This window comes from Oreochromis aureus, linkage group 3 (assembly GCF_013358895.1).
Source record: "Oreochromis aureus strain Israel breed Guangdong linkage group 3, ZZ_aureus, whole genome shotgun sequence".
NCBI lineage: Eukaryota > Metazoa > Chordata > Actinopteri > Cichliformes > Cichlidae > Oreochromis > Oreochromis aureus.
Window position 1 is genome coordinate 123,230,748 of NC_052944.1, and position 72,089 is coordinate 123,302,836.

Consider the following 72,089-nt stretch of genomic DNA (forward strand, 5'->3'; position numbering starts at 1 on the left):
CAGAGAGTTTTACTCTTACAGCACCGGAGATAGAGACTGAGCGGAGTTACACTAACACAGGCTCAGACCTGCTTTGCCTTCAGAGCCGCCTTAAATCTTCATGGCTCAGATTCAGTGAGGTGCTGGAAACATCCCTCAGAGTCATGTGATCAGTGACGTCTGCTTCAGCACTGACAGATAAGAAGAAAAGTGCATCCACATAAACAGGATATATAATAATAATAATCAAATGCTGATTTTCATCTTTTCAGCCCTTTGTCTGGATGCTAATCCAGCTGTGTGTGTTTGTGATGACAGTAAATAAATGTCAGACTTACAGCTCCTGTTTTACTGCATTAAAGTGATCAGATGACTTCAGCGTGAACATCATTCATAGAACAGCTTCCAGATTCTTTTGCTCTGACACAGTTTGGATGGATTTGCATTTAAAGATGCAAAGAGACTAAAATGGTTAGGGTCAGGAGGTCAAAGGTCAGAGCTGAGGGCAGCCTCACGTTGGAGAAGGATGAAGGAGTCTGACCTGAGCCAGTGTTTGACATGAACACATCAGCACTGCTGTCAGTGAGCCTAACGACAGCCGTTAGCATCATTTCAGTGTTTCAGTCATTAAAACACTTCCTGTCTCTGTGGTGGTTACAGTGACATCATGCAGTTTGTGTTTTGACCTCCAGAGGGCCTCTCTGTTGCTGTGTGCAGCAGCCTGTGTCACTCACTCATCCACTCATGCTCTGAGGTCTCATAAGGAAACTCAATTTTTTGATATAAAGTTTTTCTTGTTCCCGAATACAAATATTTTTTAAAGTATTTGTTCAAAATAAGTATTCGTAAAAAACATGTTATTTGTCCCTTTCTGAATACCGTATTGGGGTTCAGCTCTACTCCTTGTTGGGATTCTTGTCCTTTGCTGATGCATGTATTGTGCAGCCATGAGGAGCCTTAATAATGCAGCTGCATTATTTATCCACCATAACAGAGGTTAGAGTTCAGCTCTGTCACCACTCTGGCCACATGTTGCCACACTTGTACTTCCAGCTCTGAGCTGCTGCTGCTGAACACGTTACTTTTGTAATTATGTCTCCAAGCAGCATCACAGCTTTCAAAGAAGAAAAAAAGCATCATTTCCTGATAATGTATGATGTGCTTGTACAAGATGTAAAGACTGGTCGTTTGAGGAAATCCTTTCAAAAACATATTTGCTTGCACAGAGCAGTGAGCCTTCTTGGTTTCCTTGTAGATTAAAAACAGGATTGGAGTGATGAGGTACACGGTGCTGCACCGCTGTCTATGTGATGACCTGTACATCAGAACCACATCAGCCCAGACCCAGACATCTACCAGCACAAGTACAGAGCCTTTATCTCACATGTTTGAGCATTCGTTCACCTTCATCTGTTTGTTCTTATTGACAACTCTTCATCCAGTCCACCTTAAACACAGTGGGTGTGTTGCTGGGAATGGGAGTTACCTTATGGAGCTGTTATTGCAGTAAAACTGTTTTGTGTGTATTTCAGTCCATATGAATTCATGTAGCTCTGTGTGGAGATCCTTGTGTACATATTGAAACCTGTCTGTGTTCTCACTCAGCCAGGCTTTACAATCAGCTGTTTTTGTTTTTAATACGTGACCTTTGCTAAAGTTCATCCAAAGGTGCAAATGATGTGTGACAACCAATGAAAAAGCTGGGTGAGTTGTAACTAATAACTCAGCTGACACAGTCAGATACATGCCTGTTTTTATGGCAGGTTTATTTGGCTGTTTTGAAAAGGATTTTATCCTAATAACTCAGTTTAACTATCACAAGAATGAACTGGTGCAAATGTAAAATCCTTGAGGCTCTATTTTGAGTAACTTTATGATTGGCTGCATGTGATGTGGGGACATGTGGCAATTCTAACAAAACAAACATAACTTAGGCTGCATGTAAATGGGCTCTGTGCAGCTTTGAATCAGCTCCTGTTGGCCTCCAGCTTCTGGAAACACTTCCAAGCAGAGCTGCCGCTTTGCAAGCCCGACTGGGAACAGTTCCCACAGCAGGTGGTCCCATCATGTCAGTGGTTGCCGTGTGGGTGAGGAAAGGACTCACAGGTAGGTGAAGGCTGGTGTTTATTATCAGGAACACAGGATGACTGGCTGAGCTGAAACGACTGAAGCGAACACACGTACAGAGTCGAGCACATTAACATCAACAATGACGCTGAGCAGAGAGACACTGAGGGTTTAAATACACTGATGATGATGACTAGGGACACACAGCTGAACTGAACTAATAACACACAGGAAGCAAACATGACAACAGGAAATGTGAACAGGTGAATAAACATGAAACAAGTGCAAACACTGGGCGAAAACTAGGAACCCGACACACCAGTGACACCAGGATGTAACTGCATGTCATCAATGTGGATCCATGAAGACTGAATGATTTCCTGATATATATTGTGATCAAATCACTTCTGTATGAACTGTGTGTTTCCAGCTTTATGTTCATTAGATATGAAACCTTGATGCTTGTTTGAAAGGACACAGATGGACCTTGTTTCCTTCTTTCCTTCCTTTTTGTTTCCTCTGTGCTTCATCTGCTGCTCTTCACTCTGTTACTTTGTGACTCTGGTTCTCCTGCAGACACGTGGGTGGTGCTGTCTACCTGTAGATGGAGCAGCAGCTGGTCTGGCTGAGTTCCTCTGACTGTCTTTGATTTGTGCTTCCAAAGTTTAACAGGAAAGTGAAGCGAGAGAAAGAGCAGGAAGAAAAGCTGAGTTTGCTCTCTGTGTCACATCCACAGTGTCTTTAGATGATGGAGTGACTGCAGAGAGTTCACAGCTTCACTGTTTGTGCCCTTTAGATGTGCACTTATTCCAAATATGCATCATCACTGCTCAGTGAGCAGGATGGAGGAAAGAAAGCATCCAGTATCTGTGCTCATTCACACCGAACAAATAAGACTGGATCACATATTTGTACATGTAGAGGCTGCACTCTCATTAATATGAATTAATAAGAAGCACAGCTCATATTAATATTATACTGTGTACACAGTATAATATTAATATGAGCTCCAGCTGTTCTTCAAGCAGCTCGTCTTTACTTTCATACTCAGAGTTTTCCTGCAGCAGTGAATCAGAGTTTCAGCTTTTAAACAGACTCGAGTGATGAAAACACAGAAATCTGAAGCTCACAGGTTCACCTGTTCACACCTGCTGGCAGATCACCTGTCAGCACTTTCATGTCATTAATCTCTGACTCTGATGTTGTGTTCCAAAGTTTAACAGGAAAGTGAAGCAAAAAATTTTTTGCAGGTGCAAGTGTTGCACTTTGCATTTTGAGGAGAAATTTATTTTGAGCGTAGAAAAGCTAAATTTGAGTGAGCAAAATTCATTGCTGCGTGCAAAAAATGTATTTGAGTATTTGCTATTATCAGTTTTTTGCATTTGCATTTGCTCGCAATGTGTTGCTTGCGCTCTCAGTTGTTGTTACAATTTATTTAATGAGTTTGAAAGTGGTGAAAGTCATTTGCATATTTGAGGAGCAGATTATATTAGGTTGTGGGCTTTATTTTGGTATCGAGTGGCTTTTTGCATTAATAATAAAAAAATCTTTCATTCTTTCATGTTTGTGATTTCAGGATGGTGATGACAGTGTCCCTGTGGAGAGAGGCAGCTATGTGAAGCTGAACCAGTCTGCTTATGGACCACAGCTGCACACCACATCATTCAAAGACTGAGGTAGGAAGAAGCCATATGTTTGTATCAACCAGTAGCAATGTGATATTAACAAAATATTTAGAAGTGTAGGCTTTGAAATATTAATAGATGCTCTCTACTGTAGGTGACAAAACATAGCGTATATCTTTTTTAATCATGACTCTGGTTTTACATGGCCTATCATCACAAATTAAAAATTGGTATATAATTTGAAGTCAACACTTTTGACACAAAAATGGAGATTCAGGGTTGTCTTGGGTTGTTGTTATATCATCTTAAATTGGTCATGTGAGGAAGAATAGCCGTGCTAAACCAATCAGCAGCACTTGTGCAATTGCCATCACAGGTGAATCTGGTTCTGGTAAATCCACCTTGGTTAATGCCATCAGAGGGATGTCTGTTAATGACAGGGGAGCTGCTCCTACTGGTCTTACAGAAACAGCCTTAGAGGGTACACCGTACCCCCTTCCAAACTATGCCAAAGTTAAACTGTGTGATCTTCCTGGGATCAGCACCACCAAGTTTCCAGCTAAGAAGTATTTGAAGCTTGATGGATTTGTTCATGCGTTTGGTGTCAATGTCCCGTCTCTGTAGGGACTTTCAGAAAGGGTGGCTGTAGCTCAGGTGGCAGAGCAGGTCAGCCACTAACCAGAAGGTCGGTGGTTCGATCCCAGGCTGCTCCAGGCTGCATGCCAAATATCCTTGGGCAAGATACTAACCCCATGTTTGCCTACTGGTGGTGGTCAGAATCTGGCAGCTTCGCCTCTGTCAGTGCGCCCCAGGGCAGCTGTGGCTACAATGTAGCTTGCCGTCACCTGTGTGTGAATAACTGAATGTAGTGTGAAGCGCTTTGGGGTCCTTAGGGACTGAGTAAAGTACTATACAAATGCAGGCCATTTACCATACACTGACCTATGTGCTGTCATCATTTCACCACTGGCTGCAATAACTAAAAGCTTCTCTTGAAGGTGATGACCCAACTGGCCGCACAGCTAGATTTTTGGTAGCAAAGGAAGCATCCAAATTTATTGCAATTATTGGAATCTGTGAAGGGGAGAAATATTTTACTGCTATTATTTGCTGCTATTTTTATAATCATCATTAACATTTCAGTATTAATAGTGATGTTGCATTTAGATGCATTCAGATGTTCAAATATATGGTTATAGTCTTTATTACAGGTCCAAGAAGAACCACTTTAAATTATTGAGTTGAATCTATAATTTAAAGGTTTTTGAATGTTTTGTATTTTTTATACTGAGGTCTTCAGTGGGTGAGAAGCTGACTGCAGGGACAGGAAGTTACATGTGTTTGAAGTTGCATGCTTTTGCAGAAGTGAAACCGAAAGCAGAGTGAGCGCAAGCCAAAGAGTAGGGTGTTTATTCAGTAGATTACATATATAGTTCCAGTTAGGTTATTATATGTAAGGATGAGCCTCTGTTCTGGTGAAAGGTCAGAAGTGTAACGGGTGAGATGTGAGAGCATTTAAGGGCGAGACATATACATACAGACACAAATAGTGAGAGGTCATGACACGTACGCAGTACACAGCATGCACGCGCCGCCCGCACGCGTGCACGCACACACACATACACACCATAGTAGATCTATTTTGGTAGGGCAGAAGTGAAGATGTATTTTTGCTGCAAGTGCAGAATTGTGCCGACGTACTTAGAGGAAGTGCACCTGATGTCCAGGAAGATAAGCCTGGGCAGGATGGAGACAGGAAGCATCAGCCGTCGACACGAAGATGATGTTCTATGTTAAAAGTCATTGTGGTTTTGGAGTGACGTATGCTTTGTTTAAATCTGCCTAGCAACAGAAAAGGGGGCTGTACTATCTTAACCCTATAAAACAGTTGTCTGAATATGGTAAAGACAGTTCAACACTGATTGGGTTGTTGAACTCACACATGTGTTCATTAAAATGCCGTCTAAATTGCACACGCCTGGATCTGTGGTTATTTATGGATTCCTCTCTCAACATTGAACCCTTAACATTTGGGGGCTCGTTCCGGTGAGAGAGAGGGAGTGTTGGGGTAGATGGAGAGATCCGGGGTCCGTGGTAATTGGACGGGCAGACGGTAATCAGTGGTGAAAGTGAGCAGGCATTCCCCGGGGCATTTAAAGGTAAGACACTGCCTGTTGAAATATATTTCCAAAAGGTGTCACATTGGGCATGTCAAATTAAAAGCCTGGTCACTGTAATTACTGGTGAATGTCTGTTTTTTAATTTTGGTGAAGTTTTCATGAAGTTTACCGGTTGAAGCAATGATAATGAAGTATAAGTGACAGTACTGAGTAATGAGAATAAAGGAATGAAAAGAGAAAGCAGTTGGACTGCTAAGTGAACTTAGAATGATAGGGAATTTGGTCATTGTGTGGGTTCAAGTCCCGTTGGTCATCTGGTCTATGTGTGATGGTCATTTTTGTGGGTTAGAGTCCCCTATGTCCACAACGGGAGATCTGCCTCAATCTTAATCCTGTTTTGGGTGTAGATTGTTGTTTCAAATTACTCTAAATTACTTTAGGACGAGGAGTCTGGGACCCTTAAGAAGCGCACTTTTCTCCTTGGTAACGCTTGCGCTTGGGCAGGACGCTGACCCTCGACCTACCCTGAAGAGTAGGGATAGTACCGTCGACAGCGGGGGAGAACTTGGGAACCTCCGAAATTGCTAGGAGTTAGAGTCTCCTATTTTGCGCTTTTTTGGCTACGATAAATTTGGTTAGGGCATTAGCAATCGGGCCACCGTCAGGGACGGAATACTGGCTAAAATTGGTCGCAAAAAAGTCTGGGACTTGATCGGTTGGACCGTTAATTATTAAATTTGTCGAAATTATATAGGTTTAAGAGGCCTAGAAAAATCTGTGCAGTTGTAATTAATAAGACGTCTCTGTGTAATATAGAATATGAGATCTATGAGTAAGATCAGTCTCTGTGTCAGCAATGCACAGCCGGATGTGCACTGATGGTGTGTGTAAATGCAAATGAGCAGCGGTGATGCGCAGAGAGGGTGGTTTCAGTTTCGAGAGTATTGAGCTTTATGACTATTGTTTGCCAATTTTCCTGTATATAAGAGGTTGGTGTTGCTTATCACGAGAGTATAAATACAGTTTGAATATATTAGTGTGGATGTATAGTAAATGACTGAATTTTGATAGATGTATATTTCGTGAGCCATAAATGTTGGTGTGGTTTATTTTTCAGTTATGTGTGTGTGGGGAGAAGCCGTGAGGATGATGAGAGGTTTCAGTTTTCTTTTTCTTTTTTCTTTTGACTTGCTCTTTCTGATCATGGAAGGCATGTCCAAAATACTCGTATGAAAGCGTATTTCGAGTGATTTTAACCGAGTGAATGCTGTCAGTATCTGATTTGAGTGACTCTGCATGATTTGTCTGAGTGAGTGAAAAAGGGAGAAGTCTGAGAGAAAAGGCAGTGTGTGTGAGATTCATGGTGTCTGGAAGAGGTTAGAACGTTTAAAAAGTGTGTATGAAATAAAGGTGTATGAAATATATTTCTTTTGTGATGTAAAGTAGGATGTTTTAAAGTTTGAAAGTGCTTTTAATTCAAGAAATGCAGGAGTGATGGTATGAGAGGTTGAGTTTATTTTTATGTTTGAAAGAGCTCTGTTTAAAAGTGTGCATGAAATGAAGGTGTATTGTTTTTTAGATCAAGATTTAGTAGAACTACTGATCGTTTGTAGACTGTGAAAATTCAAAGGGAGACAGAGTCTGACTGTTGTCTGCAGGAAGTCTCTGCGGAGGCTGCTGCAACAGGAAGTATGTGTGTGTGTCTGGAACAGGAACTTTGCATGCCCATAAAAGGAACTGAGTGTGTACAGAAAGAACACAGAGAGACAGAGGAGTTACCTCTAGGCACATGAAGCAAATGAAGCCTTTAAGAAAAAATGAATATAATACTAATTGTATGCTTTAGTGTGCCAATACAGGTGGACGTCTCTCAACTTTGGAACCTTGAGTGCAGCACCAGAACAATAGATTAACAGAATTGGGAGAATAAGCCAGGCTTTGGCTCGAAATTGTGCAGCTTGATCTCTCACTTTGTCTTTGACCCTGAGAAGAAGCTTAAAGGACAGTTAATCGCCTGATGAAGACCGACAGAACATCGTGGACTTGTATACAGCAGGCAAACGGCAGTGCCACTGATCCAGTAACACTGATGACGACTGATGACCAGCAGCAGCATGTAAGACTAATGCAACATGTACTGTGAAAATACAGGCTGGGCAGTTGAACAGTGGGATAAAGAATTGTGGAAGAGCACTGGACATTGAGTGATATTTTGCCATGCTGGGACTTAACTTAAAAGAAAAGACTGTAAAGAAACAGAGAAGAAGACAACAGCTGAGTTGAGACTGTGTTTGCTGGAGCTTTGAAGCACGAACAGGACACTGTGAATGAACAAGGACCGGTGAGAGATGAAGCTGGACGAGTTTGACTGCGAGAATATAGGATATAATAGGATTGAAAGTTGAAGCCTGAACTCATGAATGTTTAGGGATGTCCACCACAGCATAACAAAGAGGTAAACATTAGAAAAGGTGAGAATAATGAAAGAAAATAATTGTCATTACCTTAATGAATAGAAAACACATACAAATTGTTACATGTGAGATTATTTTTGAAATGAATCAGAAGTGAGATAGTTTGAATTTAATGCTCAGTGAAAAGATGCATAAGTTAAATATGAATATATAGGATGCAATGAAGAAACAGCTTACACGTAGTGTACATTAACATGAATACATAGAAATGCAACGAAGAACTCAATGAAGTAATTTAATGAAGAAGCAGTTTACACCCAATTAACATAAAATGCAAGGAAGAACACGCTTACATGCATGGCATAATTGGTGTTTCTGATCAGAGATAGAGAAATGGGTTATTTAAGCACTTGTGATAATAATGAAAATGTCTTAGTTTTGTTATTTTCAGGAGTAAAGCAGACTTGGACCAAGTCTCCAGATCCAGCAGTCGGAAGAAAGTTAGAGGTTAACATCTATGGATAAGTTAAGGCAAGTTTCTGGTTGAATTGTTCACAGCATGATGTGTCCAGGAACCTGAAAAGCAAGCCCTAACACCTGGCTGAAGACCAGGAGGGTGGTAATTTAAGGTGGGAAATCAAAAATGTGGGTTAGTAACTCGGGGAAAAAGAAAACTGACTGCTTAACTGGAGAATTGGGAAGGAGTCTGGGAGACTGTGAAGCCATAGATGCAAAATAACACATACACATACACACACAAACAGAAAATGCATTAACCTTATAAAGACAAGCTCCTGAAGCTTAATGAACAGATATTGATTAAAAACCTGGCTAAGAACATAAGCATATGCAATGAAGATCTGCTTGCTGCTTGTATGAGTGGGAGAATGGTGTGAATGGTTAATAAAATTGATGGAAAGATTTAAAATAGATGGAAAAAACAAAAGAAAAGTGTTTATAAGAGTGACTTAGGAGTGCTCTCGGACTGAGTGATCAAAACCGGTGATTAGTATAGAAAGAAAATGAGAATAATTCAATAATGTGATAAGGTTTAAACATGTATTTCTCTTGTCAAGTTGGCTGTTGAGCTGTGAGTCTATGCAAATTAGCTGGAGCAGAGACACTTCCTGTGTGCGTGTGTGTCGGAGGCTTTCAGTTTAAGAGAGAGCGGTGGCTGTTGAAGATTATTTGGCGAAATATATAATGGTAAAGTATCAGGATATTTGATTACGGTGGTCAGGTCTGTTCAGAGGGGCAGATTTGGACAGGAAATTTATAATGTAGTGATGACACGTTGTCAAAATCGGTTTAGATCTTATGCTGATTGAACACATGGCAAAGTGAGGAAGGGAGACATTGTGGAAATGGTTTTTGATCTTTTGACAAGGTTTTCAATGTGTTGAATGGGTGAAATTTAAGATTGTTTAAGATTTTTTGGGGCTGTTGTTTTTCATTTTAATAGAGGGAGTTTTGATAAACATGGACATGTCTAAAAGGGCCCATAGTTTTTGGAACAGTGCACTTAAGAAAAAACCTGTCAGGTGATTTTGTTTTGTACTTTGATGAGCTAATAATCAGCTCTCTTTTTCATTTTTGTTCTAAGCAGGCCTGGAAGAGAGTGAACTGACGGCGCGGACAAATTACCAAGTAAGGATTGCAGCGAGTCAATCCAGTCAAAAGTATAGAGAACTATTTTCCTAAAAAGGAAAACGAAATAAAACAAATGATTGAGCTCATTTTGCTGATGTGGAGCATCTGATGACGTGCGCAGAAGGCTGCAGTATCAGCAAAAATATCATGTGTGAATGCATGTGAGTGAATGTGAGTGACTAGACTAAGGTGGGAATGAATAAAGGTGGACAAATTTACCATGTGAGGAAAAGAAAGGGGATGCTTTGTTTTGCTTTTGCCATAAGCAGGACAAGTGGGAGACTTAAATCTGGGGATGCTGATTTTGGGTTGCTGATGTATGTTTGGAGAAAATTTCTTTTTACTGGGGTTAGATTATGGGATTACATTATATTGTTGGGAGAATGCTAAATGCTAAAAGGGAAACATTGTTTGATGAGATTCAAGTTACCATTAACTGAGGTAACTCATGATTAATAACTGTTCTGTTTAAGTTTATTTTGTGTTATGACACAGATTGGATCATAAAGGGGGAGAGTGAAGTACAGGTTTTGTTTCCAGGAAGTTCCAAGGATCCAGAGTTCGATGGAGCAACGAGTTTGAGAAGATTTGACATGATGATTAAATTGATTTTGTTCCTTAAACACAGGTTTTCAGGGCTGGAGCAAAATACCGGAGAGGAGGATGGCTGAAGTGTTCTGAGAAATGATATGATATGACTAACCTTTTTTCCCTTTTAATTGGTTAAGCTTGGGTGGAGCATTTTGAGTTTTTTGCCACATGAGATGTGTCAAAAAAGAGAGGGGTTTAAGATTTAATTTGTTTAATTTGAAATGGGTTTTAGTATGATTTTATAACGATTGGGGTTGTTTGATAATTTAGATATGGTAAAACTGAGGCAGAGATTGTTAATTCTAAAGAAAGGAGTAAAATGAACTGAATTCTGTTTAGAAGATAAATTGCTGGTGTTAATAAGAAGTTGTACACCAAATTTAGAGGGAAATTGTGGGAATAAAGGATATGCTTTGGGGAAAATAGTGAACATTTTATGAGTAGAAAATGTGGGATTTCTTTTTGATTTTTAGGATAAGTTGTCACAGTGACATAATGTTATAATGTTGTTATAATGTAGGCTTTAGAAACAGAGAGTAAATAGATTTATTTCTAGGGTAGAGGAGAGCTTTTATGAGGATGTTAAAAGTCTCGCTGACTCAAATGAATAATATTGGAGATTATATATGTAGAAATGATTTTTTCATACGCATTGCATTTTGGTGCCTTTAACGGAGTTGTGGCTCAGAGAGTCGTCTCTTGAGGGTCACAAACTTTTGGTTAACGTTATGATTAGCCAATCTACTGTGAGAATGACCTGAGTTATTGAAGGATCGCACACGCTTACAGACATATAGAGTTCATCAACGCACCTGACAGTATTGATTCTAGGCAAAAGGCCTGAAATCCATTTAGCATTTAACTGAATAGGAGTTTCGTTTGTAACTAAATTGGGAGACATGTAAAATATTGGGATAACACATGCAGCTCAAAATGAGTCTTATTATATAAAATGCAGTTACAGAATAACAAATGCTTGTTGAAGTGACCAAGTTTTTGTTTAAAACAGAAGCAAAGGGAGAAAGCTTATATAGTTTGGTTAAGTGTGATAAAGTATAAATTAGAATGTATCATTACATTAAGAGCAGCAAAATGAAATAAAATGATATATTCAAACAGGTTATCACCCAGGAAATGGGAGCTCAAAATACAGTTAGAGTTCAGCTTTTAGTTATGATGAAATTTACTCAGGAGCTATTGATTATATGTTTACACTTAGTCAATTAGAGTGGTTGTTTTTCTTTGATGCTTTAGTAGAATAAGCTGATATAATGATTTTCTTGGTATATTTTCTTGTAATAGGTGGCTTTAGATGAGAGGTAGGCCCTTGCAGCAGTGACAGTTTTGTGCGCAGGATGTTGGTGATCAGATAAGGAACCAACAGGAAGCCTGCAGAGACGTGCAAGCAGTGCTCTAAGAGTTTTACAAAGGCTGAGTAATGTTACGAATATGAATACGCAATTAGGTTCATGTTTTGAGTAATATTAGGTTGAATCAGGTTTGAATAAAGAGAGCACTTGAGGAACAGAGTAAGTTAGAGCCGTAGTAGGGAGAAGGTTTTTATCCATTACAGTTAAGGTGAATCTAGTCTTAGACTAGGATCTACTCCGTGAATTATTAGTTTCGGTCATGCTTTTCTTTGTTTTGGTGACCTCTGGATGTTATCCAGAGGTCAAGAGGGGAAGTGTGAAGGGGAGAAATATTTTACTGCTATTATTTGCTGCTATTTTTATAATCATCATTAACATTTCAGTATTAATAGTGATGTTGCATTTAGATGCATTCAGATGTTCAAATATATGGTTATAGTCTTTATTACAGGTCCAAGAAGAACCACTTTAAATTGTTGAGTTGAATCTATAATTTAAAGGTTTTTGAATGTTTTGTATTTTTATACTGAGGTCTTCAGTGGGTGAGAAGCTGACTGCAGGGACAGGAAGTTACATGTGTTTGAAGTTGCATGCTTTTGCAGAAGTGAAACCGAAAGCAGAGTGAGCGCAAGCCAAAGAGTAGGGTGTTTATTCAGTAGATTACATATATAGTTCCAGTTAGGTTATTATATGTAAGGATGAGCCTCTGTTCTGGTGAAAGGTCAGAAGTGTAACGGGTGAGATGTGAGAGCATTTAAGGCGAGACATATACATACAGACACAAATAGTGAGAGGTCATGACACGTACGCAGTACACAGCATGCACGCCCTCGCCGCGTGCACGCACACACACATACACACCATAGTAGATCTATTTTGGTAGGGCAGAAGTGAAGATGTATTTTTGCTGCAAGTGCAGAATTGTGCCGACGTACTTAGAGGAAGTGCACCTGATGTCCAGGAAGATAAGCCTGGGCAGGATGGAGACAGGAAGCATCAGCCGTCGACACGAAGATGATGTTCTATGTTAAAAGTCATTGTGGTTTTGGAGTGACGTATGCTTTGTTTAAATCTGCCTAGCAACAGAAAAGGGGGCTGTACTATCTTAACCCTATAAAACAGTTGTCTGAATATGGTAAAGACAGTTCAATACTGATTGGGTTGTTGAACTCACACATGTGTTCATTAAAATGCCGTCTAAATTGCACACGCCTGGATCTGTGGTTATTTATGGATTCCTCTCTCAACATTGAACCCTTAACAAATCCCAGTAGTAATGGGAGTCTCGTTCACCACAACCTAGAAAATTCTGAATTTGATCCTAACAGAGCTCGCTGATGATGTTCAGAGTGTGTTTTAAAAGGCTCTGGGTCTGAATGCATCATGTGAATTTAAAAAGTAAAACATGAATGAAATTCAAGAGTACAAATGAAATTAGTTTAAATCATTTAATATAAACATACTGAAATCATGTTGCAGCTGCACGTTTAAGCCATTATCCTACTATAGCTGATAACTGTATCAGAGACCTCAGCATGTCTCATTTCCTCTCATCATCACATCAATACAGAACAAATGTGGTGTTATTATTCAGATAAAAGCTGCATAGAAAAGCTACTGACCCCCATCGTTTGTCTGATTTATTGATGTCAGCACTTTTCATAGATCAGGGCCCTGTTTCAGAAAGCCGGTTTAGAAAACTCAGAGTTAAAAATGATACTCAGGGTTGTGTAACCCCGAACTGTCCAACTCGGAATATTCGGTTTCAGAAAGGCTGATAATAATTAGTTCAATCAACCCGGAGTTGCTTTAACCACAAGTTAAGCGCGCGCATAAAGCCCTGATTAGTGGAGCACAGATTAAGCGAGTCACCATGGAGACGGAGGGAAAGAAGGCGCGGTCAATGTATTTTAGTATTAGTGTACAATGAGAGCAATTTAGTATGTTTTTAGAGGCCCATGAGCAGTGTTGGTGCCCAGTCTGGATTTGTTACATCCATTTCATATGCTGGTTTGCCAGCAATAATGCTAAATCATAAGCTACTCAGTCGACATGATGACATGACGTGGTTCTGCAGCATCACACATTAGCATGTTTTATCTCATTATCTATGACCTCAGCACATTGAAAATAACACTAAAAGCATTTTAATAGTGATATGAATTAATTTAGAACTCACCGGAAAGAAGATGCGGAGACCAAACCAACAAAAAGCTGGGACTGCACAGAACTCGATCCGCTCGTCTCACCGCTGCAATGCAAGCCTGACGTCTTTGTTTAGTAATATCGGATACATGGGATCCCTCAGGTTGCCTCCAGGTTGAAAAACGATGAAAAGAGAGCCCATTATCCAGCTTCTTGCCTTTACGATCGTGTGATCAAACGTTGCAACTGATAACACAACACGTACGAACCATAGCTGAAGCTGTATCCTGTGTCTAGCCTACTGTCATGGCGGAAAGGGGGCGTGGCCCACCTCCAGTGACGTCAACTCCAAAGCCCTATAGGGCTTTGGAGCGTGATGTCACAGGGGTGGGCGTGGAAAGGATTTTGGCCCGATCTGCCATTTTCGGGGTCTAGCGCTAGTGAAAAGGGAGCGAAGGCTAACACAACAGCCATGGTTCGTATTTGCTGTGTGGTCGGCTGCAATGTTCAAACGCACGACCGGCAAGAGAATAAGCTTGAAAAGGGTTTATCTTTTCATTCTTTCCCCACCTGGAAGCAACATGAGGCAGCTCGTGTATCGATGTTACCAAACGAAGGCCTCTAGCCTGGATAGCAGCTGTGAGACGAGCTGATATCCAGCTCTCTTCCATCTCCAAATATCTGTTGGTGCTCCAGACATTTTCATTCCGGTAAGTTCTAAATATGTTCGTATCACTCTTTATAGCCTATTAGTTTTATTTGAGGTCATAGCAAATTAGAACAAACATCCTACTGAGTGATTTTGCAGAACTACCTTCTATTTATAGAGTTGCTAATTATTTGGCATTATTGCAGCAAACCAGCCTATGAAATGGATGAAACATCATGACTGGGTTCCAGCGCTACATAAGGGACCTGCTTCAAACATACCACCATGCCAATCAGATCACTTCTTCCATGTGAGGGTGAAGAGGTGACCCTTCTGGATAAGATGGTGAAGGTTTGCTGCGTTTGGTGAACAGTGTGGTAGTAAAACCAGGGAAAATGAAACTTGCTCCTGTTAAATATTCTTAAGTCTTTTGCTGTATAAATAGTGGGTTTTTTTTTTTCAAAAGATACAGTAAATAATGTTAGTAGTGGGTGATATCATGTAAACACTGTCATGATTTTATGTAAAGATTTTGTCTTTTATAAACTATAAATAACATGGATTCTACACTGTAACTGATGTGATGTTCTATAAAGTGGTTTTAATAATAAAAAAAGAGGCAAAACTTATTTTGTTTCTTTATTCAATTTTTGAACAGTGGGACTCAGTCAGTACATATTCAGTAAATGCAAATTATTTACATGGCAGTGCACTACAGGCATAAATCTAGACCCCTAGACAAAACATTATGGCATTATAGCAGTGACAACTCCTCCACAGTAGCAGGTGGGATTTTTCTTTTTTGAGGACGGCTCCTTTTACCTTTCAATACGGATTGTCTGTTTATGTTTTGATCAAGAGCCTTTTTTTGGGCAGCTGAAGAGGAGAAGTCTATCTTATGGCCAACCTCTGACTGTATCTTGGTCATATTACCCAGCAAAAACCAGTATGCAGGTTCATCTGTAACAGTCCTTCTGCCACGGATCAACACTGTTGCTTCTAGATTAAACAGAAGAGCAGCGACATGGCTGCAGATCTCCACGACTCCGGCCATACAGGTGCAGTGGGCGGCTTCAACCTTCCCTGTGATGCTCACAGTGACCCATGGCTGCAATGCTGGTTCATTCAGTCTTTGAGAGTGCAGCACCTGAAACACACACAGACAAAGTTCAATTAAAGACAAGAACTATGAGCCAAGGCCGACATAAATGTGTTTTATCTACTTTATCATAAATGTAACAAAGTGTTTAGAAAGTTAGCACATATGTCATTTTTCATTTCTTTATGTGTCCATCTATAAAACGCTGCATTTTATAGGGTAAATCTGCCTGTTCTCTGTCAGAAACCTGCCTGCAGAAAATGAACCTAAAGTATGTAATGCAAGGATGTAATCACTTTAGAGATGGAGAAAGCATAAAGTGACAATTATGAATCACTTAATATGATAAGGAGATTCTGCAGGTCAGTAATCAATGTATAAAATTAAAATAAAATGTATTTTTAGTGACACAGGACACAAACACAGAAGCAAGATGTATATTTAAATTTATAATAAATATGAATAAATCAGTGCAATTTCTTTAACCATAAAGAATAACTAAATCCTTCAGGATAATGTCTCATCAGTGCACTGAACTCACTATGTTATCCACCTGACAGCCTCCACATGTTCTCACTGTAATTTCCCCCTCATGAATGAATTTATGCAGCACTAATCTGAATGTTTGCAGGGAAATCAAACGCATTTCACACGCAGTACTTGAGCTGACTTACCTTTGTTTGAATGACGACTTGTACGCGCTGACTCCACAGACAAGGTATGAAAATATGTCAGGCTATAGCGGTTGCTCTTCAGGGTTTCTACTCCACGGCCGTGTTTCACACGGGTCCACATTTCCAATGCACGCAATTTTCTGCAAGTACCGCTGCTTCGCCTCTGGACGCAATCGGTCTCTATACCGTCCGTTTTCTTTGGACCTGCTTTTAAGCATGATTCTTGTTGTCGTCGTTCCAACACTGTGGGCGTTTATCAATATGCGTACTTGTGCGTACTTGCGTTCTCGTGTACTCGTGATACGTCATCAGTCGGAGACCAAGTACTGTTCCAATTCGAAGTACGCATCACGCCGAGAACGCGAAAAAGTCCCGGATGTGTTCTCGATCCGCCCATTTTATCGAGCATGCATCGGTGTAGACTTGGGACAGCTATATATCCCAGAATGCATTTCGTCCAAAACTCAACAGCGGACTCCCGGCACATCGTCCCCCCCCCTCCCCTCCCCGCACGCTCGCGGTCTTCTCACTACTCAGGTTAAAGAAACCCCAGCAGCTGTCTATAGTATTGAGTGTCCACTAGAATAGAAATAAAAGCGTTCTAACATCTCACCTGCTTGTTTTTATTAAGGTATGTACACGTATGTACATGTACACTATTTTTATTAATAGAGGTTTCACTACTGAGGTTAAAAATGATATATAAGTCACTTAGATCACTTCTAAATGTTAATGTTTGGTTTATTTCAGTGTTTTATTTGTTCCTGAGTAAACCGGTTTGGCTGTGATTACAGTTAAGCTTCATAACATGTTACTCACAGTTAAATTAGGAGGGACGGCAGTAAAACCCGGACCTGTGACATCATCACGTACGCTGGTACAAATCACGAGTCCGTGCTCGCGTACTTGAGAATTGAGAGACGGCCCACGAGTCCGTGCTCGCGTTCTCGGCGGGTACGTACTCCCGTGCCTTCTCGGCGAGTACGTACTCCCGTGCCTTCTCGGCGAGTACGTACTCACCGAGAACGCGAGTACGTACTCGCGTACTTGGGCATTGATAAACGGCCTGTGTCTCTTTTGATTCGTAGACCCCGAAAATGGTGCCGCGCTCCGCGGCGTGACGTCACCTCCAAAGCCCTATACAGACCAATTACCTTTTACTCCTGCGGAGGGGGCGTGACAAAAGCGGAGTGAAACGGAGTGCTGTGATTGGTCAGAATGTTTGTGGCTGTGGGATTGTGGACCCTCTGTCCCACAAGCCCCTCCCTGTTTTTTCTCTTCCCGAAGTTTTTCTCTCCTGAACTTTGACGCTGATCGTCTCCGTGTGAAGCTCCGTGTTAAGGTAACGTTAGCAGTGTGTAATGTTTCCTGGCTAACATCAGCTGTGTGCAGCTTAGTTCAGCACAATTCAGCCGCTCCATAGTTCTGATAGTTATTCTGATTCACGGTAACGGACTCACAGCTGGACCAAGAGGCTGACCGCGCCCTGAGCTCTGAGTGAGGCCGCTGTACGTGACGTGGAAACATGTTTCTGCCTAAAAAAAAGCAATATGCTGTGAATATTTGCTCTGTCGTTTCTTTCTCTGCTCGCTCTGCTGTCGCTTTGTTTTTGTATTTCAGGCTCTGAGTGTTTGTGTAGGAATCTGGACTCCTGAAAGAAATAAATGTAAAGTTAAATTAAAGCTGTTTGTCATTGTGTGTCTGGGATGAAGTCACATCAGAAACACAACATTCATTAGTAGGAAAACTGCTGTTTAGCTTTGTGAGCCGCTTGGCTGTGATAGTAAACAGCAGACACTTATGTGGCTTATTGAAATTTTTGGACTGTGTTCAGCATAATATTAATTAGCCAGTAATTGGAAGAGCCTTATTGTTGATTTGTCTCCTCATATTAATATATGATATTGACTCATTCCATGTAAAGCAAGATATTTAAGCCTTTATTTTTTATATGGGTGCGAGCCACCTTTTTTTTGCCAATGCCCATGACTCCGCCCCCACCACGATGCCGCCCTGAGCAGCGGCCCATGTCACCTGTATCAAAAACTACCACTGGTATCATAAATCAAAGAATATTAATGAACCCAGAGAACACATAAACACTGGGTCAGAGGACCATAACAGGTACTTTCTGTTTAACACATTTTTGGGGCGTTCTTATTTCACATCACTACGAGCCGTCAAACATCTAAGCCTCAATAGAAACACATGAAAGGCTTCTGTTCCTTCATGTATCACCAGGAGATGTCGCATAAAAACAGACGACGTATGCCAAAGTCGCAGGTTAAAAGTGGGACAGTGATTTATTTTGCCAGGTAATTTCAAATGCAGCTTTTTTATCAGCTCAAAAACATCAACTGACAAACTAACAGACAAAAAAGAAAGAGAGCTGAAGAAAGATCAGGATGGACAGGAATAAGAGAGCTTACATTTAAAGGTAAAGACTGCTCATTAGTGTTGCATAAACTGTAAATGTAAATCTCACACATGTTTTTAAATCAGATATCGGGTCTGTACATGTGACATTATGTTTTTGTCATATTGTGAATTGTGCTGCAGAGCGACAGATAAAGAAACGTCCTTACAAACCAAATATTCACAGCATATTTCTGTTTGTGGCAGAAACATCTGTTTAATGTACAGCAGCCTCACTCAGGGTGCGGTCGGCCTCGTTAGTCCAGCTGTGAGTCTGTTACAGTGAACTATGGAGCGGAGTAAGAAAGAAAGTAAATGAAACTCGTTTCTACCACCTGTTTTTGTTCAAAGCTCACTGAACCTCGTGCTACATTAATATAATAATTAAATATCAGTAGATGGGAACACAAACTTTAATTTTTGATTGTACTCAGCTTGAATCAAAACACAGTTAGTCTGCCTCAGTTTTTTGCTGTCGCTATGATTTGAAAAGAGAAAACAAGTTTTCCGTTAGTCTCGGTGTTTGAGGCTCTGTCCCAGATGTTTGTTCGGTAGCCTCGTATCAAAAGTTAAAGTTACACACTCAGCACGTTGCATGAAAAAGACATGAAATTCAGAATTTTACAGATCTGAACTGGTCATGTAACCTACAAACACAGAAACACGTTTTTCTGGAAAAGTCCTCCTCAGAAATTGGACTGTGGAACAAACTAAAATGATGTGATGATGAGCTGCTCCTCATGTTCCTGAAGCAGAAAAGAAAGAAAGAGAGATTCTGGTTCTCAGAGCAGCAGCAGGGAGAATATCAGGGTTAGATCCAGGAGTTAAAGCTTTGGCTCTTGTTTCAGGATGTCAGTGAGGAGTTGAGTTGAGTTGAGTTTACTTTAGTTTGAATTCTTGTTAGCAGAGTTGGGATCACATCTGAGGAGGCAGAGGAATCCTTTCAGACCCCTGAGTTAGCCGGAGTAGCTCCAGCTGTGTCTGAGGTAAAACAGCATTTTTTACTATTTCCATGTTGTTGTATATTTAATACAGGTGTTTGATTTGAGCTATGAGTGCACTGGTTGCCAAATGCAGTGATCTGATTGGTCAGATCAGAAAAATCTAGCTTTTTTTTTTTTTAAAGAATTAAAATAAACCTTTGACAGCATTTTGTGTGATTTTTATACAGAGAAAGTTTCCTCAAAAGTTTGATGACTGCATGTGCTGTTATAAACCAAAATTTAAACGTGTGCAGTTGTAACAGTGTTTATATGGTATTATTCTACTTGCCACAAATGTCAGTGCAGTGGGGAAACAGCACCCCCTCTTGGTGAGGCCGATTAGGTGTGGCTGGCAGTAATCACTGCCAGCCTGCTGAAGCCGTACGAGAGGTGAGCTGTGTTGTTTCACACATCATATAGTTAAGTAGAGACACATAAAACTTGTTTGATCAGCTGAAGGACACAGAGGGTAATAAGTGGTAATAAGCTTAGTGGGCACGTGCCTGACACCAGTCCACAGAGTGGAGAGTTTATTTGAGCCGGCCTGTTACAGCAGGGGAAGCAGAAACTGGTTACACAGTGATGTGTCTTTAACTTTGGAGACAAGACTCAGTTTAAGTTGCTGATAATTTTATCTTTCAAAAACATTCCTGTGTCCACAAATGTCTAAAACTAAGCAACAAGAAAATGGTCTGAGTCAGGACAGCATGGAAACGATGATCAGGTCTGTGGATCAGAGTTTCACACAGTCACAGAAACGAAGTTCTCCAATTCAGCAGAGAAGAGTTTGAGCTGCATGTGAATGAGTCTCTCTGACAGCTGATTGGTGCTGATTACAGCTGTCAGCTGATGTGTTAGTTTCACTCAGGATTAAACATCTTCAATTCAAACTGAGGAGATAAAACAGTCCAAATGTGGATTAACCGTGCGATTCATGCGTCTCCAGGAATAAAGTCAGAGCCTGCAGGAGCTCCAAGTTCATCCTTGTTTCCTGTTTGAATTCAGTGTGTCAGAGAAACAGAAACATGGAGGTGTGTTCATGGAAGCATCTGATTCCTGATGTCAGAGAAACTTTAGATTATTCAGCAGAGCTGATGTGGAGCTGAGATCTGAATCAACATAAAGGTTACATGTTAAACTAGGACAGTCACAGATATCATGTGTGAACATCATGTGATCCTAAAGTGTATGAGAGCCCATAAAAGAGCTTTAATTCATCCTGAGGTCGGAGTTTGCAGTGAGCTGACTGTATCACACTCAGAGCTGTTCCTAATGTTCTGTCAGTTTTCTGCTTTTTGTGTTTTGTTATACTCATGTGAACTCACTGAGTGTTTGTGGTTTACCTCTCAGACTGAAGTCCACAAGAAGATGATGATGGAGGAAGAGGAGGACAGAGCAGAGTCTGCAGGGTCCAGCTGTTCGTCTATGACGAGTGACCGGTCCAAAGATCCACCTCCAGGCTTCAGTGGTGAACCTGGATCAACGAGGTCAGAGAGCTGAACTCACTGAGTTAACAGAAATAATTCTGCACTGACATTATAATCAGTCTTGATGCATTCTCAATCATCCAGGAAAGTAAATCTCCAAAAAGTTGATTCTGTTCATCTGGACGTAGCGTTTTGTGGGAGAAACGTTTCGTCACTCATCCAAGTGACTTCTTCAGTCTCAGCTGACTGCAGGTTTCAATCTTATAAACAGTACATTTGCATAATGACTGAAACCAGCCCACTGAAGGAACAATGGGCTGTGAGGTCAGTTCCTTACATCAAATTCACCAGGGAGGATATGAAAAGTGGTAGGTTAGCCTTCTTAGACTGTGAGATTTCCATCAGTAATGGGGGACATCTAAAAGCTGACGTGTACCGTAAACCTACACATAGAGATCAGTATCTAAGGTTTGACTCTCATCATCCACTGGAGCACAAACTGGGTGTCATCAGGACGCTACAACACAGAGCGAACACCATCCCCACTGGCACAGCGGCCAGGGAGGCAGAAGAACATCAAGAAGGCCCTGAGTAAATGTGGTTATCCCATATGTGTCAGGAGTATCGGAACAGTTGAGACACAATTGTTTTGTTTCTCCCACAAAACGCTACGTCCAGATGAACAGAATCAACTTTTGGAGATTATCATCAGTGTTGATTCTGGTTGATTTGTGATTTGTGTTTGTGAGCTGAGAGGAAATGAAAATGAGTTTGTAACAAAAATCAGTTTTGTCCAGTTTTCCTGTAAAAAGCTGAACTCTAATCTAAGAGGATGTTACTGACAGGAAACAGCTGCATTATCTGCAGTCTGTGTGATCACAGCTGCTTCAATCATGTTTGTGTCTGCAGAGGTCAGAGGTCACAGTCTGCAGGATACAGCTGTCCGTCTGTGAGGAGTGACTAGTCCAAAGGTCATCCTCCAGAGTTCAGTGGTGAACCTGGACCAACGAGGTCAGAGAGCTGTGATGACTCCTTTACATGTTTGTGTTTCCTGGATAAATCTGACCTGAAACATCCTCAGATTGTTACAAAGATGCTGAAAAACTAGTTCATGCCTTCATGACTTCCAGGCTGGACTACTGTAACTCATTATTATCAGGATGTCCTAAAAACTCGCTGAAAAGTCTTCAGCTAATCCAAAATGCTGCAGCAAGAGTCCTGACAGGGACTAGAAAGAGAGAGCATATTTCTCCTGTTTTGGCTTCCCTTCATTGGCTTCCTGTTAAATCCAGAATTGAATTCAAAATCCTGCTCCTCACATACAAGGTCTTAAATAATCAGGCCCCATCTTATCTTAATGACCTTGTAGTACCATATCACCCTATTAGAGCACTTCGCTCTCGCTCTGCAGGCCTACTTGTTGTTCCTAGAGTATTTAAAAGTAGAATGGGAGGCAGAGCCTTCAGTTTTCAGGCCCCTCGTCTGTGGAACCAGCTTCCAGTTTGGATTCAGGAGACAGCCACTATCTCTACTTTCAAGATTAGGCTTAAAACTTTCCTTTTGCTAAAGCATATAGTTAGGGCTGGACCAGGTGACCCTGAATCCTCCCTTAGTTATGCTGCAATAGACGAGGCTGCCGGGATTCCCATGATGCATTGAGTTTTTCCTTTCCAGCCACTCACTATGTGTTAATAGACCTCTCTGCATCGAATCATATCTGTTATTAATCTCTGTCTCTCTTCCACAGCATGTCTTTATCCTGTTTTCCTTCTCTCACCCCAACCGGTCGCAGCAGATGGCCCCGCCCCTCCCTGAGCCTGGTTCTGCCGGAGGTTTCTTCCTGTTAAAAGGGAGTTTTTCCTTCCCACTGTCGCCAAAGTGCTGCTCATAGGGGGTCATATGATTGTTGGTTTTTTGTCTCTGTATCTACTGTACAATATAAAGCGCCTTGAGGCGACTTTTGTTGTGATTTGGCGCTATATAAATAAAAGTGAATTAAATTGAATTGAATTCATTAAAAAGAAAACAATGAAAGAGAAAAGATCCAAATGTTAGACTTGGTCATTTGCTGTTTGAGGACAGTGATGCTCATATCTGTGGGGAAAGTGTGACCTGAGTGGGTTCATGTTTGTCTTTAAAGAGCTGCTCTGATTCTCTTTGTGTCTGATGTGTTAAACAGTCTGAGAGGTCACACAGAGACCCAGCAGCTAAAGCCTGGATCATACTGGCTGCTGTTACTCCATCAGGACAACACTGAACCACAGTGGTGTGGATGTAGTGGATAAATCCCACCATACTGATGCTCAGATTGAATCACAGGGAACAAAACCAGATGTTACCTTCAGATTGTGACCTTTGGAGTGGACGATGCAGATTTCAATAGAGAATAAATGTTGTTGTTTTTCAGCTGTGAAAAATAATCTAATTTTCTGAACTTAAGAATTTATGATGCTGGAAAAAACATGGAGACTATAACACAACATTTCCACTGTATTCATAGAATGAATGTAAAACTGTCAGACATTCATTAAATATGCAAAATGTCTACAGAAACATCAGAGGGTCAGATGTGAAGCACTCAGTGACTTTGATAAAATGACTCATCAGTTATTGATCTGTACTACACTGATCTACCACGTTAGTAAAGCTGGTGTTCTGGTGGTGGAGGGAGACCTCAGATCATGTTCTGGTTTTGGAGCAGTGATCTGCTGATGGTTCAGTTTAATGAGCTTCTTCAAAATCATCCCTGACATCACCACTGAAAGGACGTCCAGAAAAACAGACTGAAAATTACTGATATGTTCACAATCTGAGAGTTTAAAACTTGACAAACTTGATTCAGATGAAGTTATTTGAGCAGAAACTACTGGATCTTAATCCTGTGTTGATCTAATTCTTCATGGTTCCTCCACAGAGTGGACCAGCAGAGCTCAGAGGTTCCCAGTGGTCAGTCTGCCCAGCAGCATCAAACACAGCTGGACTCCATATTTATGGTCTGTACATGTACAACAACTACTTTACATCTATTCTGTCCACAGTCATCTCCATGCTGCTCTTTGTAGACCAGTGTCAGTGTGTCCAACATGGATCTGATGTTTGGCTCCATGATTTCAGTCTGATTGGCTCATTCATAAATATTCTGTTCCAGCTGCTGGAGGACAACATCATCACTTTTGTGAAGAACGAGCTGAAGAAGATCCAGAAGGTTCTGAGTCCAGATTACCCAGAAGGCTTAGAGAGTCAGAGGAGCAGCAGCAGAGAGGCATTTGTAAAGATCACAGTGGACTTCCTGAGGAGAATGAAGCAGGAGGAGCTGGCTGACCGTCTGCAGAGCAGTAAGAGGATTTATCTAAAGATTTAAGCTGCTGGATAAATGAACATTTTCCAGAGATGGAAGATGGTGCAACATGTTTTAAAGATTAGATTTTTTTGGAATTGAGTGCTTATCTTTCTTCTCATTCAGAACTTCCAGCTGCAGTTTGTCATCGTAACCTTAAATCCACCCTGAAGAAGAAGTTCCAGTGTGTGTTTGAGGGGATCGCTAAAGCAGGAAACCCAACCCTTCTGAATCAGATCTACACAGAGCTCTACATCACAGAGGGAGGGACTGCAGAGGTCAATGATGAACATGAGGTCAGACAGATTGAAACAGCATCCAGGAAACCAGACAGACCAGAAACAACAATCAGACAAGAAGACATCTTTAAAGCCTCACCTGGAAGAGATGAACCAATCAGAACAGTGCTGACAAAGGGAGTGGCTGGCATTGGGAAAACAGTCTTAACACAGAAATACACCCTGGACTGGGCTGAAGACAAAGCCAACCAGGACATCCAGTTCATATTTCCATTCACTTTCAGAGAGCTGAATGTGCTGAAAGAGGAAAAGTTCAGCTTGGTGGGACTTGTTCATCACTTCTTTACTGAAACCAAAGAAGCAGGAATCTGCAGCTTTGAAGACTCCAGGTTGTGTTCATCTTTGATGGTCTGGATGAGTGTCGACTTCCTCTGGACTTCCACAAAACTACAATCCTAACTGACCCTAGAAAGTCCACCTCAGTGGATGAGCTGCTGATAAACCTCATCAGGGGAAACTGCTTCCCTCTGCTCACCTCTGGATAACCACACGACCTGCAGCAGCCAATCAGATCCCTCCTGACTGTGTTGGCATGGTGACAGAGGTCAGAGGGTTCACTGACCCACAGAAGGAGGAGTACTTCAGGAAGAGATTCAGAGATGAGGAGCAGGCCAGCAGGATCATCTCCCACATCAAGACATCACGAAGCCTCCACATCATGTGCCACATCCCAGTCTTCTGCTGGATCACTGCTACAGTTCTGGAGGATGTGCTGGAAACCAGAGAGGAGGACAGCTGCCCAAGACCCTGACTGAGATGTACATCCACTTCCTGGTGGTTCAGGCCAAAGTGAAGAAGGTCAAGTATGATGGAGGAGCTGAGACAGATCCACACTGGAGTCCAGAGAGCAGGAAGATGATTGAGTCTCTGGGAAAACTGGCTTTTGATCAGCTGCAGAAAGGAAACCTGATCTTCTATGAATCAGACCTGACAGAGTGTGGCATCGATATCAGAGCAGCCTCAGTGTACTCAGGAGTGTTCACACAGATCTTTAAAGAGGAGAGAGGACTGTACCAGGACAAGGTGTTCTGCTTCATCCATCTGAGTGTTCAGGAGTTTCTGGCTGCTCTTCATGTCCATCTGACCTTCATCAACTCTGGAAAAAATCTGCTGGAAGAACAACAAACAAACTCCACATGGCCTAAATTCATTAAAAAGAAAAACTGTTTAAAATCCCTCCACCAGAGTGCTGTGAAGAAGGCCTTACAGAGTCCAAATGGACACCTGGACTTGTTCCTCCGCTTCCTCCTGGGTCTTTCACTGCAGACCAATCAGACTCTCCTACGAGGTCTGCTGACACAGACAGGAAGTAGCTCACAGACCAATCAGGAAACAGTCCAGTACATCAAGGAAAAGCTTAGTGAGAATCTGTCTGCAGAGAAAAGCATCAATCTGTTCCACTGTCTGAATGAACTGAATGATCGTTCTCTAGTGGAGGAGATCCAACAGTCCCTGAGATCAGGAAGTCTCTCCACAGATAAACTGTCTCCTGCTCAGTGGTCAGCTCTGGTCTTCATCTTACTGTCATCAGAAAAAGATCTGGATGAGTTTGACCTGCAGAAATACTCTGCTTCAGAGGAGGCTCTTCAGAGGCTGCTGCCAGTGGTCAAAGCCTCCAACAAAGCTCTGTGAGTACATTTGTACTCATGTCTTTACTTTAACATCCAACTGTGTCAGTGATTTATTTCGCCAGGCTTTCTGTCTTTGTATGAATTTGTATCCTAAAGTTTCGAATTTCAATACAACTGTAACCTCTTTGATGGCTTAAGAACTCGCTGTACTTGAGATGCTGAATCCACCATAAACTATGATTATCACTTCTGCTGTTGTGTTATCAGTGTCACAAATTTAGAGGATCATCATTTAGCCTGGAGAAATAGTTTGTTGCTTTATAAGAAAGCCCTCCGCAAAGCCAGAACATCTTACTATTCGTCACTGATTGAAGAAAATAAGAACAACCCCAGGTTTCTCTTCAGCACTGTAGCCAGGCTGACAAACAGTCAGAGCTCTACTGAGCCAACAATCCCTTTAACGTTAACTAGTAATGACTTCATGAACTTCTTCACAAATAAAATTTTAATCATTAGAGAAAAAATTACCAATAATCATCCCACAGATGTAATATTATCTACAGCTACTTTTAGTACCATTAATATTAATTTAGAGTCTTTTACTCCAATTACCCCAACACAGGGATTTATTTACAGAGTTCACCAGGTGTATATACAGGGAGTGCAGGGCAGTGCTATATACAACAATGTGAGGGATGGGGCTCTGGGGAAATCCAAGGGGGGAATCACTCCCTCTCCAATTCTCCACATACACAGCTGCAGTTCCTTTCTTCACACTTGACACACAGATTCACATGGGAAAGGTAATCCAGGGGGTCTGTAGGCGAGGAAACGGGAATGAGTACAGTATTCACAAAAGATACATGACTTATCTTGAGCTGTAGCTTGACTCTCACTGAGGCGTGGTAGACAATGATCCAGCGAAGACCAGCAGTCACCTCCTGGCTTAAATTCCATTCACCTTGATTGGCATCAGGTGTGTTCTTTTCTGTGGGCGTGGGCCTAGGGCGTGAACCCACAATGAGCCCCGGCGACAGGGAGGAGAGAGAGAGAGAGCGCGAGAGAGAGAAAAAGGAAGAAAAGGCCGATCAGCGTCTCGCCGATTCCCAGGCCGTGACACCAGCTAGTCCAACTTAAGGAACAGTACAACCATCACTGCTGTTTAGTTTTTGGTCTTCATGTATGTTGGAAGTGATAGCAATGCTGTTCATTTTATCGATTTCAGAAATCTCTCAGTCAGAACATGGTATATCATGTTTAGGTTGAAACTAGCAAGCTAACTTCCTGCTAACTTCTAACTTGTTAGCAGGAAGGTAAACTTAATTATTACACCTGGTAAAACAGCAACACTGATCATTTTATTAAAGAAGAAAAAATGTAGACAGTTTTTAACTCAGTAATAGTGCAGCGTTCGTTTGACTTTAGGACCAGTGTTGCCAACTCCTCAGTAAGGAAACTCGTCATTGACTGTCTTAAAAGTTGCTAGAAGTTGCTACATTTATTTTAGCAATGATTGTTTTGGTTTTTTTATGTCAGGGAGCAGTGGCTTTGCACATGCGCGAATCATTTGCAGTGTGCATGTATAGGGGGGAATATCTCCTGCTCTGACATTAGCTAGGGGCAACTGCTGCATGAGGACTACCTGCTGCCTGTGAGTGGTTTGTGAAGGGCGTGGTGCCCACAGCAGCACCTGCTGCTTGTTGAGAGTAACAGCGATACGTGCCTTAATGTCAAAAAGCTGTCTACAATAACACCAAAAAAATTCACCAGATTTGTCGCTAGTCCCTTTTTAGGAAGAAAAAAAAAGTCGCTGAGGGGGTCTGAAAAATTGCTAAATATCTAAATATAGCAACAAAGTCACTAAGTTTGCAACACTGTTTGGGACGCTAAGGGGACAGAGTTCTGGACCCAGATTTTTCCGTGAGGCTCCTGAATAGGGCAGCCATAATGCTCCGACAATCCATCAAGTGGGGCAGCTTCGTAGCTTACTAAAGTTGTACTACATTTTTTGACAGATTTTTGAGCGCTGTGTACCACATAAAATCTATTTAGTTAACTGTACTGCATGGTGGCTTTTAAAAAAAGATTTCATTTGAGTGATTTAATTAATTTGTTTGTTTGTGTTGTCAGACTGAGTCGCTGTAAACTCTCAAAGAGAAGCTGTGATGCTCTGTCCTCAGTTCTCAACTCCCAGTCCTCTTGTCTGAAAGATCTGGACCCGAGTAACAATAACCTGCAGGATTCAGGAGTGAAGTTTCTGTCTGCTGCACTGCAGATTCCACATTGTACACTGGAAACTCTCAGGTCAGGATCCAAACGTTCCCATTGCTGATCATTTAAGTCTGAATGATATTATTCTATAGACTTGCTTTTTAGATTTGGCAAGTTACCTTTTACTTATCTTTGGATGGGTTGGAAGATTCTTCATTACTGTCTGAAGATTTTTTACAGTCTGCCTAACCGCTGCCTAAATGGAAACCTGTAGTGATCCCTTATGTGTCAGAAGTATCTGAACATTTGAGACGTACTTTTTTCTAAACACCGTGTTTCTGTCGCTTTTAAACCCCAAAACACGCTGCACCAAAAATTGGCTCACCCCAAGGACCGAGTCCCCCGACACAAACAGGGTAACATAGTGTACGCTGTTGAGGAGGCCATTTACGTGAAAAGGGAAAGACCATCTCTGAATCGAGGAGGGGGCCTAAGGGTAGGGATGGGTGTCGAAAACCGGTTCTTGTTGAGACCGGTTCCCACTGTTTCAGTTCCTTGGAATCGTTTGCCATTTTTGCAAACGATTCCCTTATCCATTCCAGTCGCCCCGAATGACGTCACCACGTTGCGGAGCGTCATTTACCTGGCAGGAAACATGGCGGCTCAAACGCTCAAAAGTTTGTTTATACTTTACGAGAACGGATGACAACAGGGCAACTTGCAATACTTGCAAAGTAGATATTTCACTTAAGGGAGGAAACACTACGAATATGCAAAAGCATTTGCTCACAAAACACGCGATGACCTTAAATGAATGTCGTGTTTTTAATTCTGCTCCGGACTCGTGAATCTGAACTCAGCAGCAGCGCTAATGTTTGCACGTCCTCTCCCGTTAATGCGGCAGGTAAATAATCAACTAACAGTGCATATTATGTTAGCGCGATCTGCCTTATTACAAAACCTGCCATTACTGTGCATTTAGGTGACCATGATGAGAGAGACAGACAGAGTCTGGCTGGCTCAGCTGCTGGCAGTTCTCGCTGCAGTCTACCGGTAGCATCTCCTTTCAGGCCAGGATGAATGTCACCGAGCAGTGACTAAGTTTGTGGTCAAAGCCTTGTACCCATTTGTCACAGCAGATGCCCCCGATTTTCGGTAAGTGAAGGTGTTTAATTGTAGGCAGGGACATTACTGGATATTCGTGTGTAATTGCTACAGAATAATTTATGTTATAGTACAGAAGAATATTTATTTTATTATTTTACATTTACATTTTTTTTTCTGGGGACCCTGTGACACCCCAATGAAGGCTGGTTCTCTTGAGATCGCACTGTTGGGTTTGTAAGGCCATGTTACTCCTAAATTTCTATCTTGTTCAAAGAGAAGATAAAAACAAAGCTAATCGACCTGAGTGTTCTCCTTTTTCAAAAGAATCGATAAGAGAATCGATAAAGAATCGAATCGTTAAACAGAATTGAAAATGGAATCGGAATCGTTAAAATCTTATCAATACCCATCCCTACCTAAGGGTACATCTTTCGCCATCTTACAATGCTGTGATTGCAGTCATTCTCCAACTCTCTGTGAATGGTGCTCATGACCATTGATCAATGGTCTTTGATCAGTTGGCTTTGATCAGTGGTTTTTGATCAATGGTCATGAGATTTTGCATAATTATGATGAAGGAACTGACCTCCCAGCCCATTGTTAATCTAGTTTTTTTTTTAGTTTTAGTTATTGCGCAAATGTACGGTTTATAAGGTTGGGGAAACCTGCGGTCAGCCGAGACTGAAGAAGTCACTTGGATGAGTAACAAAACGTTTCTCCCACTGAAAACGCTACGTCCAGATGAACAGAATCAACTTTTGGAGATTTTTACAGTCGCATATTTTGTTTAATTGGGAAAACAAAAGTATTGTTCCATTAATGTTTTCTGTTGCATGTTTTGTGTGACACACCGATGAGCAGGCCATTTGTTCCATAGCAGTCAATATAACCAACAAGAGGCCTGCTCCTCTCAGTTGTTCTGCTCACGGTGCCACTGATTCCCAATTGATCCAGACAATAATGTGGGTTCTGATGGTACTGTTGATAGTGAGGACAGCCAGGCGGCCAGAGATGGGTTGGAAGGCCAGAACGGTATTCAAAGCCTGAGGATCAACCATAAAACCATCTTCTCATTTCTCACTCCCAGAGTAGAAAAAGAGTCCCATCCAATGTTCCCTCTAATTTTTCATGTGTCTGAGCGAACACACAAACTCCCCGAGCGTCCCTTGGACCACTGTGAGCAACATTAGACATGTGCACTGTGGTCACGCCAGCATCAAATCCATCCAAGTTACATGGTTTATTAAAATAATCAAATTACAGCATTTACATTTATGTTAGACTACTTTAATTAACTGCTTTAGCCCACTTACAATGAAAATTTAAAAAATCGTGTTCATGACCTGTGTACTATGTTAACACTATTGGAAGTAAAAAAAAATTTGAACTTCAATTTTGAAAACACAACTTTTTTTTTCTAAAGCTCTGACTTGTATTATGAGTATGAGTCTGTGGTCTGGGAGAGTCCTGTAACTCTCTGTCTGCAAAATACAGTATATAATGAGCAGTGATGGGCAATTAATTATATAGTTACTTTTTCAAAAAAGTAACTGAGTTGTTTGTTTTTTGCAGCTATTTACCTAAAAATGCAGCCAAGGAGGTTTTTTAAATAAACATTTCAAACTATTTGCAGAACAATCAGCTGTTCTGCATCAAATCTGATGGCACACAAATTATTTGTTCCACTCAAAAAAATAATTTCTGTCCACTATGAGATAAAGGCGTCCATCACAAGCCTGATCCCTGCAGGCTTGATAACAGGAGATCTGTTAAGAACGAGAACTAAAGATGTTGAAATCACATACAAAAGATATAAAAATAGGTTAACTAATATACTTATATATACTTAAAAGGAATACTATATGAAGCAATTAGATATAAATAGAAATAATATTAAAAGAGTATGGGAAATACTGAACAGTGTTATAAAACGTGGGACTGGACAAAAGAACTATCCCAAGTATTTCATTTGTAATGACCATGAAGAATACAATATGGATGTTGTGGCAAATAGTCTCAATGAATTCTTTGTAACTGCTGGACCAAATTTAGCAAGAACAATCACTGATCCTGGGAAAGCACAGGAAAAACCGGATACACTGATTGACAGAAATTCATATTCTATGTTTCTCACAGCGGTTGATGAAAAAGAAGTTTTTGAAATTTGAAGTAAACATAAACTACTCACCGACAGTCAGTATGGATTCAGATCAAACAGATCAACATCACTGGCACTATTAGATTCAATAGAATACATCACAAATTCCATAGATAAAAAGCAATATGTGGCTGGGTTATTCATAGACTTGACAAAGGCATTTGACACTACAGATCATAATATATTAATAAGAAAACTGGACGTTATGGTGTCAGAGGGGTAGTTTTAGATTGGGTCCGGAGTTATTTAAGTGGCAGGAAGCAGTTTGTGAAATTAAATGGTGGTTGCTCCTTATGTATGGACATTGCTTGTGGTGTACCCCAAGGGTCAGTTATGGGTCCAAAACTCTTCAACATTAACGACGTCTGTAAAGTGTCCAAAGTATTAAAAATGGTACTCTTTGCTGACGATACAAACATTTTTTTCTCTGGTGATGCTCTGCAGATTTTATTGGAGGATATGACTAATGAAATAAGTAAAGTGAAGTTCTGGCTTGATAAAAGCAAATTATCATTTGAATAAATTTAAACTTATGTTATTTGGAAATAGTAGTTTAAATACAAATGCAAAGATTCAAATAAATGGTGTCGATATTGAAAGAGTCAGTGACAATAAATTTCTGGGGGTAATAATAGATGAAAAACTTAACTGGAGAGCTCATGATATATTCATTCCAAAGTATCACGTAGCATTGCAATACTAAACAAGGCAAAGCAGGTATTCGACAGAACATCCCTTCATATTCATATAAGTTCATATTCATATAAATCCAATGCATTATTATTATTATTATTATTATTATATTCTATACTGTTCACTGGTTTCACCATACTTAAGTTATTGTGCAGAGGTCTGGGGCAATAACTATAAAACCACATTACATTCACTTTTTACTCTTCAAAAAAAAGCAATTCGAATCATCCACAATGCAGGTTATAGGGAACATACAAACTCACTATTTTTGCAGTATGAAATATTGAAAATTGACGATCTAGTGAAATTCCAAACAGCACAAATTCTATTCAAAGCAAAAAATAAAGAACTGCCAGGTAATATTCAGAGTATGTTTTTTTTTGAAAGAAGGAAGCTATAATTTAAGGGGTTTTTGTAACTTCAAAACAGGGAAGGTACGTACTACAAGAAAAAGCTTTTGTGTTTCTGTTCATGGAGTGAAACTGTGGAACAAATTCAAATTCAAATTTTATTTGTCACACACACACAACCATACACAGTATGACATAGGGGTGAAATGCTTGTAGCTGTACAATGCCCGGCCATTAAATGACAGAAAAAGGTTTTACAGTATTTACAATTTACAGGTTACTACAAAATGTGTGTGAGAGTCCAGTCTTATAGTGATGTGATGTGTGTGGGAGAGTCCAGTCCTACACCTGGTTCAGGGCCCGAATAGCCTGGGGGAAGAAGCTCCTCCTCATTCTCTCTGTTTTGGCCTTAAGGGAGCGGAAGCGCTTCCCAGATCTCAACAGTGAGAAGAGTCCATTGTTGGGATGGGAGAGGTCCATCATAATCTTCCTAGCCAGTCTGAATATGGAATTAAAGCAACGTCCAAACATAAAACAGTTCAAAAAGAGTTATAAAAATATGATCTTCTCGAACTATAAAGAAAGGGAAAATATTGAAATTAAGTGACTGTCTCTATTTAAAAAAAAAAAATCATGATGTTATATTATAGTATATCAGAAATCTGTTCACTATATTTTATTACAAATTATATCAGTAAGGAAGCTGACTAAATATTAACTGATAATTTATGGCAAAGGGGTGGGATTAAATAAGTGTTTACTTCTTCCCACTCCCTTTCAACATGTAAATTAATCAGAACGGCAGCTATATTGAAATGTATTCATTTTTTTGTGTGGTAATTTTTTTTTCTCTCTCTTATTTTCTTTTCTAAATGTACCTGTATATTGCTTACATGTTTGAAATAAATTACCAATCAATCAAATCAATCAATTATCCATAAAATCATCACATTCTCTGTAAGATTAAAGTCAACTATTAAACAGCGTATATTAAAGGCTTTAAAACCAAGTTACCGCTGAAAGTACAAACGTCACTAATGTCACACAACTTTGCCAACATGTGGCCAACAGTAATGTTTTAATGTTCTTGGTTATTAAACATTCGCACATAAATAAGTGACATCATATTCAGTACTTACTTTTGACAGTTCACTCTTCGGCCGCTCCCTTCTGCCGTCTGCCGTCTTCTGGAGCAAAATTATCCACACCCAACACCGCGCTATGAATTCTGGGATATATGGGACCATGAAGCGTGCACCGGACCATGCTTGATATTTGGGGAAATCGACGGCGCATTTGGAGTACGCATTTAAAGTACACTTTGATTTGGGACAGCCGTCGTCGCATGGCGGTGACTTAATCACACTTAAAATGCGTACTTCAATCGTGCAGTCTCTTAATTGGGACACAGCCACAGTATCACAGAGTGATCAGCTGATCATATGGCTGTCAGAGACAACTGATGTTTGTGTTTGCAGAGGTCAGAGGTCACAGTCTCCAGTGTCCAGCTGTGTGTCTATGAGGAGTGACGTGTCCAAAGGAAGACCTCCAGACTTCAGTCATGAACCTGCACCAGCAATGTTCTTCAGTCATGGAGCTCAGATGACCATGTAAGAGAGCTGCTGACTCACAGAGGTCAAAGGTTGTTTGCATTTGGGAACCAGTTCAACTCACCTGGTTGAGCAGGTGACCATATATCACAGGTTTGATTCCAACCATGGGCCTCTTGCTGTGTGTCCTCCCTCACTGTCTCTGTCCTCTTTCCTGTCTGAAAGGTCCTCGCTGTCCTCTCAGACAAAGGCAAAAGAGGATGTTTAAAAGTCTATTCTGAACTGAGATCAGAACATTTTGCTCAGGTTCTTCCTTTTATTTAAAAACTGTTTTTCCCCCACACATCCTAGATCAGTCCACAATGACAATTATGTTCTTCTACAATAACGAGTATCTTATGGAGTCTAAATTTTTTACCTTTGTGCGGCAGGGCTGGACAATATGGCACAAAATTCATATCTCGATATTCTTTTAAAGCCATAAAGTAAGAACAAAAAGAGAGTTCTTAGTCCAAGCTGTGTCCCAGATGCCACACAGGCACTTTTATTAACATACAGCGCAGATGTACATGAAAAATGACTAATGCTCCATGAATGAAATAAAACAATGTTGTTTTTGTGCAAAGCAAAAATCTCAAAACTGTGCAGTCAAAATGTAAACTAACAGAAGCTGAGCGTAATAACAAAGAGACAGATTTAGCAGATGCTCTGTACCCAAGTTCTACTGCGTGACTGACAGCCTGGAGTTTGAAATCCTCTTGGTAACCTTAGACAGACTTATAGCTTTTGATTGTCATTGTGCAGTTTCTTGCACAGTGAAACTGGGTAGCTGGACCACAAAGGTGCAAAAGTAAGAAGAAGAGAAACCAATGTACAACGAGGGGGGGGGGGGAAGCAATCTATATGTATACATATATGTAACTGTGTCTCTTACAGGTGCCATTTGTGCTCCTTATACACACACAATAATATTACGTTGAAGCACAAGCGGTGCAGCTTCATAGCTAAGCAAAGTCATACTGAAACATTTTTGACAGATTTTTGAGCGCCGTGTTCCACATAAAATCGGTTTGAAGTCAGTAAGCACAACCAGAGTTCATATATAAGGTGCGCTGTCGATTTTTGAGAAAATGAAAGGATTTTAAGAGCACTTTATAGTGTGTAAAATGCTGTATATGAGTTTTGTAAGGTGGTTTGTTTGGGCAGGAGGCTGGGAGACTTCACGGTCTGGGATACAGCACACAGTTTCACACACTCTTCATTCTGTCATTCATGGCGCTGTTGTAAATGGTGATAATACTAGTAGTGCTCCAACCTTTAGTCGGGACACTTTCCCGACTTTCTCTACAGAACACATTATTGTGCTGCTCAGCTGACACTTTGAATCTGAACCATCTCCAAACAATAGTAATAATAATAATAATGATGTTTTCTTTTTGCCGTGTCCATCTCGTGCTGCCTGCAGGTGAAGCGTGGGAGGAGGGGGAGTTGTGTTCTGTGAAGGAGAGAGGCAGAGTAACGCAGCATAGAGTTAAAAGTGGAGGAAAGAGGCAAATCAGCAGCTCCACAAGTATAATTAAAACATAACATAGACTATATCCATACAAACCATATTGTCACATCTCGCATAAAAATCATTGATATATATAAAAACTCGATCTTTGGCCCAGTCGTACTATGCAGCACCTGTGGCTTTCATGATATAATTTATCAGGGATTGATGTGCTATGGATGAAACATGTTTGTGTTTGCAGAGGTCAGAGGTCACAGTCTCCAGTGTCCAGCTGTGTGTCTATGAGGAGTGACTGGTCCAGAGAAAGACCTCCAGACTTCAGTCATGAACCTGCAGCAACAAAGTAAGAGAGCTGCTGACTCACAGAGCTCAAAGGTTGTTTGCATTTGGGAACCAGTTCAACTCACCTGGTTGAGCAGGTGACCATATATCACACGTTTGATTCCAACCATGGGCCTCTTGCTGTGTGTCCTCCCTCACTGTCTCTGTCTTCTTTCCTGTCTGAAAGGTCCTCGCTGTCCTCTCAGACAAAGGCAAAAGAGGATGTTTAAAAGTCTATTCTGAACTGAGATCAGAACATTTTGCTCAGGTTCTTGCTTTTATTTAAAAACTGTTTTTTCCCAAACAAATCCTAGATCAGTCCACAGTCACAGTTATGTTCTTCTACAATAACGTTAGAGTATCTTATGAAGTGTAAATTTTTTACCTTTGTGAGGTAATGCTGGACAATATGGCACAAAATTCATATCTCGATATTCTTTTAAAGCCATAAAGTAAGAACAAAAAGAGAGTTCTTAGTCCAAGCTGTGTCCCAGATGCCACACAGGCACTTTTATTAACATACAGCGCAGATGTACATCAAACATTACTCAGAAATACAATACAATACAATACAGTTTTATTTATATAGCACATTTAAAAACCCGAAGGCACACCAATTGGGCACTAGCACACACAGGATAGAGGCACTAACAGACCAGAAGAGTTAGATAAATACAAATCCGCTAAGAAGACAAAAACAGCAGTAAAATGAATAATAAAATAATAAATTCAATAAAATTCAATAAAATATTAAGTTTAAAATTTAAAAGATTTAAAAGGTTATTAACTGGTCAGGAAAGCCAAGTCAAATAGATATGCTTTCAATCTTGATTTAAAGGATTGGATAGAGTTCAAGGCTCGAAGCAGGGAGGCTGTTCCAAAGGTTGGGTGCAGCTGAAGCAAAGGCATGATCGCCTCTGGTCTTCAGTCTAAACTTAGGTTGGGCCAGGAGTAATTGACCTGATGATCTTAATGCATGACAAGGAGTGTACAGATTGAGAAGGTCAGTGAGGTAGCTGGGTGTAATGTGATTCAGGGTTTTAAAAGTGAGTAGCAAGATTTTAAACTCAATGCGATATTTGATTGGTAACCAGTGTAGATCAACAAGAGCCGGAGTAATAGGTTCAAATTTTCTGGTTCCAGTAAGAAGACGAGCCGCAGGATTCTGAACGAGCTGCAGCCTTCGAAGAGAGAAGGCTTGGAGACCACAATAGAGAGAATTGCAATAATCTAACCTGGAGGTCACAAAAGCGTGGATAAGTTTTTCCAGGTCCCTGTGTGGTATATAGTGCTTAACTTTAGAAATCTGGCACAGTTGAAAAAACCCAGAAATAAATGATCAGCACTTATTAAATAATAATGCTCCATGATTGAAATAAAACAATGTTGTTTTTGTGCATAAAAAAAATCTCACAACTCCATCCATCCATCCATGCATCTTCATCCGCTTTATCCGGGGTCGGGTCGCGGGGGCAGCAGGCTAAGCAGAGAAGCCCAGACCTCCCTCTTCCCAGCCACCTCCTCCAGCTTATCCGGGGGAACACCAAGGTGTTCCCAGGCCAGCCGAGAGATATAATCTCTCCAGTGTGTCCTGGGTCTGCCCTGGGGCCTCCTCCCGGTGGGACATGATCGGAACACCTCACTGAGGAGCAATGTTCCCTCTAATTTTTCATGTGTCTGAGCGAACACACAAACTCCGTGAGCGTCCCTTGGACCACTGTGAGCGACAGCAGACGTGTGCACTGTGGTCACACCGGCATCTAATCCATCCAAGTTACATGGTTTATTAAAATAATCAAATTACAGCATTTACATTTATGTTACACTACATTTAATTAACTGCTTTAGCCCACTTACAATGAAAATTTTCAAAAAAAAATCTATTCATTGACCTGTGTAGTATGTTAACACTATTGGAAGTAAAAATAACTTGAACTCCAATTTTGAAAACACAACTTTCTTTCTTTTTTCTTTTTTGTTAAATAAAGCTCTGACTTGTATTATGAGTCTGTGGTCTGGGAGAGAGTCCTGTAACTCTCTGTCTGCAAAATATAGTATATAATGACCAATGTTGGGCAATTAATTATATAGTTACTTCTTCTAAAAAGTAACTCAGTTTGGCAAACAACAAAGTTTTTTGCAGCTATTTTTTTAAATGCAGCCAAGTCATTTTTTAAAATAAACATTACAAACTATTTACAGAACAATCAGCTGTTCTGCATCAAATCTGATGCCACACAAATTATTTGTGCCACTCCAAAAAATAATTTCTGTCCACTATGAGATAAAGGAGAACAACAGCCTGATACCTGCAGGCCTGACAACAGGAGATGTATCACTGCTGTAACACCTGTAACATTCAGCAGTCGCCTCATTGCTCTGACACACACAACAAAACTATTGACTATAATACACACCAACTACACAAGATTTGCACTAAACGTCGCAAATCTCTCACATCTCAAAACACCGCCGTCACTCCTAAAACTTCCCCCCGTTTCTTAACAACTAGATGCCGCATTGCCATATCATTTTTTGATTGGTCGACATGGTACTTTTTTGGACGAATAGGAAAGGAAGAGGGGGGTGGGGTTTGCTTTTGCTCACAGGCAGAGAGTGCTTTCGAGCCTTTTTTCTTATAAAGCCCTGTTTTTACCATTTCTTCCCGCAGTAAATATAAACAACGGTAGTATTCAGGAAGAAAACCAAACATTGCAGATATTTTTATCATAACTCTGGTTTTACGTGGCCTATCAATACAATTTAAAAACTGGTATAAAGTCCACACTTTTTCCGTCAATTGTTCCGTCTGTCCTGCTCACATCTCCGATGGTTGTACACGTTGTCATTAACGTGGCTTCACTCCACAACAGCCACGCCGTTTTGCCAGCTCAAACACCGTGTCGGCACATAAGGACGCTATCATAGCCTGTCAACGACGTTGATTGGCTACGTATATACGCATTATTGGCTGAACTATGGGATAAGGTGGCATCGTTCTAATCCCATACGGGAGCAGCCAGTCACTCACTGACTAACACTGCAAAAACAGAATTGTTAAAGTATTAATTTTAATTTCAATTCAGGTTAGATTTTTTTTTTGTGCGCAACGCAGATTTTCTGTGCGCAGAGACCGTGCCAGCAGTGCGCAATTGCGCACGTGCGCAGCTTAGAGGGAACATTGCCGAGGAGGCATCCTTGTCAGATGCCCGAACCACCTCAGCTGGCTCCTTTCGATGTGGAGGAGCAGCGGCTCTACTCTGAGCCCCTCCCGGATGGCTGAACTTCTCACCCTATCTCTAAGGGAGAGGCCAGACACCCTTCGGAGGAAGTTCATTTCCGCCGCTTGTATCCGCGATCTCATTCTTTCAGTCATTACTCACAGCTTGTGACCATAGGTGAGGGTAGGGACATAGATTGACCGGTAAATTGAGAGCTTCGCTTTTACACTCCGCTCCCTCTTCACCACGACGGACCGGTGCACCAATCCGTCTGTCGATCTCCGGCTCCCTTCTCCCATCACTCGTGAACAAGACCCCGAGATACTTAAACTCCTCCACTTGTCGCAGGAACTCATCCCCGACACGGAGTGGGCACTCCACCCTTTTCAGGCTGAGAACCATGGCCTCAGATTTGGAGGTGCTGATCCTCATTCCCGCTGCTTCACACTCGGCGGCGAACCATTCCAGTGCGAGCCGGAGGCCTTTACCCAATGAAGCCAACAGAACCACATCATCCGCGAAAAGCAGAGATGAGATTCTGAGGCCACCGAGGTGAAAGCCCTACGCCTAGAAATCTAGGCGGTGACAAAGGGCAGCCCTGGCGGAGCCCATCACCCACCGTGAACGAGTCCGACTTATTGCCGGCAATGCGAACCAAGCTCTTGCAACGGTTGTATAGGGATCGAATGGCCCGTAGCAATGGGCCAGACACCCCATACTCCCGCAGCACCTCTCACAAGACCCCCCGAGGGACACGGTCGAATGCCTTCTCCAAGTCCAAGAAACACATATAGACTGGTTGGGCAAACTCCCACGCACCCTCAAGTATCCTTGAGAGGATAAAGAGCTGGTCCAGTGTTGGGCGACCAGGACGAAAACTGCATTGTTCCTCCTGTATCTGAGGTTTGACTAGCGGACTCTCCTTTCCAGCACCCTGGCATAGACTTTCCCAGGGAGGCTGAGGAGTGTGATTCCCCCTATAGTTGGAACACACCCTCCGGTCCCCCTTCTTAAAGATGGGGACCACCACCCCGGTCTGCCAGTCCAGAGGTACTGCCCCTGATCTCCACTCAACATTGTAGAGGTGTGTCAACCATGACAGCCCTACAAGTCCAGAGCCTTCAAGAAGTTCGGGCGGGCCTCATCAACACCAGGGGCTCTGCCACCAAGGAGTTGTTTAACTGCCTCAGTGACCTCGCCTCCAGAAATTGGCGGGTCATTCCCCTCATCCCCAGACTCTGTTTCCTCCTCGGAAGACATGTCAGTGGGATTAAGGAGGTCCTTGAAGTATTCCTTCCACCGCCCGACAATTTTCTCAGTCGAAGACAGCAGCGCTCCGCCAGCACTATACACAGTTCAGGTAGAGCACCACTTTCCCCTCCTGAGACGCATGACTGTTTGCCAGAATCTCTTCGAGGCAGTCTGAAAGTCTTTTTCCATGGCCTCTCCGAACTCCTCCCACACCCGAGTTTTTGCTTCAGTCACTGCACGAGCCACATTCCGCTTGGCCTGTCGATACCTGTCAGCTGCCTCTGGAGTCCCACAGCCTAACCAAGCCTGATAGGACTCGTTCTTCAGCCTGGTGGCTCCCTTCACCTCTGGTGTCCACCATTTGATTCGGGGATTACCACCACAGCAGGCAGCAACCACCTTGCAGCTGCAGCTCAATGCAGCAGCTTCGGCAATAGAGATGCTGAACATGGTCCATTCGGACTCAATGTCCCCAGTCTCCCTCGGAATGCTGTTGAAGCTCTTCCGGAGGTGTGCGTTAAAGATTTTGCGGACTAGGGCCTCTGCTAGACGTTCCCAGCACACCCTCACTACGCGTTTAGGTGCACCGGGTCTGTCCAGCGTCCTCCCCCGCCACCTGATCCAACTCAGCACCAGGTGGTGATCAGTTGACAGCTCAGCCCCTCTGTGACTAGAACATATGGTCACAGGTCAGGTGATACGATTACAAAATCGATCATCAACCTGCGGCCTAGAGCGTCCTGGTGCCACTTGCACTTATGGACACTCTTATGTTCAAATAAGGTGTTCCTTATGTCCAAACTGTCATTTGCACAGAAGTCCAATAACAAAACACCACTCAGGTTCAGAACAGGGAGGCCGTTCCTCCCAATCGCGCCCCTCCAGGTCTCGCTGTCGTTACCCATGTAAGCATTGAAGTCTCCCAGTAGGACAACAGAGTCTCCAGGTGGAGCACCTTCCAGCACCCCACCCAGGGACTCTAAGAAGGCTGGGTACTCTGAACTGCCACTCGGCGCATAAGCGCAGATGACAGTCAGGACCCATTCCCCGACTCTAAGGCGCAGGGAACAAACCCTCTCATCCACCGGGAAGAACCCCAGCGTACCGGCAGCAAGCCGAGGGGATATTAGAATACCCACCCCAGTCCGCCACCTCTGGGGTGAGCGTAGAGGTGAGCTCATGCGTAGAGGTGAGCTCTACGCATGGCCAAAATAACATCTCTGATGGACAGAGTCTCCCACCCCATGCATGTAAATGTTGCTGAACTGCAGAGCTCCCTCAGTGAGAGACTGCTGCATCCTAGATGCATGAAGGAGCGTTTCCGCAGGTCCTTCCTCCCTGCAGCTGTCTGTACAATCAGAACTGCTCCCAACAAACATAGATGTTTACATCTGTGCTGTAACTGCAATAATTTACTGTATTTTCACGACCATAAGACGCACCGTACTAAAAGGCGCAGTCTCAGTTATGCGTGCCATTACTGTATTTAACACACACATAAGGCGCACCTGATTATAGGGCGCGGGTTTTATATACAATCTACGCCCACACTTTTCACCCCCTTTAACGTTCTCATGGTGTCCTCTGCTACGTCCGCCTTACAACAACAACAACACACACAAGCATACAAGTATGCGTATTTAAAAATAAAGCGGGAGCAGAACTGAGTTTGGTATTCACATTCTTAATACCGTAATCGTCATCATCAACAACACACACAAGCATACAAGTATGCATATTTAAAAATAAAGTGGGAGCAAAACTGAGTTTGGTACTCACATTTTTATTCTGTTTCTGAATTGAACAGCTGCGCTAAATCTCCATCAAACATGCCAGGTTCACTTTCTTCTCTGTCAGAGTCACTTTCCGTGCCGTGCGGCTCCTTGGAAATGATGCCGGCTTTTGCGAGAGCTCGAACAACAGTGCCAGCAGACATGTTAGCCCAAGCATCTACAATCCATTGGCAAATTGTGGCGTAACTTGCCCGTCGCTGCCTTCCACTCTTAGTGAAACTGTGGTCTCCATAGGTCATCCATCGCTCCCACGCCGCTCGCAGCCTTACTTTGAATGGCCGGTTCACACCGATGTCCAGCGGTTGGAGTTCCTTTGTCAGGCTTCCCGGAATGACGGCAAGCTCACAGTTCATTTGCTTCACTTGTTTTTTCACATCGGCTGTGAGATGGGCATGCATAGAGTCACAGATCAACAGCGATGGTGATGCGTGGAAAAAAAACACCTGGTCTCCTTACATACACCTCCCTCAGCCACTCTTTCATCATTTCCTCATCCATCCAGCCCTTTTCATTTGCCTTAATGATGATTCCTGCTGGAAACTTCTCTTTAGGCAAAGTCTTTCTCTTAAAAATCACCATAGGCGGCAGTTTCTGTCCATTAGCATGGCAGCCAAGCACAACAGTAAAAGAAGACTTTTCGTACCCCGTTGTGCATATCGCTACCGTGCTGGTCCCCTTCTTCTCCACAGTGTGACTCACCGGGATGTCGAAAGTGACCGGCACCTCGTCCATGTTAGTGATGTGGCTGGGCTGGATGTGTTTGTCGGCGATGTGCTTGCTGCAGTAGGAGCGGAAGATGGCCAGCTTTTCATTATAATTGGCTGGAAGTTGCTGCGCTACCGTAGTCCTGGTCCGGATGGAAAAATGGCACCGTTTCATGAAACGAAAGCACCAAGACGGACCTCCTTGGAAATGTTCAATTTTCATTTCTTCTGCTAGCGTTACTGCTTTTAGTCGAATGGTGACCGTCAAAACGCTTCTCCCACTCGTTCTTTGCTCGATGATCCACTGCTCGAGTCTTTCCTCCAACTCCGGCCACCTCGCCTTATGTCCGCGGAAACTCAGCTGCGTCTTCTTGACCTGTCGGAGCTTGTTTTCCAGCTTCCTCCACTTGCGAACCATCGATTCATTAATCTTAAATTCTCTCGCGGCTGCTCGATTTCCATGTTCCTCGGCGTAGCTGATGGCCTTCAGTTTAAACTGTGCTTCATAAGCGTGTCTCTTTGCCATTTTCAGTGTTGTTAAAACAATGATGTTCTACATAACGCACATACCTAGGGATGGGTATCGAAAACCGGTTCTTGTTGAGAACCGGTTCCCACTGTTTCAGTTCCTTGGAATCGTTTGCCATTTTTGCAAACGATTCCCTTATCGATTCCAGTCGCCCTGAATGACGTCACCACGTTGCGGAGCGTCATTTACCTGGCAGGAAACATGGCGGCTCAAACGCTCAAAAGTTTGTTTATACTTTACGAGAACGGATAACAACAGGGCAACTTGCAATACTTGCAAAGTAGATATTTCACTTAAGGGAGGAAACACTACGAACATGCAAAAGCATTTGCTCACAAAACACGCGATAGCCTTAAATGAATATCGTGTTTTTAATTCTGCTCCGGACTCGTGAATCTCAACCCAGCAGCAGCGGTAACGTCTGCACGCCCTCTCCCGTTAATGCGGCAGGTAAATAATCAACTAACAGTGCATATTATGTTAGCGCGATCTGCTTTATTACAAAACCTGCCATTACTGTGCATTTAGGTGACCGTGGTGAGAGAGACAGACAGAGTCTGGCTGGCTCAGATGGTGGCAGTTGTCGCTGCAGTCTACCGGTAGCGTCTCCTTTCAGGCCAGGATAGATGAATGTCACCGAGCAGTGACTAAGTTTGTGGTCAAAGCCTTGCACCCATTTGTCACAGCAGATGCCCCCGATTTTCGGTAAGTGAAGGTGTTTAATTGTAGGCAGGGACATTACTGGATATTCGTGTGTAATTGCTACAGAATAATTTATGTTATAGTACAGAAGAATATTTATTTTATTATTTTACATTTACATTTTTTTTTCTGGGGACCCTGTGACACCCCAATGAAGGCTGGTTCTCTTGAGATCGCACTGTTGGGTTTGTAAGGCCATGTTACTCCTAAATTTCTATCTTGTTCAAAGAGAAGATAAAAACAAAGTTCCAAGCTAATCAACCTTAGTGTTCTCCTTTTTCAAAAGAATCGATAAGAGAATCGATAAAGAATCGAATTGTTAAACAGAATCGAAAATGGAATCGGAATCGTTAAAATCTTATCAATACCCATCCCTACACATACCTGTATAAAAGAACAGGTATGTGCGATTGTATATACATTCAACGCCCACACTTCCCCCTTTAGCGTTTTCATGGTGTTCTCTACTACGTCCTCCTTACAACACACACAGGGCGCACTGCACTATAGGGCGCGCCGCAGTTTGTGAAGAAAATCTAAGACTTTTATGTGCGCCTTATGGTCCTGAAAATACGGTAATCAACCGATTCGCACTACAACCTGGTTTGCCTTTTATCTGTAGTTATTTTTATTTAATTTAATAACTGTACACTACTCTGTTTATAGTAACCATTGTCCTTAATGTAAAAATGTAAATATGTAAGCAGAGAGGCAGAATAACATTGCAAAGAGACAAAAGTGGACGAAAGAGAGAACTAGCAGCATCTCCAAACAATAGTAATAATAATAATAATAATGATCTCCAGATGTTTTCTTTTTACCGACCAGCTCATCTTTGATAGCTGCCGTGTCCATCTCGTGCTGCCTGCAGGTGAAGCGTGGGAGGAGGGGGAGTTGTGTTCTGTGAAGGAGAGAGGCAGAGTAACGCAGCATAGAGTTAAAAGTGGAGGAAAGAGGCAAATCAGCAGCTCCACAAGTATAATTATAACATAACATAGACTATATCCATACAAACCATATTGTCACATCTCGTATAAAAATCATCGATATATATAAAAACTCGATATACCGCCGTCCAATGTTCCCTCTAAGCTGCGCACGTGCGCAATTGCGCACTGCTGGCACGGTCTCTCCGCACAGAAAATCTGCGTTGTGCACAAAAAAATTAACCTGAATTGAAATTAAAATTAATACTTTAACAATTCTGTTTTGCAGTGTTAGTCAGTGAGTGACTGGCTGCTCCCATATTGTATTAGAACGATGCCACCTTATCCCATAGTCCAGCTAATAATGCGATTCACATTCGTATATATGCAGCTAATCAACGTGGTTGACAGGCTATGACAGCGTCCTTATGTGCCGACCCCGACGGTCATTTAGCTGGCAAAGCGGCGTGGCTGATGTGGAGTGAAGCCAGGTTAATGACAACGTACTATCGTTGTTTATATTTACTGCGGGAAGACGTTTAGCGCAAATCTTGCGTAGTTAGTGTGTAGTTAGTGTGTAGTGTAGTCAATAGTTTGGTTGTGTGTGTCAGAACAATGAGGCGACTGCTGAATGTTACAGGTGTTACAGCAGTGATACATCTCCTGTTGTCAGGCCTGCAGGTATCAGGCTGTTGTTCTCCTTTATCTCATAGTGGACAGAAATTATTTTTTGGAGTGGCACAAATAATTTGTGTGGCATCAAATTTGATGCAGAACACCTGATTGTTCTGTAAATAGTTTGAAATGTTTATTTAAAAATGCCTTGGCTACATTAAAAAAATAGCTGCAAAAAACTTTGTTGTTTGCCAAACTGAGTTACCTTTTTGAAGAAGTAACTATATAATTAATAGCCCAACATTGGTCATTATATACTATATTTTGCAAACAGAGAGTTACAGGACTCTCTCCCAGACTACAGACTCATAATACAAGTCTTTATAAAAAAGAAAAAAGAAAGTGTTTGTGTTTTCAAAATTGGAGTTCAAGTTATTTTTTACTTCCAATAGTGTTAACATACCACAAAGGTCAATGACTAGTTTTTTTTTAAATTTTCATTGTAAGTGGGCTAGCGCAGTTAATTAAAAGTAGTCTAACATAAATGTAAATGCTGTAATTTGATTATTTTAATAAACCATGTAACTTGGATGGATTAGATGCTGGCGTGACCACAGTGCACATGTCTGATGTCGCTCACAGTGGTCCAAGGGACCGCTCACGGAGTTTGTGTGTTCGCTCAGACACATGAAAAATTAGAGGGAACATTGCCGCCGTCATATTATGCAGCACCTGTGGCTTTCATGATATAATTTATCAGGGATTGATGTGATATGAATGAAACATGTTTGTGTTTGCAGAGGTCAGAGGTCACAGTCTCCAGTGTCCAGCTGTGTTTCTATGAGGAGTGACGTGTCCAAAGGAAGACCTCCAGACTTCAGTCATGAACCTGCACCAGCAATGTTCTTCAGTCATGGAGCTCAGATGACCATGTAAGAGAGCTGCTGACTCACAGAGGTCAAAGGTTGTTTGCATTTGGGAACCAGTTCAACTCACCTGGTTGAGCAGGTGACCATATATCACAGGTTTGATTCCAACCATGGGCCTCTTGCTGTGTGTCCTCCCTCACTGTCTCTGTCCTCTTTCCTGTCTGAAAGGTCCTCGCTGTCCTCTCAGACAAAGGCAAAAGAGGATGTTTAAAAGTCTATTCTGAACTGAGATCAGAACATTTTGCTCAGGTTCTTATTTTTCAAGCTGTTTTAACAGTGTTCAGAAAAGGGCTGTCATGATGGTAGACTTTGAAAGTTGCCCAGGAAAGGACTCTGTACCCTTTCCAATGCTCTCCTTCCATTCCCTTCCTTATCAGGGTTGCTGGGGGGCTGGAGCCTATCCCAGAAAGGCTCAGGAATCCACATAGAGTGGGTGATGCAGGCTGCACAGTCTGTATGTAGTTGATGCCAGACTTTTCTCTGCTACAGTCAGGAACTTTAAAAGAAACATGACCGTTTTTACACACAAATAACTTTTACCTATCAAAACAATTTAGACAGTCAGGACTGAAGATGTGTGTTGCTGAGCTCAGACATTGTCATTTTATTACAGTGGGGCAAAAAAGTATTTAGTCAGCCACCGATTGTGCAAGTTCCCCCACCTAAAATGATGATAGAGGCCAGTAATTTGCACCAGAGGTACACTTCAACTGTGAGAGACAGAATGTGAAAAAAAATCCATGAATACCCATGGTAGGATTTGTAAAGAATTTATTCGTAAATCAGGGTGGCAAATAAGTATTTGGTCACCTCAAACATGGAAAATCTCTGGCTCTCACAGACCTGTAACGTCTTCTGTAAGACGCTTTTCTGTCCCCCACTCGTTACCTGTATGAATGGCACCTGTTCGAACTCATCATCTGTATAAAAGACACCTGTCCACAGCCTCAAACAGTCAGACTCCAAACTCCGCCATGGCCAAGACCAAAGAGCTCTCGAAGGACACCAGGAAAAGTATTGTAGACCTGCACCAGGCTGGGAAGAGTGAATCTACAATAGGCAAGCAGCTTGGTGTGAAAAAATCAACTGTGGGAGCAATCATCAGAAAATGGAAGACATACCAGACCACTGATAATCTCCCATGATCTGGGGCTCCACGCAAGATCTCATCCCGTGGGGTCAAAATGATCATGAGAACAGTGAGCAAAGATCCCAGAACCACACGGGGGGACCTGGTGAATGACCTGCAGAGAGCTTGGACCAAAGTAACAAAGGTCACGGCAGGGAATCAGATCCCGCAGTGCCAGACGTGTTCCGCTGCTGAAGCCAGTGCATGTCCAGGCCCGTCTGAAGTTTGCCAGAGAGCACATGGATGATACAGCAGAGGATTGGGAGAATGTCATGTGGTCAGATGAAACCAAAGTAGAACTTTTTGGTATAAACTCAACTCGTCGTGTTTGGAGGACGAAGAATACTGAGTTGCATCCCAAGAACACCATACCTACTGTGTGGGGGTGGAAACATCATGCTATGGGGCTGTTTTTCTGCCAAGGGGACAGGACGACTGATCCGTGTTAAGGACAGAATGAATGGGGCCATGTATCGTGAGATTTTGAGCCAAAACCTCCTTCCATCAGTGAGAACTTTGAAGATGAAACGCGGCTGGGTCTTCATGACAATGATCCAAAACACACCGCCCGGGCAACAAAGGGTGGCTCCGTGAAGAAGCATTTGAAAGTCCTGGAGTGGCCTAGCCAGTCTCCAGACCTCAACCCCATAGAAAATCTGTGGCGGGAGTTGAAAGTCCGTGTTGCTCGGCGACAGCCCCAAAAAATCACTGCTCTCGAGAAGATCTGCATGGAGGAATGGGCCAAAATACCAGCTACTGTGTGTGCAAACCTGGTAAAGACCTATAGTAAACGTTTGACCTCTGTTATTGCCAACAAAGGTTATGTTACAAAGTATTGAGTTGTATTTTTGTTATTGACCAAATACTTATTTGCCACCCTGATTTACGGATAAATTCTTTACAAATCCTACCATGTGTATTCATGGATTTTTTTTTCACATTCTGTCTCTCACAGTTGAAGTGTACCTCTGGTGCAAATTACTGGCCTCTGTCATCATTTTAGGTGGGGGCACTTGCACAATCGGTGGCTGACTAAATACTTTTTTGCCCCACTGTATTAGCCATAGCTGCTAGCTGCTACCTTATTGATAATATAAATTTAATGTGGCTATAAGCTAAAGACCACAATGTCTGCACAGTGTTATCGAATCTGGATGTTTTTCACTAACAGTCAATGATTTTAGTGATGATGAAATGTGTCCACAGAGGGAGGAAGAGGAAGAGGAGTGGTGTTTGTGAGGAGGAGCGCCTGTCCTGCTGTGCTTTGTGTCAGGACGTCCTGAGGGATCCAGTCTCTACCAGCTGTGGACACTGGTTCTGCAGACAGTGCATCTCCTCATACTGGGACCAGTCTGCTTCATCAGGAGACTCCTCCTTTCCCCAGTGTGGAGAAAGATCCAGAACCAGAGCTGGACTGCAGACAGCCAGTCAGAGCAGCTGTCTACAAAGTAAGACTGAACATCTGTCTGCTGATGGACTCGTTTCTGAAAACTGGACTTCTTGTGTTGTTCAGACATTGAAGAGTTTTCTTTCTGTTTTTCTTTCTTTCAGCAGATGTTGGTCTGCAGGAGGTTTTAGATGAACATAAGATCAGTCTGAGGAGGAGATGTGAACGTGTGACTGAAGGAAGTGATGAAACAGGAAGTAGAACCCTCCTCAACAGGATCTACACTGAGCTCTACATCACAGAGGGACAGAGTGAAGAGGTTCATACCCAACATGAGGTGAGGCAGCTGGAGACAGCTTCCAAGATGGACGCCCTCCATGACGCTCCAATCAGGTGCCAGGACATCTTTAAAGCCTTACCTGACCAACAGAGAGCCATCAGAGTGGTTCAGACCAACGGCGTGGCTGGTGTTGGAAAAACCTTCTCAGTGCAGAAGTTCACTCTGGACTGGGCAGAGGGCTTGGAGAACCAACATGTCAGTGTGGTGGTTCTGCTTTCATTCAGGGAGCTGAACCTGATCAGAGATGAGCAGTACAGTCTTCTGGAGCTGCTCCATGTTTTCCATCCAACATTACAGAAGGTCACAGCAGAGAAGCTGGCTGTCTCTCAGCTTTTGTTCATCTTTGACGGCCTGGATGAAAGCAGACTTTCATTGGATTTCACCAACAGGAAGCTGCTGTCTGATGTCACACAGAAGTCATCAGTCAGCCAGCTGCTGACAAACCTCATCCAGGGGAATCTGCTTCCCTCGGCTCTTGTCTGGATCACTTCCCGACCTGCAGCAGCCAATCAGATCCCTCCTACATGTGTTGACAGGCTAACAGAAGTACGAGGCTTCACTGACGCCCAGAAGGAGGAGTACTTCAGGAGGAGATTCAGTGATGAAGAGCTGTCCAGCAGAATCATCTCCCACATGAAGACATCCAGGAGCCTCCACATCATGTGTAGGATCCCAGTCTTCTGCTGGATCACTGCTACAGTTCTGGAGCACATGTTGACTACAGAGCAGAGAGGAGAGCTGCCCAAGACAATGACTGACATGTACTCACACTTCCTGCTGGTTCAGACAAAGAGGAAGAAGAACAAGTACCATGAGGGCCATGAGACGAGTCCACAGGAGCTGACGGAGGCTGACAGGGAAGTTCTTCTGAAGCTGGGGAGGCTGGCGTTTGAACATCTGGAGAAAGGAAACATCATGTTCTACCAAGAAGACCTGGAGCAGTGTGGTCTGGATGTGACAGAGGCCTCGGTGTACTCAGGAGTTTGTACAGAGATCTTCAAAAGAGAGTGTGTGATCTTCCAGAAACCAGTCTACTGCTTTGTTCATCTGAGCATTCAGGAGTTTCTGGCTGCAGTCTTCATGTTCCACTGTTTTACCAACAGGAAGACTGAGGTGCTGAAGAACTTCTTTGGGAAGAAATATACAGAGTCATCGTTGGATGATTTTCTGAAGCAGGTCATGAGAAAATCCCTCCAGAGTAAAAATGGTCACCTGGACCTGTTTGTTCGCTTCCTTCATGGCCTCTGTCTGGAGTCCAACCAGAGACTCTTAGTAGGTCTGCTGGGTCAGACAGAGATCAGTCCAGAAACCATCCAGAAAGTCACCAAGAACCTGAGGAAAGTGAACAGTGATAAAATCTCTCCTGACAGAAGCATCAACATCTTCCACTGTCTGATGGAGATGAACAACCTCTCAGTACATCAGGAGATCCAAGAGTTCCTGAAGTCAGAGAAAGGACCAAAGAAGAAACTCTCTGAGATCCAGTGCTCAGCTCTGGCCTTCATGCTGCAGATGTCAGAGGAGGTTCTGGATGAGTTGGACCTGCAGAAGTACAACACATCAAAACGGGGACGACAAAGACTGATTCCAGCTGTGAGGAACTGCAGAAAGGCTCGGTGAGTCACGCTTGATTATTCAACATCATCAGCATACAGCAGTAGATTTCTTATCCAGAAATACACCAGAGTTTCTATGGGTTATTAAAAAGTCTGAATTTAAAATCAAGGAAAACTAACAGAGTTTAGCTCATATTTCTAAATTAAACTATCTGTCAGTTTTTTTTTTTTGTATCTGGATACATAGCATAGTCATTAAGATACATTTTTATGGTTTTATGTCACTCAGTTGTAGGGATGGGTATCGAAACCCGCTCCTTGTTGAGAACCGGTTCCCACTGTTTCAATTCCTTGGAATCGTTTGCCATTGCCAACTATTCCCTTATCGGTTCCCGTCGCCCCGAATGACATCACCACGTTGTGGAGCGTCATTTACCTGGCAGGAAACATGGCGGCTCAAACGCTAAAAAGTTTGGTTATACTTTACGAGAACGGATGACAACAGGGCAACTTGCATTACTTGCAATGTAGGTATTTCATTTAAGGGAGGAAACACTACGAATCTGCAAAAGCATTTGCTCACAAAACACGCGATGACCTTAAATGAATGTCGTGTTTTTAATTCCGCTCCGGACTCGTGAATCTCAATGCAGCAGCAGCGGTGACGTTTGCGCGTCTTCTCCCATTAATGTGGCAGGTAAATAACCAACTAACAGTGCATATTATGTTAGCGCGATCTGCCTTATTACAAAACCTGCCATTACTGTGCATTTAGATGACCATGATGAGAGAGACAGACAGAGTCTGGCTGGCTCAGCTGCTGGCAGTTCTCGCTGCAGTCTACCGGTAGCGTCTCCTTTCAGGCCAGGATAGTCAAATGTCACCGAGCAGTGACTAAGTTTGTGGTCAAAGGCTTGCACCCATTTGCCACAGCAGATGCCCCCGATTTTTGGTAAGTGAATGTGTTTAATTGTAGGCAGGGACATTACTGGATATTCTTGTGTAATTGCTACAGAATAATTTATGTTATACTTTGTTATTGCTACAGAAGAATATTTATTTTACAATTACAATTTTTTTTCCTGGGGACCCTGTGACACCCCATTGAAGAGCCGTAGGCTGTGGATCTCTTGAGATCTCACTGTTGGGTTTTTAAGGCCATGTTACTCCTAAATTTCTATCTTGTTCAAAGAGAAGATATAAAACAAAGTTGTAAGCTAATCGACCTGAGTGTTTTCCTTTTTTAAAAAAAAAAAAAGAATCGAAAATGGAATCGGAATCGTGAAAATCTTATCAATACCCATCCCTACTCAGTTATGATTACTCTTTTGCCGTGTGTGTGTTTGTGTGTGTATATATATAATCTCTCTCTCTCTCTCTCTCTCTCTCTCTATATATATATATATATATATATATATATGTATATATATATATATATATATATATATGTATCACACACACACACACACATATATGGGGTGCAACGATACACAAAATTCACAGTTTGGTTCGGTTTGATACTTTGGTATCACGGTTCGATATTTTTTCGATACAAAAAAAATGTTCGTGCCTTTTTTAATCTGACATTTATTAAAATGATAAATATTTCTTTTAACTCAAAAGTAGTTTTTAAATTAAATGTTGCTGAAACAACAAACTAATAAAAAATAAATCTATCTGATCGGGAAATCACTCATCTATGGAAAAGAGAGTTTATTACAGAGAAATGGCTGTATACAACCTATACAAAAACAACAAGGAATATTGTAACGGGGCTCAAGTACTCTCAGCATTTCCTGCAACGGTTGCGTGTCTACAGCAATAAAAGTAGCAATTGCCCTGTCGATTTCTTTTGCCCTCTTAGAATCATGTGCTAACGACTGTCTAAATGACGCGGGTAAAGTTTGTAGCATGCGTGCTTGTTGTTGTTTTTGTCTGCTTCCATTTGTCTTTTCACTAGCGTGATGTCGGCGTAAATGTGCAGTCATATTTGTTGTGTTCCCACCGATGTAATGCACACACATATATAATATAATATGCAAGATGCTAGCAGGCAGGGGATACATGGAACACCATAACCAAGTGGCCAGCATGGTATACAGAAGCATATGTGCCAAGTATGGCCTGGAAGTCCCAAGGTCAAAATGGGAGACACCCTCAAGGGTGGTGGAGAATGACCGAGCTAAGATCCTGTGGCACTTCCAGATACAGACGGACAAAAGGGTGGTGGCTAACCAACCGGAGATAGTGGTGGTAGACAAACAGAAGAAGACAGCCGTAGTGATCGATGTAGCAGTTTCGAATGACAGCAACATCAGAAACAAGGAACACGAGAAGCTGGAGAAATACCAAGGGCTCAGAGAAGAGCTCGAGAGGATGTGGAGGGTGAAGGCAATGGTAGTCCCAGTGGTAATCGGAGCACTAGGTGCAGTAACTCCCAAGCTAGGCAAGTGGCTCCAGCAGTAAATCGTACAATAATAGATTCAGAAAAAAATGCAACAATCATGTGACCCCTATGAGCAATCACTTTGGCAACAGTGGGAAGGAAAAACTCTCTTTTAACAGGAAGAAACCCCCGGCAGAACCAGGCTCAGGGAGGGGCGGCCATCTGCTGTGATTGGTTTGGGTGAGAGAAGGAAGACAGGATAAAGACATGCTGTGGAAGAGAGACAGAGATTAATAACAGATATGATTCAGTGCAGAGAGGTCTATTAACACATAGTGAGTGAGAAAGGTGACTGGAAAGGAAAAACTCAATGCATCATGGGAATCCCCGGCAGCCTACGTCTATTGCAGCATAACTAAGGGAGGATTCAGGGTCACCTGGTCCAGCCCTAACTATATGCTTTAGCAAAAAGAGGGGCCTGAAAACTGAAGGCTCTCCCTCCCATTCTACTTTTAAATACTCTAGGAATAACGAGTAAGCCTGCAGTGTGAGTGCTCTAATAGGGTGATATGGTACTACAAGGTCATTAAGATAAGATGGGGCCTGATTATTTAAGACCTTGTATGTGAGGAGCAGGATTTTGAATTCTGGATTTAACAGGAAGCCAATGAAGGGAAGCCAATACAGGAGAAAAATGCTCTCTCTTTCTAGTCCCTGTCAGGACTCTTGCTGCAGCATTTTGGATTAGCTGAAGGCTTTTCAGGGAGTTTTTAGGACATCCTGATAATAATGAATTACAGTAGTCCAGCCTGGAAGTAATAAATGCATGAACTAGTTTTTCAGCATCACTCTGAGACAGGATATTTCATCCCTTCACACAACTTAGTTAATATTATTTCACTTCACCTGTCTCTGTCTGCTCTACATATTAAGTGTGCCAGAAGTTGTAGGAAAAAGGAGAAGCTAGTGTCTGTCTTTTATATACATGCAGTCTGTTCATAATGCAGATTTTCTGCTGTTATAATAACATATTTTATATTTTCTATTATCACAGACTGACTTTGTGTGGACTCTCAGAGACTCACTGTGAAGTTGTAGCTTCAGCTCTGAAGTTCAACCCCTCCCATCTGACAGAGCTGGACATGAGTGAGAACAACCTGCAGGATTCAGGAGTGAAGCTTCTGTGTGCTGGACTGGAGAGTCCAAACTGTCGACTGGAGACTCTGAGGTGAGTTCACTGACTGCAGCTGTTGTTGTTTTTCTGTATTTCAGATCCTTGAATGATTTTTGAAAATTTCTTTAGTTCCTATATGTCCAGGATGTGTCTGAAGAGAAATGTGAAGAAGTTTGAGTGCTTTCAGAAATGTTGTCTTTCCAAACGATAACAGTTTGAGCAGGGTTCATTTAAAGGCTGACAGAAGTGGAGTGGTGACGGGGAGATGTTTGACAGGACAGTGTTTCAGCCTCCACAGGTTCATGTTGTGCTCCATCAGTCAGTGAAGATGAAGTCAGTACTGATGAGGCTGTAGAGTGTGTGAGGGATGTGAATCAGACTGTTGAAGATCTGATGATAGCAGATAAAAACAGGCTGCAGAGACTTAGAGCTTGTGTGGTAACAGAGAGAGGGAGACAAGAAAGACATGAATGTAAAAGCTAATAAAGGTGAAGTTAGGAGCTGTGATGATGTTCATGGTATCAGAAGCTGATATGGCTGCTACAGAGATGACAGCTGCTGTGGTGAGGTGTGTGTTAAAGCAGAGGAACACAGAGCAGCCTAACACAGGCCCAAACCAACATGTTCTCACTCCCTAAGCGTAACATTTTACGCTAGGTGACAAATCGTCAACATATTACGTTTTCGGGCACCCAACGCGTTCCTACGTGACGACATCGGAAAACTACGGAGACATGAGAACTGTTTGGACTCAATCTACACAACTTCGCTTTTTCCCTTAAAATCGCTTGGGAAAACGTCATTTCACGTCATTAAAGTGCTGGTTAAGGTTAGGAATAAGGTTATGGTTAGGGATACGGTTATGGTTAGGTTTAGGGATAAGGTTATGGTTAGGCTTAGGGATAAGGTTAGGTTTAGGGCTGCAATACAGGGCTGGAACCCGCCGCGTACCATAACAACATGGAAGGTCACCTTTCGCGTTCCTCAGGAATGCCGCGGGACGTGACAAAACGTCGGAATGTTACACCTCGGGAGTGAGAACGGGCTCGCCCAAACATGACAACAAAGCAGGATTCAGGCTCTGTGAGAGGATTTCAAACAGAAGCTGGAGAAGAAAAAGGACTCTGTTGGAATGTCTACAGAAAGCAGGCAGCTGAGACCAGTCAAAGTGTTTCCATGGAGCCCAGTCTAACATTCATTTATACACTAAATACAGAAGTGAATACAGTTCACAAGGAAATGAGAAATGTAGTTAATGATTATGTTCTGATCAGGATAATGAACTATCAGCAAGTATGAATTATAATTCTGTGTTTAACCCTTACAACATTTAACAGTATTTCTTTGTTCAGAAATATGATAGGCTCGTGACACAGTTCTTAGCTTCTTAAACTCAGCCATGAATTAAAAGGTTGATGATGGATAATGTCTACACACAAAATCTAAAAATAGACATACATTAGAGAAACAACAGACATTCTCACGACTCAGACTACATCTCTTCTAACGTGTTGATCAGACTCATATCTTGGATTTATCTTTGATTGTCTACCTACTAGCAGACAAGAAAAACTTCTGTTTGAGGACTCTGACCATTTCCACCATATTTATAACCCATAAGGCTGGGTTAGGGACACAGCTGGACAGCGGGGTCATTCTTCACCACCACATCAGATTGTTGTCAGCTCACACTTGGGATCCATATAGAAGCATCACTGAGAGAGTACTGCACTTAATGTTTTAGATCTCTCTTTATTTTATTTTATTTTATTTTTTGCTTTGGAGCATAAGTGGATCACAGTTAAGTGAATATGTCAGATTTGTTAATTTTATCTTTTGTTTACATTTGTATTGTATTTTCTTTTACCTATTATCATAGAGTGTTTAAGTGTGTTACATATTTTTCACACAATTTTCCCAGGGATTAATAAAATATTCTGAAACTGATGTTCATCATCTAAAATGTACAGATATATCTGACAAGGTATCATTTTCCTGCACTAGGGTCACTAAATGTAACAGCTTCTTACTGGTTTCTATTTAGAGCTAAATTTGTGATTTTGTGATGTTCTATCCAATTCCAGCCAGTACAGAAACTTTTAATATTGCCAGATATAGTTAACTCATCACTGCACCATTACTAACCTTTAAATTCAACTCTGTGTGTGTGTTTGCGTGTCTGTTCTTTATTTCTAGACTGAGTGGCTGTAACCTCACAGAGAGAAGCTGTGAAGCTCTGTCCTCAGTTCTCAGCTCACAGCCCTCTAGTCTGAGACAGCTGGACCTGAGTAACTGTGACCTGCAGGATTCAGGAGTGAAGCCTCTGTCTGCTGCACTGCAGAGTCCACATTGTACACTGGAAATTCTGAGGTCAGAAAAACGATATTTATTTTTCATCGATGGAAACAATTAGCCAAATAACTCTTAGAGATAATAAATGTCCGCCTCATCCTCATGTAATTTCAGCTTAGTATTTTTTCATTATTTCCAAATTACAGTAAATTGCCACATTTCTCTGGTGTTTAAAATAGAGAAATGACAATTCTAGCCAGTCCCGAAACATTCAATATTGCCAGACCTAGTAGCTCATCACTGCACCATCAATAACCTTTAAATTCTGCTTTGTGTGCTTGTGTTCTTTATTTCTAGACTGAGTGGCTGCAACCTGTCAGAGAGAAGCTGTGAAGCTCTGTGCCCAGTTCTCAGCTTGCAGTCCTCTAGTCTGAGAGAGCTGGACCTGAGTCACAGTGACTTGGGGGATTCAGGAGCGACACTTATGTCAGCTGCACTGCAGAGTTCACACTGTAAATTGGAATCTCTAAGGTCAGGATTCAGTGTTTTCCACTTAGCAATATTTGGAATCTTTATTCTTTTACTGGATAAATGGTTAAAAGTTCTAGAAGAATCAGACATCTTTTATTTACCTTTGCTGTGAATACTTGACTCTGAATTACTCTCTGTATTTTCATAACAGTATTAGTGCTGCGACTAAAGATTATTTTTGATAGTCCGTAATCTACAAATTTTTCTTTGATTAGTGAATTACTTTACGATTATTTTATTAACTCTTATCTCCACTTGCTGTGGGAAACCTCCTTTTCCAGGCTCCAGTACCTCACCTGTTAATACCAAAAAGGTTTCCAAAGTTTACAGGTCATTCAGTTCATAACTTCATGATAGCAGAGGGCAAGTTCTGCAGGGCAGTCTGCAAAATGCTTTCACATTTTTTTTTAGGTTTTGGTGCCTATTTCCTTCTTTCCTCCTGTTTTGCCGTTTGTACTACATTTTTCTTTATTAATATTATAGGGTTAGGGGAAACGAGCAAAAGATACAGGTAAGCAGATGTGTCATTGGTAGGGATGGGTACCGGTTCTGACATAAACGGTGGTAACCAGACTGAAAAGCAGCGCACATTTTGGTGCTTTATTTCGCTGCTTTTTTTTCCTGAGCTGTGATACACTTTAGATTCTAGCCAATCATTTTACATTTCCGAGGATAGTAGGCGGGTCCAGGTACGTAGTTCTTTTAGAGCAGAGCTACAGATTAAAAATGCCCAATCGAATCTGACGAAGAACCTGGCGACGCATAGCGGGGTTTTTTTAAGCCGTGAAATGCGCTGTATTTCATAGCTTGCTGCGAGACCACACACCTTGCACATCTACTGCGGTGTGGTGCCTGTTATCGGACCCAGAGTTAGCAACATCCCCCAAGATAAGAGTCCTGGCCCCTAGCCCTGCCAGTGTAGCAGAAATGATGACAGATGATGATGGCAGCAGCAGCCGTTCTTCTCTGGGCGAGTAGCTTAATGTTGTTCGTGTGTAATTTACGTTGAGTAGGCTAGCCACGTTATTAAATTAATGCATGTATATGTATGATAATGCTGGCTTCCGGTTCCAGTGCACGCGGGCGATGGCAACTTAGGAAGAGAGCTCTCGAGTGAAACTGAGCCCCATATAATTTAATAAACAATCTAAGTGCACCCAAAGAAGGAAAAGGGGCATAAATTATGTCCAGAAAGAACAAAAGAGTTAAAAAGTTAATGCGCGAAGGCGTTGAAGACGACAATGTGCAGCTAATAGAAGGGGCTAACAGCCGAGGATACTCCCCCACTTCTAACCGCGAAGGCTCTGGGACAGAAGATGAGGAACTGAGAGGCGTCGGAAAAGAGGTGAAAGAATTTCGAACAGACGCGAAAGCGCAACTGCTGGAAATAAAGGGCGAGCTGGACAAAGTCAACACACGGCTCAACCAGGTGGAAACCAGGGTTGCTGAACATGAAGACAAGCTTCAGAACACAGATGAAATATTGTTAGAGATATTAACAATGCAAGAAAAGCTTCAAACAAAACTAACATCATTGGAGGCTTATTCGAGGAGGGAGTCGCTCAGAATATATGGGGTGCCGGAGGGAGCTGAATCGGGAGCACCATCTATGGCCCACTTCGTGGAGAAGCTACTCCGGGAGAATCTTGCCATCCCACCATCAACATTGTTACAAATTCAGAGAGCACACAGAGCGATATCATCACTCCCCCCGGACGGCTCCCAACCCAGATCGATCCTGGTAAAATTCTTAAGTTTTACCGTCAAAGAAGAAGTGCTGAGGCTCGCCTGGCAAAAAAGAGGTTTTATGTTGAACTCCAGCAAGATTAACCTCGACAACGATTTCCCTTCTGAGATCATGGTTATGAGGAAGGAGTATGCAGAGGCACGAAAGGTTTTAAAAGAGAAGAACCTACGGTTTAGGACCCTCTACCCAGCGCACCTCAAGGTTTTTTTCGAAGAAGGAGTGAAAACTTACAACACAGTGGAGGAGGCAACGGCAGACCTGGCGAGCCTGGGCCTGCCGGTAAAGGTGATTGCACCACCGGCAACCCCTAGAGAAAGACTACAAAGATGTCCGCTATGGTGGGGAGCTGGTGGTCGGCGCCCGCGTCAGAACCGAGGAGTTGCAGGATACAAAGAGAAGCTGCAAATATATAGACTTGAAGAGAACTAATTTAACTATATGTACTTGTTATGGACAATATAGTGAATTACAATTACTATCGAGCTACAATGAATGGGGCTCTTCGTTGTTGTGAGTGCCATCGTAGTGGAAGGCCCCCTATCTCAGGGAGTAATAAGGGGTTTCCCTTCAAGATGTGAGGGTGTCAGTGTTCCACTGTCAGAAGCCAGCCTAGAAGCCTTTAAGCTTCAGTTATGTTCTAATGTTTTCTGTTTATCTTTAAATTTTTTCTTTCGTTATTTTTTCAAGAGGGGGTTGCTTGCTGCTATTGAATTAATGTGCTGTGGAAATTTAATATATCTAAATGGGAAGTGAATCAGTGAAAGTAATCTCTTTTAATGTTAATGGGGTTTTGAATGTGATTAAGATGAATAAAATATTGTCGAAATTAAGAAAGGAGAAGGCACAGATTGCACTACTTCAGGAGACACACATGAACCAAGTAGATCATTTGAGATTGAAAAGAAAGGGTTTTAAATACGTATTCTCCTCCTCCATGAAGTCTAAACACAAGAGGGGTGTGGCTACACTTATCTCTAGTGCCCTTAATTATGAACATATCTCGGAAGTATGTGACGAGGAAGGCAGATTTGTTAAAATAACAGGAAGGATAGAGGGATCTGAAATTACAATATTAAATGTTTACGCCCCCCCTAGGAGTGAGTGGTTATTTTATAGGAATATGTTTGACTTAATGGTGGACTCTTGGGGGATAGTTGTCTGCGGCGGAGATTTTAACTTTAGGCTCGATCCCAAACTTGATTCCTCCCCCCCGACCAGTCAGGTAACAGCACTTACCAGAAAGGTTAATTCCTATATGACAGAGATGGGGATAATAGATGTATGGAGGGATCGCTACGTATCTACTAGAGACTTCACTCATTACTCTGGTTCATTTAAAGTGTATGCAAGGCTGGATTACTTTTTCATGTTTAAAACTGATAGGTTTAGGGTCAGAGACTGTGACATATTAACAAGAGACCTATCTGACCATAGTCCTATTTCTCTATCCCTACAGGTGGCTAGGAAAAAACGTAAGACACTGTGGAAATTTAATTCACACTAGTTTAACGATCCTGCCATAGTTTCTAAAGTAAAGGAAGATATTAAAGAATTTTTAGAAGTTAATGATACAGGGGAGGTATCCCCAATTATTCTTTGGGACACGCTTAAAGCGGTAATGAGAGGTAAATTAATCTCTACTGCTTCCCACCTAAAGAGAATCAAAGGGCAAAAATTAGCAGACTTACAGTCAAATCTAAAGTTGAAAGAACAGGAGGACAGAAACATCGCAAATCCCACTGTAAAACAGGAAATCAGGAAAATACTGGGTGAAATTAATGATATTTACACACAGGAGGCCCTAAATAATTTAACCTTTTTGAGGCAGAAATACTATGAGATAGGAGGGAAATCTGCAAAATATTTGGCACATAAATTACGCAAACAACTAGAGGAAAGTACGATATATCAAATTAAGGATCCCAAAACTAACATTTTGGAAACTAAATTAGAAAATATTCAGGAATGTTTTGAGACCTTTTTTAGTGAACTATATTCACAACCGAATGCTACTGAGGAAAACTGTATTGATGCTTTTTTAAGTCATTTAGAATTACCTTCACTCCTCGTTTCTCAAAATGAGTATTTAATACACCCCATTTCAATGGAAGAAATTATTGTAGCTCTTTCCAGATTAAAACCAGGTAAGGCAGCAGGGCCGGACGGGTTCAGTTCCCAATGGTACCACACCCTGAGGGCAGATCTACTCCCCATATTATTGAAGTCATTTAACTATACTCTACAGGAGGGAGAAATCCCACCCTCTTGGAGGGAGGCAATTATTTCAATCATCCCAAAAGAGGGGAAAGATAAACGAGAATGTGGAAATTATCGACCAATCAGTGTTCTTAACCTGGATTACAAGTTATTTACTTCTATTCTTGCTCACAGACTGGAGAAGTTACTACCTGCCCTCATCAATTTAGATCAGACTGGTTTTATTCATTATAGACAAACAAGTGACAATATTAAGAGAATATTACACATTTCTACTCAAATACAAAAAAATAAAATTCAATCAATAATAGGAAGTTTAGATGCCGAGAAAGCTTTCGACTCCGTCAGATGGGTATTTCTATATAAGGTTCTGGGGAAGTTTGGCTTTCAAGATAAGTTTATTAGAATAATTCAAGGTCTTTATGCTCAACCCTCAGCTCGAATTAAGGTGAATGGCGATCTCTCTAAACCCTTTATCCTGGAACGTCACTGTAGACAGGGTTGTGCAATTTCGCCACTTCTCTTTGATTTATTCATAGAAACATTAGGCCAATCGATTAGACAAAATGATAACATTAAGGGTGTTGCACTATCAGGAATTGAACATAAAGTAGCAATGTTTGCCGATGATGTATTGGTTTGCCTGGAGGACCCAGAGAGGTCTTTTAGTGAGTTGATGTTTACCATAACTGATTTTGGGAAGTTATCTGGCTATAAGATTACCATTTCAAAAACACAGGTGATGACCTTAAATTACACAGCTTCTGCAACTTTACGTAGGAAATTTAAAATAAATTGGGATAATGAGAAAATCAAGTACCTGGGAATATACCTGACTGCAGACCTCCCTGGGCCTTTCCAAGCAAACTATGAGCCAATATCTGTAAGTATAAAAGATGATCTGCATAGATGGAATCTGGTCCCTTTTTTGAGACTCAGCTCCCGGATATCCGCAATCAAAATGAACATGCTCCCCAGACTCCTTTACCTTTTCAGAAATTTGCCAATAGAAGTGTGTGACCATCAATTTATTGAGTGGGACAAGTGGATCTCCAGATTTTTCTGGCAGGGCCGAAAGCCAAGGGTTAAATATGCCACCCTACAGCTCCCCAAGGAAAAGGGAGGATTGGGCCTCCCCTGCCTCAAGAACTACTATTATGCCGCTCAAATAACCCCTCTCCTATACTGGTGCAACGAAACATATACAGCTAGGTGGAAGGAACTGGAATCCAACCTAGTAGACCGGCTCCCTCTGCAAGCTGTTGTGGCAGATAAGGGTTTAATGTGTCGGCTGGAAACCTTGGGGAACCCCTGGCTAACTCACACCCTCCAAGTTTGGCAAAGGGTAATTAGTATCTGTGGGATATATAAAATGTTAAAAAATTTCAGGTGGTTTGCTTTTGATTCAGATTTTATTCCAAATAGACACGACTCTAATTTTAAAGCATGGATATCCTACGGCCTTACGACCTTTCTTTCTCTTACTCATAGAAATAGTGTGCTCAGATTTGAGGCCCTGCGGGATAACCATTATTTGACAAAATACGATTTTCATAGGTGTCTACAGCTGAGATCATATATGGATCATGAATGCAAACTGTCTGACTTTAGTGATGTTGAGTCGCATTTTTTCCTTGTTCTGAAAAATGCCACAACCACGATTCCTACTAAATCCATCTCCAAATTATACAAAGCTTTCTCTAGTGCCAGCGAGGATAATACTTTTTACACCAAAGATAAATGGGTAAGGGAATCAGGGATGGTTATTTCTGGGGGTGAATGGGAAAATATTTGGCATTGTCAGTGGACTACATCCAGCTCTATGAGCTGGAAGGAACATGGCTGGAAAAATATCATTAGGTATTTCAAGACACCATACCAGGAGAGATACAAAGGGGTCCTTATGCAATGCTGGAGACAATGCGGCTCGACTGCGGCTAACCACTTTCATGTCTTTTGGGAGTGTCCCAAGTTAAAAAAATTCTGGATGGGTGTCCAGACCTCTTTAAGTGCAGTTTTCAATATCCAAATACCTTTAGATTTTAAGGTCCTTTATATGGGTCTGATGCCCTTTCTGGAGCGTAAGAGTGAGATTAAGTTGGCACAATTACTTTTGGTGGCAAGTAAAAAAACAATTACTAGAAGATGGTTAAGCCCAGTCCAACCTACATTAGAGGACTGGTTTGGGATCATTCTAGAGATATTTAGGATGGAAAAATTCACATATCTGCTAAGAAACCAAAAGGCCAAATTCTACGAAATCTGGAACATCTGGATACAATTTATTACCCCCACCAGAGCTGACTTCACTTGATTCTCACTGTTACCTGTTTTTTTTTTCCTTTCTGTACTATTATTACTTGTTTTTTTATTTACTTGTTTACCATGATAGCAGCACAGACCTCCCCCCAATTTGTGTTTATAGTTATATGTAATGTGTTTCAAATATCTCCCTTTGGAGAGCAGGTGAACAACTCTCACAGGAATGGCCAAAGGAGGGTAATATGCATTTGCTGATTATTGTTGTTCATCATCTGCTCTCCTAAACTAAATCTAAAAACCCGGAATGGACTCTGCTCATATGTTATTTATACACTGCTATGCAGATGCTTTATGTTAACCTATTTCTACTTGTCCAATCCAAATAAAGACATAATTAAAAATAAATAAATTAATGCATGTAAGGTGAACTAGCAAACACCGTTGCAGTTACATCGCACTGTCTTCTTGTTTGATGGCAGATACACCCTTCACCCTGGCAAAAAAACTAAAATGACCAAAGAAAAAGTGGAAAACAATTAAACATGAGAGGTTTTTGGACAAAGTTTGTGTTTTCTCCATTGTTTAAGCACTGCTTCCAGCCAACAGTGATACCATATATGCCCTATAGCTACAGAAAAGGCTAACATTGTTATCTTTTTACAAAAAAACAGCTGAACATGAGAGGTTTTTGGACCAATTTTGTGTTCTCCATTCTTTAAGCACCAGTTTGAGCACCGTTTAAGCACCGGCACCATTTCAAAAGTACCGGTTTGGTACTGGTATCGGATAAAACCTAAACGATACCCATCCCTACTCTTCACATGGCAATGTTGCCTCCTGTGGGATTCCTGACACCCCTCCCCCACCCATCACCTTCACTCAATACCAGGTTGAGATGCAAATGAGGAGACTTCACTCAGGCAAGTCTGCTGGACCAGACGGAGTGAGTCCCCGCGTCCTCAAGACCTGTGCCCCCCAGCTGTGTGGAGTCTTTCATAAACTGTTTATGCTGATTTTGAGTCTGCAGAGGGTACCAGTGCTGTGGGAGACATCATGCCTCGTCCCTATTCCAAAGACGCCACGTCCCAGTGGCCCCCAGGATTACAGGCCCGTGGCACTGACCTCCCACATCATGAAGACCCTGGAAAGGCTCATCCTGGACCAGCTGCGACCCATTGTCAAACCACATCTGGATCCCCTTCAATTTGCCTATCAGCCTCGTCTCGGAACAGAGGACACCATCATCTACCTGCTCAATCGTGTCTACACCCATCTGGACCAGCCGGCGAGCACTGTGAGGGTCATGTTTTTTGACTTTTCCAGTGCTTTCAACACCATCAGGCCGACCCTGCTGGGTGATAAGTTAGCAGCGATGCAGGTGGATGCTTCTCTGGTGTCCTGGATTGTTGATTACCTGACAGGAAGACCACAATATGTACGCCTCCCACAGTGTGTGTCTGACAAGGTAATCAACGGCACAGGGGCACCACAGGGGACTGTCCTCACCCCCTTCCTCTTCACCCTCTACACCAGCGGTCTCCAACCTTTGTTACGCCACGGACCGGTTTATGCCCGACAATATTTTCACGGACCGGCCTTTAAGGTGTCACGGATAAATACAACAAAATAAAACTAGTACCGGTACCGAAAAAAAGAAGATTTATTCATAACACACGTGAAAAGACCCAGCAAAACCGAGTTAACGATAAAAACGATAACAAAATAACGCTGAAAACCGATAAAAACCCTGAAAACCATACATTTCACACCTGAGCCTCAACTCTCGCGGCCCGGTACCAAACGACTCACGGACCGGTACCGGTCCGAGGCCCGGGGGTTGGGGACCGCTGCTCTACACCACAGACTTCAGCCACTGCACAGAGACCTCCATCTTCAGAAGTTTTCTGATGACTCCGCGGTGGTTGGATGCATCAGCAGGGATGATGAGACAGAGTACCGGGCTGTGGTCGACTCCTTTGTCACGTGGTGTGAGCAGAATCATCTGCAGCTCAACGTGGCAAAGACCGGGGAATTGATCGTGGACTTCAGGAAGACCAGGAAACACTTGACCCCTGTTTCAATCCAGGGGGTCAGTGTTGACATTGTGGAGGACTATAAATACCTTGGAGTACACATTGACAATAAACTGGACTGGGCTACAAACACCACAGCACTTTACAGAAAGGGCCAGAGTCGTCTGTATTTTTTGAGGCGACTGAGGTCCTTCAACATCTGCCAGAAAATACTCAGGATGTTCTACGAGTCTGTTGTGGCCAGTGCGATCCTCTATGCTGTTGCATGCTGGGGGAGCAGGCTGAGGGTCGCAGATGCCAACAGACTCGATAAACTGATTTTTAACCTCAGTAATGTTGTGGGGATGGAGCTGGACTCCCTCAAGGTGGTGTCGGAGAGGCGGGATGTTGTCCAAGATAAAGACGATGTTTGATAACACCTCCCACCCACTCCATGACATGCTGGTCAGTCACAGGAGCACGTTCAGTGAAGAGTGAGATTACCGAAAAGCACCACTGAACGTCACAGGAAATCATTCCTGCCTGTGGCCATCTCCCTGTACAACTCATCCACTTAACACACTGTTCACTGCAACAGCTACACCCTTCTTGCACATGATCTTTTTCAGCTATTTATTAATAAGTGACCTTTATGTATATATATATATATATATATATATGCCTGAATATATTGTGCTATTCTTAGTGTATTGTCTGTCTTTGTTAATGTTTGTTTATAATGGAGCACTGTAACGAAAAATAATAATTTCCCCTAGGGATCAATAAAGTATTCTGATTCTGATTGATTCTGATACTTCTCGCACAGCATCCTGTACTGTATTGCCCTTATAAAAGTCCAAATTCATATGTCAATCATATGTAAAAACTTGTATGATACCATATTACTGTGAGGCTGCAGGCATTGGTGACCAGCATACATCCCCCAGATCAGCACTTATCCATCAGACAATGTTTATTGATGGTTTTCTAGGGTACCGCAAGCTTACCTATTCAGCCTCCCCCCAAAACACTCTACAGTTCAGCTTAACAGTTCAGCAGGAGTCAAAACCTGCCAGCTGGCCAGGGATCTGCTCTTTTGTAATGATCCCTATTAGCCAATAGGTGGAGGCTTGACACCTGAAAGATAAGAGCAACAGAAAAACAAAGCAACATATCTTGGCATGTAACAGACAAAGTCTCATGTTTTCAAAGTCTTGCAATAACTCCTAGCTACAAACTGTGAATCTACTGAACTTCTAAGATAAGATAAGATAAGATGATAACCTTTATTAGTCCCACACGTGGGAAATTTGTTTTGTCACAGCAGGAAGTGGACAGTGCAAAAGTTATGAAGGACAATTAGAATAAAATAAAATAAGAATAAATACAGTACACAACTGTACAGAATAGAATAAAAATAAAAATAGAATACTATATACAGTAGAATAAAATAGAATAAAATATACAATAGGATAAAAATAGAGTACAAATGCTATATACAACAGAGTGAAAAATACAACGGTTGCCAGAAAGATTATTGCACATTTGTGTTATTGCACATTTGTGGATGTGTGTGTTTGATCAGTTAAAGTCTTTGTTGTGGAGTCTGACAGCAGTGGGGAGGAAAGACCTGCGAAATCTCTCCGTCCCACACCGTGGTGCCATGAGTCTCCCACTGAAGGAGCTGCTCAGTGCTGTCACAGTCTCATGCATGGGGTGGGAGATGTTGTCCAACAGGGATGACAGCTTAGCCACCATTCTCCTGTCACTCACCACCTCCACTGGGTCCAGAGGGCATCCTAGAACAGAGCTGGCCCTGCGGATCAGCCTGTTCAGTCTCTTCCTGTCCCCAGCAGAGATGCTGCCGCCCCAGCAGACCACACCATAAAAGATGGCTGAGGCCACCACAGAGTCATAGAAGGTCTTCAGGAGTGGGCCCTCCACTCCAAACGACCTGAGTCTCCGCAGCAGGTACAGCCTGCTCTGCCCTTTCCTGTATAGGGCGTCTGAGTTATGAGTCCAGTCCAGTTTGTTGTTCAGATGAACACCAAGGTACCTGTAGCTGTCCACAGTCTCAATGTCCATACCTTGGATGTTCAGTGGTTGCAATGGAGGATGTTTGTGCCTGCGGAAGTCTACCACCAGCTCCTTGGTTTTACTGGCATTGATCTGGAGGTAGTTCAGCTGGCACCAGTCCACAAAGTCCTGAGTCAGTCCTCTGTACTCCTTGTCATCCCCATCAATGATGAGGCCGACTATAGCAGAGTCATCAGAGAACTTCTGCAGGAAGCACTGGGTGGAGTTGTGGGAGAAGTCTGCAGTGTAGATGGTGAAGAGGAACGGAGCCAGAACCGCTCCCTGTGGGGCCCCCCGCACTGCAGGCGACCCTGTCCGACACACAGCCCTGAGTCCTCACATACTGTGGTCGGTTAGTGAGGTAGTCCAGAATCCAGGTAGTGAGGTGATGGTCCACTCCTGAGTTCTCCAGCTTGTCCTTCAGAACCGAGGGAAGAATAGTGTTGAAGGCACTGGAGAAATCAAAGAACATGATTCTCACAGTGCTTCTAGCGGTCTCCAGGTGAGCGAGGGAGCGATGTAGGAGGTGAATGACGGCATCATCCGCTCCAATGCCAGGCTGGTAGGCAAACTGAAGTGGGTCCAGTGATGAGCTCACAAGGCGCGAAGCTGAGCCAGGACCAGCCGCTCCAGGGTCTTCATCAGGTGGGATGTCAGAGCCACCCGGCCTGTAGCTGTTGAGGTCCTTGGGCGTGAAGTCTTTGGCACTGGTACAACACAGGAGGTTTTCCAGAGCTGTGGGACTCTTCCCAGCCTCAGGCTCAGGTTGAAGAGGTGCTCCATCACACCACACAGTTGGTCCGTGCAGGACCTGACGACCCTCGAGCTGATGCCATCTGGGCCCGCTGCCTTCTTGCCATTAATCCTCCTCAGTTCCCTCCTAACCTGGGTGGTTGAGAGAGACAGGCTGGAGCCTTGTGTTGAGTGTGTATTGGATGCTGTTGTTGGGGGTGGGGAGGAGGGAGCAGGGTGAATAGAGGAGGTGTGAAGTGTCTGAGGTGTCAGAGGTGGAACAGCAGCAGTGGGGGTGGGTGAGTCTGCAGCCGATGTTGGAGACTGCCTCATGGCTGAATCAAATCTGTTGAAGAAATGATTCAGTTCATTTGCCCACCTCACATCCCTCCCAGGCAGAGAGTTCTGATGTTTGTGGCCTGAGATGGTTCTGAGGCCTCTTCAGACTTCACCAACGTTATTTTGCTGAAGCTGGTTCTCCATCTTCTGCCTGTAGCTGTCCTTCCCATTCCTTATCAGTCCCCTCAACTCTCTCTGCACCCTTTTCAACTCCTCTTTGTCTTTGGATTTGAAGGCCCTCCTCTTCTGCTTGAGGACAGCTTTAATTTCTGGGGTACCCAACAGGTTTGTTATTGGAGAAACACCGTACAGTCCTGGTAGGTACGGTGTTATTAACACAGAAATTAATATAGTCCGTAATGCATGTAGTAAGGCTGTCGATGTCCTCACGGTGGTCGTCACAGATCACCTCCCACACAGTCGACTCAAAACAATCCTTAAGAGCCTCCTCGCTCTCCTCCGACCATCTCTGCACTGTGCGGGTGGCTGGTGGCTCCCTGTGCACTAAGGGCTCATACACAGGGACAAGGTGCACCAGGTTGTGATCAGATCTGCCCAGGGGAGGGAGAGGTGCTGAACTGTATGCCTCTTCAGCATTGGCATACAGTAAGTCCAGTGTTTATTGTCTCTGGTTGGGCAGGTCACATACTGGGTGAAGGTGGGCAGTGTGGAGTCCAGTGAGGCATGATTAAAGTCTCCTGATATTATGAGGAGGGCTCTCGGAGATTGTGTTTGCAGTCTGCTGACCACTGAGTGGAGAGTGTCACAGGCTGCATCCGCGTTGGCCGAGGGGGGGACATACGCTGTTATCGCGATAACATGCGGGAATTCCCGGGGCAGGTAGTACGGACGCATGCTAACGGCTAGCAGCTCAATGTCTCTGCTGCAGAGTTGTTCTTTCACAGTGATGTGCCCATGGTTACACCATCCGTCATTCACAAACACTGCCAGTCCCCCGCCTTTCCTCTTACCGCTCTCTCTCGTCCTGTCCGCTCGCAGCAGCTGGAATCCCGGTAGTGTCACACTCGTGTCCGGAGTTAGCGGTGTTAGCCATGACTCCGTTAGCATCATGATGCTACATTGCCGGTACTCCCTCTGTGACCAGGTTAGCGACGTGAGCTCATCCATTTTATTGGGCAAAGATCTGACATTTCCAATAATTACAGAAGGAAGAGATGGTCGATAACGTCTCCTTCTCGGGCGACGGCGCTCCTTCCCAGCACGACACCCCCGTCTTTTCCTCCTCAGCTCGCTGGGAATGTCGGGTCTGTCCGCCGGCAGTACTGCTGCGGGACGCAGCGCTAACAGCTGATCCTTACTGTAAACAAAGGATCCATGCTCTGGGTCTCCACACACGGGTGAAAAAAGTAGAAAAAAACTAAGAAAATCGACCAGAACTAGCACAAAACGGTAGTGCATGGTTGCAGAGTCTAATTACTAATAAGTTAGTTATAAAAAATTATGAGAAGAAAAGATAAGAAAGAAAGAAACTCAGAATGAGCAGTTTTTTAAAATGATAGCCTCACAAACGAAAATCCTTGCTGCACAAACCAGCACAAATGTAACACAAATGTTTGACAGAACTTTTGTTTAATTTTGGTAATGTGGAGGCTGGTTGACCTTAGATGAATTCTAACTCTTGTTAATATCTTTAAAATACTAGCGGCAAAACCAAACATTTTTGCAACACAAACAAACATATGACACCACTCTTGTTGGATTTGAAGAATATCGGGGTGCCAACTTCACTCACATTTTGTCTTTGGCTCTTGATGTTTTTGTTTTTGTGCTTCACTTTTTTCCCTTCATTCTGCGTCTGCTGGAGGTTTCTGCATGTCCATGTTCTTCCTCGCCACTGTGGCCAAGTGCTCAACAGAAATTGTTGGATTGTATTATTGTAGAGCCTACTGCTACACAACTTGCGATCACTGTTCTCATCACTTATTTTTTATAAAGTTAACTTGAATTGAATGGATGGAATGAGGGGCAATGAATCTGAAAAAAAAAAGGAAAAGCAAAGACAAACCTTCAGTGATGTGTTCACAGATGTTATTTTTGTGTCTGCAGTCTGTCAGGCTGTATGATCTCAGAGGAAGGCTGTACTTCTCTGGCCTCAGCTCTGAGCTCCAACCCCTCCCATCTGAGAGAGCTGGACCTGAGCTACAATCATCCAGGAGACTCAGGAATGAAGCTGCTGTCGGCTGGACTGAAGGATCCAGGCTGGAGACTGGACACTCTCAGGTATGGAGAGAATGTCTGATAGAGGATGAAGAGCTGGAAACTTTCCTGTGTCCTTCAGTCACTCCCTGTTTGTTTCCTGCAGATAAGACATGAACGCCTGGTAACTTTCATGTTTATCAGCCTAGGAGTTTCTTTGCACAAGCAGTGTTGGGAAGGTTACTTTTAAAATGTATTCCACTACAGAATACTGAATACATGCCACAAAATGTATTCTGTTACATATTCCGTTACGTTACTCAATGAGAGTAACGTATTCTGAATACTTTGGAATACTCAATATATTATCATCTGTTTACAACTACGTGAATGTACTATTGCTGTGATTTATTACTGTTACTGAAGGTCCGCGGCTCCGAACCGTAGTAAAGGGACCTCTGGCTAATACGTCGGGTTAGTGTCGGGCTGGTAGCCGAAAACTAGCTTTACTTTGTTGTCTGGGTCAACTTTGCTTGCCAGAGACAGAGAGAGGCGTTGAAAGGCTGCTCCAACGGAACTTATTTTTTCCGGAGGAAAACACGAACACAGTGTACAGTCGAGTCTTAATAGCTTACTTACAGCTGGGCTCGTCAGGCTCTCTTCTTGGCTGCAGTGGTTATTATTGTATTTACATGCTTCCAGCTCCCGTTTTTGCTCCGTGACAGCTCGTACTTTTCCTTTCTCTCCCTCCCTCGCTCACAGAC

At 42.5% G+C, this 72,089-nt stretch overlaps 1 protein-coding gene, 1 long non-coding RNA gene and 1 pseudogene across 6 annotated transcripts; all 3 read left to right on the forward strand.

Annotated features, from left to right (window-relative positions):
* Window positions 1–17,576: 17,576 nt before the first annotated feature.
* LOC120438019 lies at window positions 17,577–23,014 on the forward strand. Of its 2 annotated transcripts, XR_005611591.1 has the most exons (5): window positions 17,612–17,725; window positions 19,706–19,784; window positions 21,132–21,268; window positions 22,118–22,219; window positions 22,956–23,014. It is a non-coding gene; the product is annotated as an uncharacterized LOC120438019 (long non-coding RNA). The 2 variants fall into 2 exon arrangements; XR_005611592.1 differs by lacking the exon at window positions 19,706–19,784 and having other exon boundaries at window positions 17,577–17,725.
* Window positions 23,015–23,346: 332 nt separating this feature from the next.
* LOC120438018 lies at window positions 23,347–26,476 on the forward strand (annotated as a pseudogene).
* On the forward strand, window positions 26,419–55,038 carry LOC120438017 (protein NLRC3-like). Of its 4 annotated transcripts, none has more exons than XM_039608491.1 (8): window positions 26,419–26,472; window positions 28,546–28,719; window positions 34,413–34,544; window positions 36,239–36,340; window positions 46,860–46,991; window positions 49,324–49,565; window positions 49,669–51,460; window positions 54,841–55,038. In XM_039608491.1, the coding sequence occupies exons 3-8, from the start codon at window positions 34,453–34,455 to the stop codon at window positions 55,016–55,018; spliced, it is 2,538 nt and encodes an 845-aa protein (XP_039464425.1). In that variant the 5' UTR covers window positions 26,419–26,472; window positions 28,546–28,719; window positions 34,413–34,452; the 3' UTR covers window positions 55,019–55,038. The 4 variants fall into 4 exon arrangements, with proteins under 4 accessions (XP_039464425.1, XP_039464427.1, XP_039464426.1 ...); XM_039608493.1 differs by having other exon boundaries at window positions 49,672–51,460; XM_039608492.1 differs by lacking the exons at window positions 26,419–26,472; window positions 28,546–28,719 and adding an exon at window positions 29,728–29,781.
* Window positions 55,039–72,089: the final 17,051 nt, after the last annotated feature.

What these genes read in the sequence shown, in the direction of transcription:
- LOC120438017 (XM_039608491.1), top strand. Translation starts at nt 34,453, where the DNA reads ATGAGGAGTGACGTGTCCAAAGGAAGACCTCCAGACTTCAGTCATGAA. An exon ending in CATGGAGCTCAGATGACCAT is followed by an intron (nt 34,545 to 36,238) that starts GTAAGAGAGCTG and finishes TTGTGTTTGCAG; the next exon opens with AGGTCAGAGGTCACAGTCTC. An exon ending in TCAGAGCAGCTGTCTACAAA is followed by an intron (nt 49,566 to 49,668) that starts GTAAGACTGAAC and finishes TCTTTCTTTCAG; the next exon opens with CAGATGTTGGTCTGCAGGAG.